General features: G+C 37.4%; 1 protein-coding gene across 3 annotated transcripts; it reads left to right on the top strand.

The window, feature by feature from the left end:
* Window positions 1–11,008: 11,008 nt before the first annotated feature.
* LOC132051451 (protein PHOTOPERIOD-INDEPENDENT EARLY FLOWERING 1) lies at window positions 11,009–45,261 on the top strand. 3 transcript variants are annotated; one of them, XM_059442511.1, is made up of 21 exons: window positions 11,009–11,227; window positions 12,428–12,523; window positions 19,188–19,268; window positions 19,364–19,471; window positions 19,603–19,683; window positions 19,786–19,874; window positions 22,464–22,615; window positions 22,706–22,764; window positions 27,880–28,015; window positions 28,215–28,286; window positions 28,368–28,435; window positions 28,524–28,658; window positions 29,125–29,175; window positions 29,369–29,437; window positions 29,586–29,648; window positions 29,724–32,790; window positions 33,093–33,157; window positions 33,329–33,384; window positions 33,912–34,662; window positions 43,194–43,714; window positions 44,395–45,261. In XM_059442511.1, the coding sequence occupies exons 2-21, from the start codon at window positions 12,446–12,448 to the stop codon at window positions 44,813–44,815; spliced, it is 6,123 nt and encodes a 2,040-aa protein (XP_059298494.1). In that variant the 5' UTR covers window positions 11,009–11,227; window positions 12,428–12,445; the 3' UTR covers window positions 44,816–45,261. The 3 variants fall into 3 exon arrangements, with proteins under 3 accessions (XP_059298494.1, XP_059298493.1, XP_059298495.1); XM_059442510.1 differs by having other exon boundaries at window positions 11,011–11,227; window positions 33,320–33,384; XM_059442512.1 differs by lacking the exons at window positions 11,009–11,227; window positions 12,428–12,523; window positions 19,188–19,268; ... (2 more) ...; window positions 19,786–19,874; window positions 22,464–22,615 and having other exon boundaries at window positions 22,722–22,764; window positions 27,884–28,015; window positions 33,320–33,384.
* The last annotated feature ends 26,482 nt before the right edge of the window (window positions 45,262–71,743 follow it).

Genomic DNA, 71,743 nt, shown 5'->3' with positions numbered 1-71,743 from the left:
ATTCATACATTAGAACTGGAAACAAGCATAAGCATGTCAGCGACGCAAGTGTCGTGAACCCCCGATGTCATTACGCAGCATTCGTAACTATTCCGCCCTCACCTCGAGGAACAACCATAAGGCGAGCGTATGTAGTAATTGACATCAATAGATTTCATATGACTTCCTTAGCTTAGTTGAAACATTACATCATAGGCTATAGCATCTCTGGGTTTAAGCTCATCATTATCATTATCGTAATCGTAGCATATCTCTTATCTCGTATGGCTATTCGTGCATAACGGCTCGTAGCCTTCTTGAAGATAGGACATTCGTAATAAAGAGGGAATTCATGCCATATGGACTCATGCCTTAGAAGGAAAGGGATTAGCCTCACATACCTTTGTCGTTTAGCTATTCTATCGCTTGCTCGTTCTCCTTTAGTGCACTTGTTTATACCTTCAAGAGAATTCATATCGTCATTAGCTAACTAATCATGAAAACGTACCTACTAGAGCGAGAGAAATTTGGGTAGCATTTCCTTTGTTTATACTACTTTCCGCCATATTCCATATCAACTCCCAACATTCATGACAATCATCACAATATCGCTAGCAACAATCATCATTCATTTACATAATTCGCATTTCATTATTTCACCTAAATTCTCCATATTCATGACTAAGGCTCATTGTCACGTTTGTTCACTTATAATACTTATTCCATGCTCTAAATATCATTTATAACACCTTCACAATCTCAACGTAACCATTTTCATGATTCACCCCAACTACTATTCAACAATGACATTATTCACCCATTTATGACCCATTTTCCATACTCTTTCGTAATCTAAGTGTTTCATCTTAATAATACTTCAAACAACATGTAAAGTTCATGAAACTCACCTCAAATGGTGGAGGAATAAACCTTGAATGATAATACACCTTCTAGCACAAAACCCTATTTCTTCTTTCTTGGAATTCCTTGGCTTTGGTAGCTTTAATGGAGTTTCTTAAGCTTCGACTTGCTCCAACTCTTGTTATTGATCCTTGATTCACTTAGTTTTCTTGTGGAAGAAATATTTGGAAGGTTCTAGAGGTGTGGAGAGGTTGAAGTCGTGATTGGAAATGAATAAAATGAAGTGGACTTAACATTTAAAGACTGGAGAAGCTCGGCAAGCGGGACTTCCACGGATGACTTCACGGTCCGTGGAACTCAATGTTGGCCGTGGAACCGGTCGTGGTTCACGACCAGCCAGCCACTCTTTTTTCGCTGGCTATTCCACGGACACATCCACGGGCCGTGGAACATGGTGCCGTCCGTGGAACATGGCCGTGGAACTCACATAGCCTCCACCGGAATGGTTCCCGTCGTTTCGTTTGATCTCCAATCCTTATGAAACCTTCTTGGCACTTGTTTATCACTTCGTTGCTAATCTAAGGGACGTCATGACTCTTCTTCAAAACACTCCTTAAGGTAACACTAACTCAATACTCATAGTTTTCATCCAACACACCAACTTATAACTCGATTTCCTTAACAACTTTCCGACCTTAACTCGGATGCCTTTGGAAGTCTTGATTAGGACCATCGCATACTATTTCTGACTCATCCAAACCTCGTATTCATCATGCCCTTCGTTAGTCCATTCACTTGTACGCTAAGGGGAAATTCCCGAGGTGTAATAGAGTAGCCGTGACATAATAAGGCACGATTACTGTAACGGGGATAGAACGAGACCGGGATACTAGTTGATTTGACATTACATACATGAACAAAAGAGTTCCAGAGACACCATTATCCTCAGGTATGTGATGCTTCTTTGAAAGATTTCTTGGTCGTGTGTGGCTAATATGGGTATTGATGTTGTAGCCCTGTGAGGCATTGCATATTTTGGGTTGTTGTGATGGGATGGTAGTGGTACAATTACAGGGGAAACTCTGGCAAATTTTTTGTAGAAATCCCTAAGAGCTCAACATTCGAGGACGAATGTTTCTAAAGGGGGTGAGGATGTTACACCCCATACCTTGGAGAAGCACTGGTTAAATTTAAATGTAAGTATTTCGAGCTATGTCTAGGTAAAACAACTTTGGATTGTGAGGAACGAAGCATTATTAAGTATATTGTTTAAGTAAAGGATGAATCGTGATCTTGTAAGTCGTAATCAGGAAGAACAACCTTGGAACCAAAGGATATGACCATTATCAAGTATGATTAATGATAAATATCATGTATGGAGAGTTTCGGAAGATTCCGAGATCAAGCATATCGAAGAAAATAAGTTTGACGAAAATTTGAAAAAAATTGGCAGGATTTTGGGCAGATTTTTAGTCAATTTTGGAGAGGTATATCTCCTAATATATTAGGAGTTTTAAGGTGTTTCAAAAGCCTAAAATGAAGTTCGTCGAGTCTAGTTTCTAACGCAATAAACCGCTCATCGATACGACATCGGAGTAGAGAATTATGGACGTTACAAGTTAGGCTGACATAGCAGAAACCCGTGCTACAGAATCGCTACAAGAATCGACTTGCTAGCATAAAGATTGGTACAATAATCAAGCATAAATGACTCGACAAATTTAGAACATTATAAAAGGGTCAAGACCCCATTTTTTAACCAAAAAAATCAAAAAAAAAAGGCTCAGCACACACAAAGGGCAATTATGTCATAAAAAGTTGAGGGTTTGAAGTGATTTTGGTTAATCGAGGCTCGGGTAGCGTATAGTCGTGATTCTAGTATTGTTTTGCAGAGAATTTTGGCTTGGATTCAAGGTGGACGTTGAAGATATTCATTGTTTGATGAATCTCTCCTTATTAATATTACTTTTGGTTTATTCACAAAGATAAAGTCGTTAAATAATCGTATAGCGGGTTGGTTAGTTGTGGAAATTGGAAAACGTCGTAAGGGATATTTTATGGTACATATTGGTGTCGGAAATGATGTTATTGTCGTTGTTGTTTTTGTTGGTTGCTGAATCATAATTTCGGGCTAGGCATATAAACAGAAGAATCTTTTGCTCGAATTTCGGCAACTCTAGAAAGATTTATTTGAAGGATTAAGACAAGCGTATAAAGGTGGGTCTAACAATAATATAAATTTTCTTGAATATAGATTTACGAGCATGGGAGGACAAGCGTTGAGTATTTAAAGTTAAGGCGACCAAAAAGGTATATCAAGGCTAATCCCTTTCTTTCAAAGGCATGATTCCTATGTTATGATCCTATAAATGTTTCCATAACCACCTTGTTTCCAAAAGTTAGAAGTTCATGACCCTTAAAGCTTCTTATGATGTTAAAGATGAGAATGTTACTATGATGATTAGATGATGATGATTTTATGTTTAAACATCTCAAGTTATGATTTCAATGATGATATGAGAATGTTGAGTTATTTCATGATTTCTCAATCTTATTCATTGTTGTTGGTTTCATCTCATGTTATTCGTCCCTTCAAGGTGAGATAGAGCAATGACGAATAACCCATAATATAAATCGGAGGTTACCGACCCTACGTCACTCCGATAGAGTAGTAACCTTTAATTGGGCTCTCGTGCATGTTATATATATTTTACCGCTCCTTAATGGCTGGACAAGATGCTATATATATTACCGCGCCTTACCGGCAGGACAAGATATTATATATGTATGTATGGAAAAGTCTTATTTTTAAAAAAAGCTAAGCATGCACGACATCCGCCTTAAAAAGGCATTCAGAGGCACAGGTTGATCTCTTTTATATTACTTTATCTTCATACTTTCATTATGTTATTTTCCATGTTCGGTATCTCTTACTATGTTACTATTCATGCCTTACATACTCAGTACACTGTTCGTACTGACGTCCTTTCTTGTGGATGTTGCGTTCATGCCCGCAGGTTCAGGTAGGCATTCGGATGAACCAGACTAGTAGGATCTCCTCAGCCGCAGCAGTAGGATCTCCTCAGCCGCAGTCAGTGCGCTCCACTTGATCCGGAGCTGCAGCTTTTGATATGTTATCTATGAGGTGTACAGATGTGCATATGACAGGGCCTTGTCCTGTCTTTCTACAGTCTGTATTCCATAGAGGTCAGTAGACAGTTGTGTATAGTGGGGATATCATGCGGCTTTGGTTGTTTCCCACTTTTGGGGTACAGTGTAAATATTGACCGCTCAAACTAAGCACTTAAGAAAAAACATTATAGTCCTTTATTGTAGAGGAAAGCTTATACAACATTTTGTTAAGCAAAGAGCTATTCTTTTGGCTATCAATATCTTGCACGTAATCAGGGTAGCTTAATATACATTTATAGCAAACTAAATAATTAGTGGGTTGAACCTATCTTTGTTTCTGAAATCAACTAAGTTTCTTTCTTTTAAATTATATGTACAAATTCAAGAAAGTAATTTTCATAGAGCTCAAATCATAATTTAATTCAATGGGTAACCTGATTAGACCATATGAGAAGGATGTATGTTGCATAGGGGTAATGTTAAATCACAAATATCATCCTTGAAGGCATCGATTCCTCTGCCTATTTGAAGGGTAGACAATATCATGATTATTAGTTGAGAGGTCGCAATAATCAGATGACACAGTAAATATAAACTCTGGTTTAGCATACAGTGTATAAATTTATTTCATGGTTTAAAGAGATTTCATGCTTGGGAAATTGCACTTTCTTATAAAAGCTGCAGACAGCACTTCTGTATCACAACGCCACATGCTCATGTAAGCTGCAAATCTCACTTCCATTGCATACTTTCCAGGGCTAAACATTTTCGATAAATCCAACCTCATTTATCAAACTTTGCCTTGAAAGTGCATTGATTTTTAATGTTTAGCCTTAAATTTGGCACGTTGAGCTAAGATGACTATGGGTATACAAGCATGAATTCTCAACTTGATATTTTAACCTACATGTCGAGTGAGGTTCCCGACTTATATTATTATAGGGTTAAAGCGAAAAAATATTTTTGCGATGTCTTTGCAATCTTTCAGCTTCAGTTTCAATTTTTTTTTTTAAATGGTCGACAGCAAAGTCAAAGTTTTCAAGCGAACAGATTTTTTATGAACTGATAGACATTATGAGAGCACCATGAGAACCAACAATGGAAGAGACCTACCTAAATTTGTTACTGCAATTACTAAAATGGAAAAATAGAAAAAATTATCAGTAATAGCCAACTAATGGATGTCAGCATCATTTGGACAAACATGTACATTGGGTGATTATATTCTAAATCCAATTAGTGGTAACATCATGTCCATGGGTGAATATACAGTTTCTCCAATAAAGATGTTGTTAATTTACCCATTGAAAGAGCCACAACAAAATTAGGTTTCCTAAATATTGGGGACGGATAAATGTTGCAAGTAACAGGGAGAAAGCAATGATGATGCCAAGAAGATCCTTGTATTCGAGAAAGTTAAAAAAAAAATGCTTGTTTGCATAAACACTAACAAAATGAACAAAATCTGGCGAGAAATTTGATTTCTAAAATCATTGCAAAAATTTCACAATTATTTTCGGTAAAGAGATCCAAGCTGATACTATCTAACCCCAAAAATTCATATCATATACCTAACAAAAATAAATCCCTTTAAAAACTACATAAAAGAGCATCGTAGACACATAATTAAAGAATAAAAAAGAAGATTTGGCAAAACAATTGAAAGATAGCTGAAGTTGGAACATCAGAATTCTAAAACATATTTTTGCAAATTCACATCCATGGAGTATGATAATAAAGCTTCTCTAACTATTAACAACATACTGACATCTCCAATTTAGTACCCTAGGTCAAAATTACAAGACCAAGAAAATACAATCATAATTAGGTGACAAAAATAAAGAACAACTAAAAAAACAGATCTAACTATGCAATTACCTCGCAAAGCCAGAGTCTCAGAGTATGTCGAACACATCATGACTACAACACTATGGAATTGAATTTGAAGAGAACCTACCCGGATAGAAGATAGAAGAGGGACGAGGCTCCTCTCCAATAGTCATTGCCTCCAGTTCCTCCATTACAGGTTTAGATGAATGACAACTGTCCACTAAATCATCCAAGGGCTCAACTTTAATTACTTTAACCACTAAGCTAACTTAGTTATGAAACAGTAACTTGGGATTCTATATTTCCTGAAATTGCAATTCTTTGAAACTAAATCGTATATTATCTCTATCTTCTTTTCCGGAAACGCTCAACCTCAGATTAGTGACAGAATTGAACTTTTTTATAATCATTTTGTGACCTTCTCGTTGTCAAGATATCGCTTAAATATCGGTCACCTCCTTGAAATAATCTTCAAAGAGAGAAATTATTTAGCCTCTGCAATTGTGTTTTAGTAGACATCTGCGACAAAGATAAGACCTAAAAGTTAATCCCTCTTTTTTTTTTTTTCATTGAGACTCAGTTTCAGTGAGGTTACAGACCATTTTATTCACCTTCTTCTTTCAGATCTTTGATTATTGCAATAATTAACACAAAGCAGAAAATTATTACTCATTCTTTTAAAATCAGGCAATTATTTAGTTGATAATTGGTTCAATGATAATGTTTCTCCGTTGACATGGTGGCAGTTATGGGTTTGGAGTAAACTAGGACAATCAACTCTAGGAGAGGTAGGAATGCTACTTTATGACCTTTCGATGTAGTGATGAAGGGTCTCATGGAAGGTGACAATTTAATGCAGAATCAATGCAACGAATGTTAGCGAAATTGAGGTTATGGCAATCACCATTGGAACCTGCTCCGCTCCTCTAGTTCTCTTAATTTGTGGGAATATCTAGTTAGCTTCGTGGTTAAAGCAATTAAAGTTGAGCCTTTGGATGATTTAGTGGACAGTTGTCATCCATCTAAACATGTAATGGAGGAACTGGAGGCCTAGAAGAGAGCTGATGATTTCTCTTCAAAGAGTAACATCTAAAGTCTGAAAAAAGATGAAAGAAAGAATGTTTCTAGAGTGATGTTGTGTTGTGAAATGAGCCTAGGCTGAACACGTAAGTTAATGCTACAACACCTTCTAAAATGTCAAAAGCGTCATTACTTTTCATTTTAATTACAGCAAAGCACACATGTTGATCCTCAATCTTTACTCACGTTTCTATAATAGTAGATGATTTCCAAGGTGAAAAGAATTCAAAAAGATTTGATAGGGGTATTGTTTGATGAACTTAATTACATGAATCATAGACTTGATATGCCCACCTCGTATTGCATTTGGTTTTATAGTGAGGTAATCAACATAATCTGTATGGTTCACTTTGTCGAAAATAAAACAGTTGTAAAGTACACCACAAAGTGACAGATGCCAACAAAAGTTATGAACTGAAAATAAATTTTCAAATAGGAATTAAAAAGCTGACATGAACCATGATCGTTATGTTGTGAAAAAGGAGTAGTATCTTGGTTCCCTTCGTGAAGTGCATAGTTATGTTGAGCCAGGATATTATTGAATGATAATGCTTAAAAATAATTTTTTTGACAAGAACACAACTCTTTGTCCTAAAAATGATATGAACGTATCTAAGATGGTAAATAGAATTGGAATGAAAATAAAGGTGCAATTTTTACTTGCAGAAACGATTTTTGCTATTTTGATCTATTTTAAGAGTTTAATATAACTTTTTGAAGTGCAAATTTTATTACTTTTTTTATCTATTTTTGGTATTTGATGCAGTTTTTAGTATTGCAGTTCTAAAATTTTGACGGAAAATTTTCTGGTGTTTCTAGTTAATTTTTTTCCTCACAATTCTCATAAAATTTAGCAGCCATAACTTATTAAATATTTAAGAAGAATATTTTTTTTTCTTTTGCCAAACTTAAAGCACCCATACTGTTTAAAAATATACCATTTTGAACCTAACCCAAATATACGGGATCAGTTTTTTAATCTCTCATGCATACACGAAGTTCATAGCCCATTTGCCAAGTTTCTATAAGGTTAAAAGTGTTTTTTTCTCTAAAAAGTGTTTTTCTCATAGTAGAAGTATTTAGCCAAACTTGTAGGAGAAAAAACATGTTTTTGAGTAGAAGCAGAGCTGAAAAAAGTAGTTTTTCCCCAAAAGTATATTTTTGAAAAACACTTATGAAAAAATAAATTAGAAACACTTTTTAAAAGCTTGATCAACCACTGATTATTGTTCAAAAGTGTTTTTCAAATTAATTAGCCAAACACAAACTACTTCCCACCAAAAATACTTTTTGAAAAACACTTTTGAAAAAGAAACTCTGGATCAAAATAAGTTTGAATTGAAAAGCTTGGACATGCTATTAGTAACAAAAGGAGTATTTGGGACAGAGAAGGAGAAAAAAATTGCAAGGGTGACTTATATAGTTCACTTTGAAGTTTAATCCATGTATCAGTATAGTTGTCAATTTTTATTTTTTAATTCCTAAGTAAAAAATAAAGAAAAAATTACACTCTATTCCTATTGGAAAAAAATATTTATGCGATTTCGCCCAATTTTTCTTTAAACACCTCTTATATACTATTATATACTTTCATACAAGGTGGACATATTGTTTTATTGTAAGTAGTATATAATAATGTTGTGTAATGATGTATACAATTTGTATAATGTTGTCTAATGTTATATACCGTATGTATAAGCACGGTTGCAAAAACAAAAGGTCTACTATTATATATAAGGGACAACCAAGGGGTATTTGTAGTTCTCACATAAGTTTCTAACTTAACGTCAAACTTTTCAATTAATTACTTCCAGGTCCCAAATTTATTTTTTAAGGTAAAATTTACTTTTTATTTTTACTATCTCTTTTCATTACTTTACTACTATATATAAGGCAGAATACTCATTTTTTGTAGTCACGTAAATTTTTTTTTTTGACTCTTTTTACCCCTTATTGAAAGTTTAACGGCTTTGTGAATCTTCACGCATTTTGGTAAATTTTGAGAACTTTAAGGACTTTTTCATGCCACTAAAATTGGTGACGTTATGAAAAAGGTTATAGAGGCCCCACAAAGCATACTCATACATATTTGAATATTTTATGTAGAAATATTATTAAACTTGCACTTGTTTCAAATTATGTTTTTTCTTAAGAATTTATTATAGATACATAAAGAATTATCATGTCATTCAATTATATCTTAATATAGGCTTAATTATTGAATTAAAAATAAATATTATTCTTATAATAATATTTTTTATTTATTGATGTTATTTACCATTTATCATTTGCTATTTTAGTTTTTTATTCGTCTATTTAGTAATTTCTTTTTAATTTTCTCCTACATGTAAACTACGAAAAATACTTTCCTTTAATTTTCAGGTACGTTATTGTACTTTAATATTTAAGAAGTCTTTCGAAGTATCAGATTGATGTTACAAAAATAAAGAAGCAACGACAGAAGAAATTTAAAAGATATCTACAAATTAAAATTTTAACGTTAGTTTGGGCCTGGGCTTAGAACGGGCCAAATGACACTAGTGGTTATATAAAGGAATTTTAACTTGCCATAGCTACTCCTAAGACTTAATTATGGATAGTAACTATCTTTTTTAATAATTAAATTTAGTAGCTATATTATTTAAAATTTACATTTCATAGCTACCCCACCTTTTTTAATTAAATGTGTTGCCCCATAATCCCTAAGTTTTTGCCGTTTTAGCTTCATGCCCACCAAGTATATTTTCAGTGTATACAACCGTTTTCACACCAATTTTCAGTGTATACAATGTCGATTTTGTATTTCGTTGTATTTTCGCTGTATTTCGAAAACGCGAACGTGGCCAGACTCAACAACGATTTTGTATTTCGTTGTATTTCGCTCGATAACGCGAAAATGACCAGACTCAATAGCGATTTTGTATTTCGTTGTATTTCGAAAACGCGAAAATGACCAGAAATACAACAAAAGCAGTTACGAATTATAATTTTGCAACTTGTAGTTATAAATTGTTAGAACCCATTAAAAGGTAGCTATTTGTGTAAGTTTTACTTATATAAATGTAAACTGAAAATGTGACTATGTAGGTGTAACTAGTTACTTGAGGCCCGTGCTAAGCCTGGGCCCAAACCCAAGATATAAAAATACTCCTTCTGTCCCAAAAAGATTGTCCTCCTTCCCTTTTTAGTCTGTCACAAAAAGATTGTCCCTTTTCTATATTTAGAAACAATTTAACTTCATGAGATGATTTACAGCCACACAAATATCTAAGGTTTATTTTGGACCACACATTTAAAAAGTCTTCCTTTATTTCTTAAACTTTGTGCCAAGTCAAAAGAGGACAATCTTTTTGGGACGGAGGGAGATATTTTAATTAAAGAAATATAATTTATGTTAGTAATAATTAAATTTCATATAAGTATATTTTCAATATATAAAAGCAAAACTTTAATTTCACTCCTTTAATATTTTAACTTTCATTTTGATGAAATTGTTTACTTCAAATCAAATGCGGAGCCAGAATTTTACGTTTATAAGTTTTGGATCCTAACTTTTTAAAGTTATTTAATTCTAAATTAATAATCAATACATAATAATGAACTTTTAAGACAAATACAAAATTTGTGCAACAGATGGTGATGCTCCTCCCTTAATCAGGGGTCACGGGTTCGAACCTGAATATGGAAAAATCTTTGGAGGAAGCGCTTCCCCCAAATGGGCGCTACGCAATGCGAATTATCCTGATTAATCTAAATGGCGATATTTTCGCAATAGAATAAAACCAAAAAACAGGGAAAACGAGAGAGGAAGTTGATAACTTTTGAAAAGTAGACCTTAAGAACAAAAAGTAAATTTGACTTAAAAAATAAAATTAGGGCTTAGATATAATTAATTAAAAAGTTTAAAATTTTATTAAAAACTTTTGTGAGAATTACAAAAGCCCCTTAATTATCCCTTATACATAGTAGTAATATATTTTTGTTGAGTTGTATATTTCCGTAAAAATCCCAAAAATAAATCTCCATAAATTGAGGATAGAAGATATTTTAGGCAGTAGAAGACTACCAGTAAAAGCATCACGTTACACCGAACAGTCCTCATTACTTAGGCTTTTCGAAAGGGAGTAAGCTTATTCAAATGACACTTTTGCCCCACATATAAATAGCGAAAAGGAGGGGTAAATCTGGTTTCAGTCTCATTCCAAACTTTCCCTTTAATCGAAGCTCCGTCGCCAAATTTTCTTCCCTCCGCCCACACCGCCGCCGAGCCGCCGCCGTTGCTGCCGACGTTGTTTTTCACTCGCCCCCTTTCTCTGGCGATTACGTCTTCCTTTTCTGACAGAGGGTTAGTTTGGGAAACAAACTTCGTTACTTCTTCTCCCCTAACCCTCGTCTTTTATTTGTATTTTTTTCTTTTTAAAAATTTCTACTTTGCATGTGTACGTTAGATTCCTAATGCTTGGACTTTTTTCTTTTTTCTTTTTCTGCAATTATCTTGCATTCGAACTCCTGTACGGAACATTTGTATGGGAAAGTCAAAGAACCAGTGAAAATCCGCTTTTAGTGTTAAGAAGGACTCTATGTTTTTTGTGGAAACTTTGATCTGTGTTGTGAAAAGGGGTAGTGGTTAAAGGTCATGCAAGTAAAAACTGTGAGTTTGTTAACATGTTTTTGGCCCTCTTTTTTTTTTTTTTTTCCTTTGACAATGATGGTGTCTGGGCAGCTTGAACGCACCTCGACTAATTCACTGGTTGCGTGCTACCTTCACATTAGAAGAATTAACCTAGTGTAATCTCTGCTGGGTTTCGAACCTTGATTTTCTGCTGAGTGTGAACTTGTTGCCCTCAAAACTGTAATCTTGTATTGTCAGACTCCCTGTGTGTGTGAACCTGTATATCATTCTTATTTCTCCCCTTTCATTATCAAAGAGAGAAATTTAGGCAGAGATATAGCAATGCAGAATAAAGCAGATATCTAAAGCAATCCTTGACCAATCCCAGTAAACTGGAGTCACAAAAATAATAAGTTCTGTGAGTGATACCCATGTCTAGCATCCAGTAAAACAAAGAAGAAAAAGAAGAATCACCTGTTTAGTGAAACCCATCATTAAAACTTGAATTATAACTTAAAAGGTGCGAATGATAGCCAACGCCAGTGAATTCATCTGCCTGAAGGGTGCAAGTGAGGATTGTTTACGCCTTGCAATGTCATGTACCATTTTACTAGCCAGGACTTGATCCATTAAATAGGATCTGAATGTGTTCTAGACAATTGACAGTCCCTTCAAAATACTTGGGATGTTTAGTTCTTTGGGGTGGGGTGTGGGGGGGGGGGGGATAATGACAATGAGTTCCTATGCAGTTGATACATGACACTTGTTGGACATCCGTCTTTGACAGTTGTTTAAAACTGTACTGACATACTGTGTTTGATCTAATTAATCTAGGTGTTTCTATATTCTTGAACTCATTTTTGTTTCCTATTTTCTTCCTTGTTATGGAGATAAGTTTGTGGTTGTAGCTAATTTTTCTTTTTTCATGTGTAGAAGCCGGAATCATGGTGTATGTATATTGAGCTTATCATGGCTTCTAAAGGGTATAAATCTAAGCCGGACCATGAAACACGTGTCCGACGTCAAAAGGTTTGAGTTACATCTTAGTTGCAATCATCCTTACATTTAGAAGCTATTATCTGTGGTTTTCTTTCTGTATTAATTCTTTTTTTTTTTTTTGGGTCAATCCATTTCCTTTTATATCGGGAGTCTCAAGGTGGATGGGGTTGTTTTTCTTTTTTGATCTATGCATTATTCCTTTTAGGCTGAGCAAGTATACATGGTAATAGCAGAGCAGTATGCTTAGAATGTGAATGAACTTATCAAAGAAAAAACACATAATTTTAATGGATTAGTGTGTTGAGCCTAGATCAATCTAAGCATTGTGGTTGGTGGGTGATAGACCAAACCTTGGCCATGTTTCTTAGCCATAATAATTCAGAATGCTCTTAACATTACCAGTTTTGGGAAAAAAAAATAATTTAGAATGCTCTTGGTTGCCAAAATGTGCCTATTTAAGGATTCTGAAATAGGTATTTCCAGGTCCAGCACAAATGGCAGTATTATGAAATCATTCTAGTAGGTGGAATACACTATTATGCAGCGACATATTGATGAATTCCATGGGAATCACCTTATCGTGCTTAGAAAAATAAATTCTATGGGAATCAGTCATGTGCCGAAGATGTTCTCAAGTCTTTGTTCCTGTATGGTATCTTAATTAAAAGCTCACACAAGGGTATCAAATGTACATCTAATATAGGCGAGAAGGGTCTTATCTAGAATGGAGGCTGTTCATAATTTTGTGTGGCCTGAACCCTTGGATGTATCAGCAGTTGATGTGAAAGAGTTAACAATGGGTGATTGGTTTTGGAATGGAAGAAGACTTGCTCTCGAATGGTGGTCTCCGGTGGCCGGAACTCAACTTGCAACACCAAAGTCTGCTTCCCGATGGGTGAGAGCTTTCGGAGTTCCATTGCATGCCTGGTCGGAGAAAACCATGAAATTCCTCGGTGATTCTTGCGGTGGTTATGTGGATGCGATGAGGACACGAAAGAAGAGGAATCATCTCTACCGGGCTCGTATTTGCATCACTGATTCTACCCGGAGATTCCCGAAAGATCGATCTGAAATATGAGGATTGGACCTTTGAGATCTCCATTGTTGCGATGTTGTTGCAAAATTACGACCTCGGGGAATGGGCCACGGGGGCGAGGTTATTGACCAGCGGTCCAAGACAACGAGCCGCATGTGTCATGCCTACAAAGTCGAGTTTTTAAATTTTGAATCTCCAGGGTTGGGCCATCCTCTATTTCGGCCCAACAAAGCGAGGTCGAGCCCAAACTTCGGTCCAGCCCGGAGAGGACCACTTATATTATTCCAGAAGGCGTAAAAGGAATAAAGCTCCCCTTATTAAGAAAAAACCACAATTACATGAGTGGAAATCAAAAGGGCCGGCCCAAACCCTTTATCAGGAAACCCCTACTCTTTTTACAAAAGGGAAGGGCCCAGCTGAAACTTTCTATGTGGATTCAGTAGTGACGACTAGTCAATCTCTTGTCAAAACTGATCACGATGGTTCTATGGCAGATAATGACGATGCAGATGATGAAGCGGAATACTTGCAATCCCTCTCTCTTCTCACTCTCCCTTCTTTACACCCTGAATCTCACTTGCCCAATCCTCAGGGTTTTGATTTTTCCCCTTCCTCTGGAAGTGATACGTTGCAATTAACATGGGATGGGTATAATCACGATATACATCAGGATATTCATACTCCAACAGTAATTGAGATGTCGCACTGGACTAAAATAACCATGACTAAAGCATGCAAGGCTTTTGGGTGAATTCTTTAGGTTTCGAGCCTGAAATCTTCGATATGATTCTGCGCATGGAGCAGAAAAGGCAATCTCAATTGCAGCAGCAAAAGGGGAGAAGTAGCGAGACTAAGAAACCAAAAAAGAAGGAAGAATTAGAGGCAAAGAAATTGGCTTGCACTATTACATATGAAAAAGGTGAAGGATCCAACAGGGGCAGGCAACTCAAAGCCTTCTCTGAATGAAAGCCAAGATCATTAGCTGGAACGTAAGGGGCTCAATGATACGAGCAAGAGGAGCACCATCAATTCTCTTATTCAGAAGTGGAAGCCCGACATTCTATGTTTGCAGGAAACTAAGATCCAAGGCTGTTCTGTGGAGATAGCTAGACAGTTATGGGGTTCAAGATGGGTTGAATGGGTGGAACTGAAAGCCAGTGGCAATAGAGGGGGTATAATTATATTATGGGATAAAAGACAATGGAGTTGTATTGATGCACACTAGGGACAACACACTATGTCAACTATGATGGAAGGTGTTCAAACTAATTTCAGATTCTGCTTTACTGGTGTCTATGGGCCACATACTAACTGGGAAAGGGATGACTTCTGGAACGAATTAGCCGGTGTAAGGGGCCTTTGGAATGAAAGTTGGGTCATCGGAGGAGATTTTAATGTGTGTCGTTTTGAAAGTGAAAGATTCAACTGTATAAGAAGATCTAGAGCCATGAAATGCTTCTCTGAATTTATTCAAGACATGGACTTAGTTGATTTACCATTGCAAGGGGCATTCTATACTTGGACCAGGGGGAAAATTCACTACAAGCTTCTAGAATTGATAGATTCTTGATTTCTTCGCAGTGGAATGACGCTTTTGGCTCTGTGAAACAATTGGCTCTACCTAAGGCTATCTCGGATCATAAACCCATCTCCTTAGAGAGCGGTGACTGGTCTAATGAACCTTCTTATTTTAAATTTGAAAATATGTGGCTCCAGCAGGAAGGTTTTACTGACTTGGTAAAGCAGTGGTGGCAAGGCTACGTGGTTAATGGTTCTCCGGACTTCATCCTCTCTCAAAAGTTGAAATCTTTGAAAAAGGATTTGGTTACATGGAACAGGGAGGTTTTTGGCAAAGTTTCTACCAGAACTAACAAAGCTTTGGAATCAATTTTATTTCTTGAACAGGCAACTGAAGGGAGGTTACAAACTCAAGCTGAAAAGAACAAATTATTGCATTTGAAAATGGAGATCCAACAGTTAGCTAAGGCTGAAGAAACATCTTGGAGACAGAAATCAAGATGCCTGTGGTTGAAAGAAGGGGACAGAAATACTAAATACTTCCAAAGAGCTGCCAACTCTCATAGAAGTTACAACTGTATTGATAGGTTGAAGGTGGGGGACAACATCATTGATGACAAAGTGCAAGTAAAAATGCTATTCTTGACTTCTGTCAGCAGTTGTATGCTGAGGATGAAGCTTGGAGGCCTTCAGCAACCTTTGAAGGCTTGGGTTGTCTGAACCAAGACGATAGGGATGCTCTTGAACAACCTTTTGAAGAAGAGGAAGTGTTGAGTGCTTTAAACTCTTGTGCCACTGACAAGAGCCCAGGACCAGATGGCTTCACAATGGCCTTCTATCAGAACTGCTGGGACACTATTAAACAGGACCTTATGGGAACTTTTCATCATTTTCACAGCAATTGCCACATGGTAAAATCCTTCAATGCTTCTTTTATTGCCCTTATCCCTAAAAAGAAAGGTGCTATAGAACTTAGAGACTTTAGGCCTATCAGTCTTATTGGTAGTGTCTACAAGTTGGTGGCAAAGGTGCTGACTGAAAGATTGAAAAAAGTGATTGGGAGATTGGTCTTAGGTTATCAAAATGCTTTTATAAGAGGCAGACAGATAACTGATGCAGCTCTTATAGCAAATGAAGTCTTGGATTGGAGACAAAAAAGTGATGCCCCTGGTCTCTTATTCAAGTTGGATATAGAGAAGGCTTTTGACAAACTCAACTGGCAGTATCTCACTTCTATCCTAAGGCAAATGGGGTTTGGTGAGAAATGGATCAAATGGATTAAATACAGCTTTTCTACAGTTAAATTTTCTGTTCTGGTCAACAGAAGTCCTGTAGGGTTCTTCTCCCCTAAGAGAGGGATAAGGCAAGGTGACCCCTATCTCCCTTTCTCTTCATTTTGGCCATGGAGGGTCTCAGTAACATGCTGGAAAAGGCAAAGCAATTGCAGTGGATTGGTGGTTTTGCAGTGGGTAACAGGCCTGGTCTTACCGCTCCTGTTTCTCATCTTCTCTTTGCTGATGACACCCTTATTTTTTGTGGTGCTGAGGAGTCTCAAGTGAGGTATCTCAACCTCACCCTTATGATCTTTGAAGCCTTATCAGGGCTCCACATTAACATGATTAAAAGCATTATCTACCCTGTTAATATGGTTCCAGATTTAGAGTTTCTGGCCAGCATCATGTATTGTAGCACTGGCACTTTCCCCACCACATATCTAGGACTCCCCTTGGGAGCTAGTCACAGATCAATGGAGATTTGGAATGTGGTCATCGAAAAGTTTGAGAAAAGATTGGCCTCTTGGCAACAACAGTACCTTTCTTTTGGTGGCAGAGTAACACTCATCAATAGTGTCTTGGATAGTATTCCTACTTACTTCATGTCTCTGTTCCCAATACCATCAGAGGTTCAATATCAACTTGACAAACTAAGGAGGACTTTTTTATGGGAAGGTAATAGCGAAAATCACAAGTATCATCTAGTCGAGTGGGACAAAGTAACTCTTCCAAAACATCTAGGTGGTCTTGGTATAAAGGATTTAGCATTACACAACAAATGTATGTTAATGAAGTGGCACTGGAGGTTTAACCAAGATGATACTGGTCTTTGGAAGGAGATTATCCAAGCTAAATATGGTAGCACTAGCCATTGATGCTCCAACCCAATCTTAACTCCTTATGGAACTGGTTTATGGAAAGATATCAGGAGATTGTGGGATGAGTTCTTTCTCAACACTTCCTTCCAAGTGGGAAATGGGGCTCATCTTCTATTCTGGAAAGACAAATGGCTTGGCTCTATTACTCTTAAGGATGCTTTTCCCAGGCTGTTCCCTATAACAACTAACCCAGATTCAACAATTGCTCAGAACTGGGAGGACAGCTCATGGAATTTGCACCTAAGGAGACACCTAAATGACTGGGAAATAGAGGACATGATAGCATTGATTGGGTGTCTACAGAACAGTCCAGTTCTCACTCAGAGAAATGACAGACTTAAGTGGGGCAGTAACAAGGACGGTTCTTATTCTGTCAAAGAAGGCTACCTGCTTCTGACCTCCAACAAGGACCTGATTGATCAGTGGCCTTGGAAGCTCATTTGGAAAATCAATTTACCGCCTAAAGTCTCCTGTTTCTGCTGGGTCGCTCTAAAAAGGGCTTGTTTAACTCTGGACAACCTCATGAAAAGGAAATTTCATCTCGCTAATAGATGTTACATGTGCCATTGCACCTCTGAAACCATTAACCACCTATTCTTACACTGTCCAGTTGCTACAGATGTGTGGAATATGTTCCTTACTTTGTTTGGTTTGCAATGGGTTATACCTCACACTGTCAGGGAAGTCTTTGTCTGTTGGAGTTCTTGGAAAGTTCGGAAGGCCATCAGGTCTATGGTCCCTGCTTGCATTTTGTGGTGCTTATGGTTGGAAAGGAACCAAAGATGTTTTCATGGTATTGTAACTACCAGCTCAAATCTTAAGGCCAGATGCCTGACTACTCTTTTTAGCTGGATTAATTTTACCCCTGCATATAACCCAGACTCCTTTTTGGATTTTATTAGCTCCTTAGTCTTATGATAGATTCTTGGATTTGTCAGCTCTCTAGACTTATGATAGGTTTTTTGTTATCTTTGTATGAGCTGATATTTCCTCCTCTTTTCTAACTATGCATCCCCTTGATGCCTTTGTGATTATAAAACACTTACATCATCAAAAAAAAAAGAGTTAACAAGTAGAACGTTTAGCTGCGGCTTTGGTTTATATCAATTACTCGATGCTTTTTTTTGTTTGAAAGCAACTTGGATCCCCTCCTAGATGGTGCCAATGCTCTAATTCTTGGAGAATGACAAAGATACCTGTGAATATGGAATTATATAAATCTTATATTAGCATTCAAGTCCATGTAGTTCATTAATGTTTTCTTTGACTTCTCCATTGATTGATCCAAAGTTGCAAGGTGATCATTTTGGTGTATAAGTTCGTTATACTTATATTACCTTCTTTTATTTTCTCTTTTCTTGTTCTCTAATGTATTCTTGACTGGAACATGCTGAGTATCAGAAGATTACACGGCTGAACTGTGGCATCATATTAATACAAACCAGCCATCTGGCTTATTAGTGTTGTGAGCTGCAATGCTTTTGTCACATGGCTAACCATTGTGGTTGATGCAATGCAATGTCATTTAGTGATATTGGATAAAGAATTAGGCCAAAAGCACACTTCGAAATAGAAAGAAAGAAGGAAAGCATGAGACCCCGGGTCAAAAGAAGAAGGGAAGCATGAAGCAACTATCTAAATTTGCTATCTTTCTATGAGCTCCTACGAAAAGGTCGTACTCCCAAAGAAAGGGAGCTTAAGTATATTTTTTAAGAGATGAGTTTTCTTGATCCAGCTATAAGGATGGGACAATACGGTAAAGATAAAACGTGGAACATAATAGAAATCCCTAGTTTTTGAATCTATTGGACCAACTATCTTTGTCCTAGAAATTGTGTGATATAGGGTCATTTTATTTTCTTCTTCCTAATTAGTTGGTCAGATATACGGATATTCCCATAAAAAAGATCTATCTAATTAGTAGGGGTTACCTTGTTCCTCTCTCGTCTTCTACATTCTGTTTGCTCATTTTCTTGATTTGTATTTAGGGTCTTGAAGCACCTAAAGAACCTCAACGTCTAAAAACACACTGGGATCATGTTCTTGAGGAGATGGTCTGGTTGTCGAAGGTATATAAAGTCCTTTCCCTATTTCAGGAGCTATTATGTAAGTTACTAGATGAATGTCAATGAAGTTATTCTAAGGATGATTTCTTATATATCAGGACTTTGAATCAGAGAGGAAGTGGAAGTTGGCTCAAGCAAGGAAGGTTGCTATACGAGCTAGCAAGGGAATGCTTGATCAGGCGACACGGGGAGAAAAGAGAGTTAAGGTGGTTGTTTTATTCTCTTCTCCTGCACGTGAACATTTTCATATTAGTGACCGACACTTCAGTAGGTATTGCATTGTTTACTAATTACATTGCTAAAATTTACTTATTTCTCTACTATAATATTTCATCAGGAAGAAGAGCAACGTCTGCGTAAAGTTGCACTCAATATCTCAAAGGACATCAAAAAATTTTGGTTGAAAATAGAGAAGCTGGTAAAGTTCATTATCTGGAGAACTTTCAGACTCAACTGTTTTTCCCAATCCAAGTAATCTTGAGCTTTGACAGAGATTATTCACATGTTTTTGATATTTCAGGTTCTTTACAAGCATCAGTTGGAGCTAGATGAGAAGAAGAAGAAAGCACTTGACAAGCAGCTAGAGTTTCTTCTTGGACAAACAGAAAGGTTAGTCTGCCCCTCCGCTTCCTTTTCCTTTCCTGTTTTGCTGATGTCGTTTCTACTGCTAAGAAGACCCTCTTATTACTACTCTATATACACTAGAAGTCTAGAACGACAAAGTTTTGTCGTCCTCACGGGTAATATAGGAATATCAATTCTTTGATGCTTACACGTGGCTGCTGCAATTGGCTTTTCCCTGCATATTATCATTTTTTCCCTCATTCATTTTCTTAAGACCACTCTCGCATGGGCCTTTATAATTTGTGTATAGTGTAACCTTTTAAGGAGCTTTTCTTGCCCCTTATCAGGTTACCTTTTACATCATTTGTCCTTATACATTTTGGTAAAATTTACGGAGCTTTGGAGCCAATTTTTTTTTCCAACTGAAGCATTTACTAGGTCTTACTTTCTTTCAAACATGTCCCATGTCATATGATCCTCTCCATACTCTTCCTCTCTATTTGTTTCAAACCTCCAAAATTTTGCTCCTTTAGTGAGCTCATATGTGCTTAGATCTGTCCGAGAATCATTTTCAGGTATAGTTTTAAAAATCTTTTACTTTACATGCACTTGAATTGTTATTTATTAATATCCTTATATGTTTATTAGGTTAATTTGTGTAAAGACTCTAAACTAAGTTTATAAATATTAGTATAAACTTGAAGTTGTTAAAAAGTTTACTGCATTAGTTAGATGATTGTAGAAGATGAAAATATGGGTATTTGCTAATACATGTGAAAATAAAGTACATTGTTAAAATCTTAATGAGTTCAAGGTATGCATATGTGAGTTTGAAGTAAATAATTCTATCAATAGTGAAAGCTAAAATGTTAAAGGAGTAAAATGAAGTTTTGCTTTTATATATTGGAAACATACTTTAAATTTTATTAGTTGTTATATGAGGTTGTTACATTACGTGCTTTTGAACTATTTATCTCATCTACCACTAGTTTCTCAATGCACCTTACTTCATGTTTTTCTTTAAAAGAAATCAAATGTTGGTACAAAATAGTTGGCATTACTTGAGATCTTCTTCATGGTGGATAAGTGTTCTTTTCAAAAAACATCTACTCCTTCCATTTCAATTTATGTGAACCTATTTGGCTGGGCATAGAGTTTATGAAAAAAGAGAAGACTTTTGAACTTGTGGTGTAAAATGAGGCACATATATATTTTGCATGGCTATAAATCATTGCATAAAGGTAAATTATTTCCAAATATGGAAAGGGGTCATTCTTTTTGGCACGAACTAAAAAGGAAATAGGTTCACATAAATTGAAACGGAAGGAGTATTTCAATTTTGGTTTTGGTTTGAACATTAATCCTTTGCATGCACAAATCGTTTTATAATTTTTGTTCTTCTTTCATAGAACTTGTATTAAATCTTGTTTTTCCTATGAAAAAGTTTAGTACAATGACCTTTATTAGATTAACCTGGAGTGTATACAATATTGTCAAGAATTAAGAAATTAACATCTTTTTTTAAAAAAAAAAGAAGACATGAACCTTTATTTTTTTAAACTTGTTCAATTACATGTGGGGATGAAGAAGAGGAAAAAGGACAAGAGGTTAAAACTTTCCTGAATATTGGTGATTGTACGAGGTTCTATATTATTATGTTGAACCAAGTATGATTCTCATGTAATTAGTTCCTTTTTCCAGACTTATTTTTTCTGAGCTGAATAGAAATCTTTTATGGACAACTTTATTCTTCGCCTTTAAAATATCTATGATGCATTATAAATACTGAAAGTAGAAATTATTGAATGGTGCCATATACAACAACATACCTAATATAATCCCACAAGGTGGGGTCTGGAGACGGTAGAAATTATTGAATGGTGCCATATATAGTGTTAAAAATGAAGGTAGTGTTATCAGTCAAGATCGAATTGTCTTTAAAATGTCTTGTTTGGTTAACTAAGAATTAATCTTTTTAAGCATAAATATATATGAAGAACTAACTTGATTCTTGAGGTTCATTTTAATGAATTTGAGTTTGTTCTTGAATTTCGTCTAAAACTAACATCACGTCACCACATTTAACTAGCATAAACCCTTGACCCATAAATTAATGAGTCAAAAGTTCATAGATATCAAAAGAAATCTATTTCTATCTATAACTAAAAATCATATGCTCACAAATTCATAATAATACGAAAATGTTTTCCAATTTATAATCTTCACCGAACGTAGTCATCATACTTTATTATGTTAGTTTATAGGATATTGAATCACTTGTGTCCTTTGGTATTTGCTAAATTTCCTGCCAAACTTGCTTCCTCATAAATAATTTTCCTTTAAAAATTATCCAATTATATGACTATTTAATTGTGTAAAACTTATCAACAAGACATGATCACGCAACTACATTTAAATTAGTTATGCAGTAGAAAAGTGTGACACAAATTATACTTAATTAATTAATATTACTGTTTCTATATCTTCAGTTTGGGCCCGGGCTTAGCGCGGGCCTCCAGCAACTAGTTTGCAATGAAAAGACGTTTTTTTTTTTTTTTTTGAATTTGTTGAGTTGTAGTTGATTGATTGACCTAATGAATAACATGATTAGGCGTTCTTCCTTCTTTATCCTAGGTACTCAACAATGCTCGCGGAGAACCTTGTAAGTTCACCAAGTACTTGCAAACAAAAGAATTCTTTGTCTGCACCAGAAGCATTGAGAATCCAGTGTAAAGAAGGGAGTGAAGGGGATGTAACCAATCGTGACTGTGTTGGAGAAAATCTTCGTAAGTACATTAACTAGATAACTGACAAATATTGAGAAGCTTATTGACAATAATTTTCCCTCTGTTTCTTACTTAAACTGAAATTTCCAGAACATTCAACTGGTAGTGATATTGATGACGACTTTGGTGTGCAATCTGAAGACGAAATGGTAAGCTTTCAAATAGCAGAGGTGGATTTTGATACCATGCTTATTTGTGTTAGTAGGTTTTTGAAGTCTTACATATCATTCATTTTTACCATTGAAAAGGTGTTTGATATGTATCCTGTAAATGCTTGAATGCGGGGGGCAGCATGAATTATTCATACTTGAGCTAAAATAGTGATCATAACGCCTGGTGTGGGTTTGATATTAAGCTAATTACAGGAAACTAGCTTTGAGGCAAATTTTCTGATGAAATAAGTTTGGAGATTTTCTTCCTCTCTACCCCATTTTCTGGTCCTGAAGGAAGGGTCGGCGTTTGCGCTGCACAATAATATCAAAGCCCGGAATGAGCTGTGATTTATTTGAAATAAGACCTTAAAAACAATATGTTGATCTTTACAGCGAATTAAATGTACTTAGATGACCTTGCAGAGTATAACATTATAAATACATGTTGATGCAATCATCTAATCCAAATGGCAGGCAGTAGTTTTATGGGGCACCAGTGGTTTCAGACCTTTAATTTCTTGAAGCAGTTGTGTGGATTCTTTTTTTTTTTTTTTTTTTTTTTTGAAATTGGTAACAACTTGTATTCACAGTAAAATTCAGCTTCAATTGAAGCTGAATTGTAATCTTTACAGCAAAAGTATAAGGCGCACCCAACAAAAACTTACACTTGTTTAATACATACAACATGTTACCTTCTCAAAAAAAAAAAAAAACTTACACTTGTCCTATTAAATCTACCAGGTCTCCTAGCTCCCCCCACAAATTTTGTTTACACCAAAAATAGAAGAGATTTAGACAATTCATCCTAATTTTCTGGATAGAGCTACTAGTGCCCTCAAAAATTCTAGCAGTCCTTTCCTTCCATATTGTCCACCAAACACAAGCTGGGATGATCTGCCACCAGTCTTCTTCTCCACCTCTCTTCCCTACACTCTTCCAGCATCTGAGAAGCTCAACAGTAGTATTAGGCATAGTCCAATTGATACCAAGGATACAAAAGAACATGTTCCACATATTTTTAGTTGTCTTGCAGTGTAAGAAAAGGTGCTTATTGGTTTCACCATCTTGACCACATAAGAAATGTCTTGAACAAATCTGAAAACCTCTTCTTTGTAATTTCTCGTGGGTCAGGCATGCCCTCCTTGCAACCAACCAAACAAAACAAGAGACCTTGAAAGAGATTTTTACTTTCCAAATGAGCTTCCAGGGCCAAATCTTCATCAAGGTTGTACTATGGTTGAGGTTCCAGTAAACAGACTTAACAGAGAAAGTTCCTTTGTTGTTCAATTTCCATCTTAGTCTGTCAGGGTAAACTGAAGTTCCTCCAAAGGAGGCTAAGAGTTGGAGCATATTGGTTAAGCTTTCAATTTCCCAATCATTGAGAGCTCTTCTGAAAATAAGATCCCATCCTTGAGGGCTCCAAACTTGACTGATTTGTGCTTGAGCTTGGAGGCTTATAGAGTATAAGTCAGGGAAAGTCGATTGAAGGTTGTTATGGCCAATCCAGTGATCTGCCCAAAAGTAGTCTTTCTGCCATCGCCAACTATGATATCTACATTAGCCCAGAATTCATTCCAGTGGAACCTAATAGATTTCCATGCACTAGTACCATAAGGGCCATTAACTTCTTTTGTAATCCATTGATCTAGCATCCCATATTTCTGGGAAATGAATCTTTTCCATAAACATTGTCCTCTGAATTGAATCTCCATAGCCATTTCTGCAACAAACTTTTGTTGTGCAACCCCAAGTTCTTAATGCCCAGCCCACTCTCCTTCTTGCTCAAAATGATTGAGTCCCATTTGACCAGGTTCTTGCATCTCCTTTCATCATCAACTTTATTACCTCAGTTTGTCAATCTTTTTCTCCACTCATCTGGGGAGTGGGAAGAGAGACATCATGTATGTAGGGAGGGCATCCAAGAAAGAATTAATGAGTGTAACTCTGCCACCCAAAGAGAGGTATTGGGTTTTCCACCTTGTCAGCTTCTTGTTACATCTCTACAAAACTTCATCCCAGATTTCTTTGGATTTGTTTTTGGCACCTAGAGGCATCCCTAGGTACTTAGTGGGAAGCGAGCCCACTTGACAACCTAGGTTCCATGCTAGATTCTGAAGATCATCAACTTGATTAATTGGATAGAGTGAACTTTTGCTCCAGTTGACATGAAGACTAGACAAGGCTTCAAAAATGGTCAGGATTGCTCTGAGATGTTTGATCTGCTCCACTTCAGCATCACAAAAAACTAGTGAATCGTCAGCATATAGTAAATGAGTGATCCCCAGATGGTTGCTAATGGTGGACTGAGAGTCGAAGCCCCTAATCCAACCATTAGATTTAGCTGTCCTAACCATGTGATTAAGACCTTCCATAGCAATCAAAAATAAGAAAGGTGACAATGGGTCACCCTGTCTGAGACCCCTTTGAGATTGAAGGAAACCTGCTGGACAACCATTTATCAGAACAGAAAATCTAACACTAGAGATGCAAAATTTGATCCAGTTTATCCACTTGTGCCCAAAGCCCATGTCTTCCAGGATCTTCAGCAGATAGCCCCAATTGACACGGTCAAAAGCTTTTTCGGTATCCAATTTACATAGAATTCCCGGCTTTCCTTGTTTGAATCTGGAGTCCACTAGCTCATTAGCTAGTAAGGCTGCATCCATAATCTGTCTCCCTTTCAAGAAGGCCATTTGGTGTTCATCGATCAGCTTCCCCATGACTGTCTTCAGTCTTTCTGTGATGATTTTAGAGATGATCTTGTAAACTCCTCCGATAAGGCTTATAGGTCTGAAATCTTTAAGTTCTTCTGCCCCATTCTTCTTTGGTATCAATGCAATGAGAGTAGCATTGAAGGATGTCTCAAAGAATTCATTGTGATGAAAATTAAGAATGGTTTGCGTTAGGTCTTCCTTTAGAATATCCCAACATTCTTTAAAGAAACCCATTGTAAAGCCATCGGGGCCCGGAGCCTTGTCGATTGCACATAAATTGATGGTATTTAGCACTTCTTCTTCAGAAAAAGGTCTTTGCAACCATTGACTTTCCTCCTCAGTTATCTTGGGACAGCTAACATAATTCAGAGAAGGCCTACATGATTCGGTTACATGTAATGCTGAACTTTTTGAGCACTCATTATTTTCATAATAGATGATCTTGTTTTAATGAAGATTGTCAAGGATAAAACCTTCTTAAATACTAGATTTGAGTCTTTTTGCTCCAGAATTCAATTGTCAAGAACTTACCTCCAGCTACTCCAAATAATGTGCAAAGTTAGATGGTACTCCCTCCATTCCAGCTTTTGTGGCATCATTTTCTCTTTAGTCCATTTTAAAAAGAATATCAGCTTTCTAAATTTTGAACAATTTTGACTTAAACTTACCGTTATACCCTTGATGAGAAGCTTTTATAACCACACAAATATTATGGAATGCTTAAGACCACAAGTTTCAAAAGAGGAGAAAGAAGATTCTATGGTGGAACACAATGCCTGCTTGCATCTGGTGGACCGTATGGAAAGAAAGCAGTGCTAGATGTTTTGAAGACAAAGCACACTCCATACAACAAATCATGTCTAATTGTACACTTCTGTTTTCTTTTTGGTGCAGGGAGGAATTTGTAAATAGTAGATCAATACTTAGCCTCTTAGAATCCTTACAAGATTAGAAAGGAATTCATCTTTTGGTTTTTGCACTCTTGTACATATACAAGTACCTTTTCTAAAAACAAAGCCACGATTTTGATAAGTCTTAAAGCCGCACAAATGTTGTGGCATGTTTATTACCATAAGTTTCAAAAGTCTTTATTTCTTTCTAAACTCGGTGCCCATTCGAACTTTTCTATTTTTCTCTTTCTTCAATAGAAAGTAGGGGAGGTCAATTTTATCAGATAAATTGAAACGTAGGGAGTATTATCTTTTAGCCTTAAACATCCAAAGCAATAAATTGGTACTCCCTTTTCCAAATTTATGTGATAGTGTTTGTCTTAGCACGAAGTTTAAGAATGAAAGTAAGACTTTTGAAACTTGTGATCTAAAACAAGCATAGATATTTTGTGTGGCTATAAAGGGTACTATGAGAAGTTTAAAGCTAAATTGTTACCAAATATCGAAAGGTGTCATTCTTTTTGGGATTGATTAAAAAGGAAAGAGTGTCACGTAAATTGGGACTGAGGGAGTATTTAGAAAATTCAAGTACCTTGTGTAAAGATTCTGAGTATGAAAATATACAATGTCTTGGTTTGCAGACTCGCACATCATGGGGGTATGATTTGATATTGATGCTTATCCTTCAGTTCTGCCTTCTGTCTGACATCACTTTAGTTAAGGCATTTGTTAGGTTGAGAACTGAACAGGGATTTGACTACAATCATTTTTTTTGGATAAGAAATCGACTGCTATCAACTGATCTCTGTGAAATTATTGTTGGTAGGATATCATTCTGCTCTGTAACTGATGTACTAGAGAGTTTTTTTTGATAATCATGGTGTCCGGGCCAACTTGCGTGCACCTTGACTAATTTAATGGGGTACCTGTTACCTCTCAAGTGTCACCAGCACATGTACCGGTAACTCTACCCACCAAGGCTTGGACAAATAGGACGCTATCACCTAGTGTTTTTGTCTCCGCTAGGATTTGACCTAAGACCTCATAGTTCTGAATCCACTTTGTTGACCACTAGGCCACACCCTTGGGTGGATGGACCTTAGAATACTGTGTTTATGGTATATTATCTGGTGCACTGGTCAAGTAAAGAACCATATTGCTTTGACAGCTGTACTTGCGAGTTGTCTGTAGATTACGAGTCCCTAAAAAGTTACCAGTCTTTGTAGTAATGAAGCTAATCTGGCTCCCCCTTCCTTTCCGGGTTGGGTTTTAGAGGGGGCTCTTATCTTCATTGCTGTTTCATTTGAGTCATTTGAATTATTTACGCGGTCCTTTATCTGTTCATAGGGCTTAATTTGGGTCGCTTTTTCTTTCTTATCAACTTCTCTGATTTTGGGGTTATAACCATCTGAAAAATTATTGTTAGAGGCGGATATTATAAAGTCGGTTGCAGTTCTGCTAATGTTGTCCTATAAACAATGTTGTCATGTATGGTGATACTGCTTTAGGAAGATGACGAGCATACTATTGAAGAAGATGAGGCTGTTATAACTAAAGAAGAAAGGGAAGAAGAGTTAGCTGCCTTACAAAATGAAATGGATCTACCTCTTGAAGAGCTTCTTAAGCGTTATGCAGTTGGGGAAGGTACTATATGGCTGATCGAATCATTGTAGATTATTTCACATTCATGCCTCTTCCTGCACTATTTGACAAGTTCCTGTATCATCTGACATTCGTGAAGAAGATGGATTATCTTAAGTCTCTTCTTTTTTCCGATCAATCACATGCTTTTGGTGAAGTATCTAAAATATGTGTTTGATTTATATTCATTGTGAATATTCAGCTAGCAGAGATTGTAGCCCTGAGAAGAGTGATGCAGATGTTACAGTCAGTTCTGGCAAGGGCAGCGATAAATGTGAGTTGCAGTCAGCCTCTTTGTCTATTTCTAATTGTAAAGTCAAGGAACTCTCCATGGATTCAAGTAATCGCTGTACAGGTAGAGACGTTGATGTTGCTACTGAGACCGACAAAGGCTGCACACCTGCAATTTCGGGTCGTCGTTCTGTAAGTTGTATGTGTTTATGGTTACTGCTTTGACTACTATAACTAGGTAAGTGGTTGAGGTGATATATTTGCTTTTTGGTACATGCAGGTTGAAAGTAACGGCGTCTTTTCGGTTCCAAATATTCATTATTCTGACCTAGGGAAAGACAAGCGAAAAAGTCCTCCAAAGAAGTATCAGGAGTTGCACAGAGTTAATTTGTTAGGTGATTTTAATGATGAACAGGTAAAGATGCTTATCTAACAATTGCAAGGGTGGTTAGACTTAACAGATAAATTTTTCTTTATCTAACATCCGAGAAAACTTAGTTCAATTTAATTTATAGCTTGCATTACTTATCATTAGAAAATTATGCCTTGCATAATGGTTGTCTGCATATATTTGTTTTGGGAATTTTAACTTCATGCTGACCTTCAAGTATGATATACTGGTTTGTCATAGAGGAACTGCACCTCTGTGGTCCTCTTCCAATGCTGGCCCAATAGATAACATTTGATTATTGAAGATGATGATTTTGGTGGAAAATTCAAGTGTATCTTTTGTAAAGAGAAAATCAAAATTTTCATCTCGCTTTTTCATGGAGTGCAGTGTTTTTTCTATCAGAGTGTGTCTCTTTGGTTCCTTAGTATGCCTCACGAAGAGTACCTTCAGTATTTCGTACCTTCATCTGAATTTTCTCCATTTTATGTAGGATGATGATGATTATGTCCTTGCTGTTGGTGAAGATAAAGGATACAATATGGTAAGGCAATGACTGCTATATTATCCAGTTGGTTACAGAGCATCAACCTGTCTGAGGCAAAATCTCATCATTTTAACAGTTCATTTTTAGTGTGTTCTCTATTTCCAGGATGAATTTGAGGTATTAGCATCTGTTGCGTGATCTAGTCTTAGAGATTGCTTATAAAATCAATCACTTTGTGTGGTATTGGTAGGATGATGAAACAACTTTGTTAGAGGAGGAGGAGTTGGCAAAGGCAGAGGCAAATGATGCTGCAGATGAGGTAAAAACTCATTTTTCTGACTTTCCTATCCGAAATTCTGATGCATTCTGTTATACATAGACCTGGTCCACAGTTCTCCCCTCATGTATAATAGAGTTTCAAAATGGTTACATTTGCTGTTGCAATGAGGTAAATTCTCAATTTTCAGATTGCACTGTTGCAAAAGGAGAGCGAACTTCCTTTAGATGAGCTCCTTGCTAGGTATAAAGAGGTATGTGCTGCTCTGCTCTTCTAGGGGACTTGATGTTACAGTTAATTCTTACCCCTGTCATGTTTTGCTTGTTAGGATTTTGATACTGATGAAAATGTGGGGGATGATTCTGAATCATATGCGTCTGCTTCTGATGATCTTTTGGAATCACCAGCACACAATGAATCTGAACCCAGTCGAGTAAATGATGGACCGTGTGATGTAATGCCCACTACAGTTGCTGAGAAGGAAGAAAAGGAAGTTGAAGGTGTGGATAAAACAGAGGAAGAGAGGGAGAGTGAGGATATAATTGCTGATGCAGCAGCTGCTGCCAGATCAGCACAACCAACGGGTAGTACCTTCTCAACAACCAAAGTGCGGACTAAGTTCCCCTTCCTTCTAAAATTTCCCCTCCGTGAGTATCAACATATTGGTTTGGACTGGCTTGTAACCATGTATGAGAAGAAACTTAATGGAATCCTAGCAGATGAAATGGGTTTGGGGAAGACTATCATGACAATTGCTCTTCTTGCTCACCTAGCATGTGAAAAAGGAATTTGGGGCCCTCATCTTATTGTTGTTCCAACTAGTGTTATGCTAAACTGGGAGACTGAGTTTCTTAGATGGTGTCCTGCTTTCAAAATCTTGACATATTTTGGCAGTGCAAAAGAGCGAAAGATTAAAAGGCAAGGCTGGTTGAAGCCAAACTCGTTTCACATATGTATCACAACTTACAGACTCGTTATACAAGACTCCAAAGTTTTCAAGCGTAAGAAGTGGAAATACCTGATTTTAGATGAAGCTCATCTAATAAAGAATTGGAAATCACAAAGATGGCAGACGCTTCTGAATTTTAACTCAAAACGGCGTATTCTTTTGACTGGTACGCCATTGCAGAATGATCTCATGGAGCTGTGGTCCCTAATGCATTTCTTGATGCCGCATATTTTTCAATCTCATCAAGAATTCAAAGATTGGTTCTGTAATCCTATTTCTGGAATGGTTGAGGGACAAGAAAAGGTAAATAAGGAAGTTGTTGATCGCTTGCATAATGTCCTTCGCCCCTTTATTCTCCGCCGTTTGAAAAGGGATGTGGAGAAGCAGCTTCCTTCAAAACATGAGCACGTTGTTTATTGTAAGCTCTCAAGGAGGCAGCGTAACTTGTATGAAGACTTTATTGCTAGTTCGGAGACACAAGCCACTCTAGCTAGTTCAAATTTTTTTGGGATGATAAGTGTTATAATGCAACTTCGCAAAGTGTGCAATCATCCTGACTTATTTGAAGGACGTCCAATAGTGAGCTCTTTTGATATGAGTGGTATTCATATGCACTTGAGCTCTACCATTTGCTCGATGCTTTCGCCTGGTATATTTTCAACTGTCAACCTTGTAGCTTTGGGATTGTTGTTTACACATCTTGATTTTTCAATGACGTCTTGGGAGAGTAATGATGTTCAATCCATTGCTACCCCATCAAGCTTGATTGAGGGTCGTGTGTCTCTGATTCATGGTGAAGAAACTTCACAAGGACTTAAACGGAATAAGAAGTTTCACGGAACAAATATATTTGAAGAGATCCAAAAGGCACTTGCTGAGGAGAGACTGAGAGAAGCAAAGGAGAGAGCAGCATCTATTGCATGGTGGAATTCCATTAAGTGTAAGCGGAAACCTGTATATTCTACAAGTATTCGGGAGATTGTTACTGTGAAACATCCAGTCCATGGCATTTACTGTCAAAAAAGTAATCCCTTGTCATTCTTGTACTCCACTAGGCTTGCGGAATCAATACTGTCACCAGTTGAGAGATTCCAAAAAATGGTTGATCAGGTTGAGACTTTTATGTTTGCAATCCCTGCTGCACGTTCCCCAGCACCTGCTTGCTGGTGCAGTAAACCAGGAACTTCCGTATTTTTCAGTCCGACCTTTAAGGAGAGATGTTCTGAGGTTCTTTCTCCTCTTCTCACTCCTTTTCGTCCAGCCATTGTTAGAAGGCAAGTCTACTTTCCAGATAGGCGGCTTATACAATTTGACTGTGGAAAGCTGCAGGAGCTTGCAGGCTTGTTGAGGCGATTAAAATCAGAAGGTCACCGTGCATTAATTTTCACCCAAATGACAAAGATGCTTGATGTTTTAGAAGCCTTCATTAATTTGTATGGTTACACTTACATGCGTCTGGATGGTTCTACTCCGCCAGAAGCGAGACAAACTTTGATGCAACGTTTCAACACGAATCCAAAGATTTTCCTTTTTATTTTGTCAACCCGTAGTGGTGGAGTTGGCATCAACTTGGTGGGTGCAGACACAGTCATCTTTTATGATAGTGACTGGAACCCAGCGATGGATCAACAGGCTCAAGATCGCTGTCATAGAATAGGCCAGACTCGTGAAGTACACATTTACCGGTTGATAAGTGAGAGCACAATTGAAGAGAATATTTTGAAAAAGGCAAACCAGAAGCGTGCTCTGGATGATTTGGTTATACAGCGTGGAAGTTACAACACTGAATTCTTCAAGAAGCTGGATCCAATGGAATTGTTCTCAGGCCACAGAACAGTTTCCTTAAAGAATATTGAAGTAGAGAAGAATAGCAATGTCACTGAGGTTCAGCTTTCTAATGCTGACGTGGAGGCTGCTCTGCAAAATGTAGAAGATGAGGCAGATTACATGGCTCTGAAGAAAGTTGAAGAGGAAGAGGCAGTAGACAATCAGGAGTTTACTGAAGAAGCAATTGTCAGGTTGGAAGATGATGAACTTGGTAATGATGATGAGACGAAGGCTGATGAGCCTGCTGATCATGAAGCCCTAGTTACAACATCAAGTAAAGAACTTGTGGCAGAGGGAAATGTTAGCAATCCATTAAAAGAACAAGCAATTACTTTTGCTGGTAAAGAAGATGACATTGACATGCTGGCCGATGTCAAACAGATGGCAGCAGCAGCAGCTGCTGCCGGACAAGCTATCTTGTCTTTCGAGAGTCAGTTACGTCCAATTGATCGGTATGCTGTTCGTTTTCTGGAGTTATGGGACCCTATCATAGACAAGACAGCTATTGAGTCACAAGGTCATTTTGAAGAAACTGAATGGGAATTGGATAGAATTGAAAAGTTGAAGGAAGATATGGAAGCAGAGATTGATGATGATGAAGAGCCTTTAGTTTACGAGAGTAAGCTTATCTTAACCCTTCATAACTTTTTGTCTTTGTATTTATTTCAAGTAAATATTTGACCTAGCTATCTGTACAAGAAAATTTTCGCACAGAAATAGTTTGTAGCTTCACTCACATGTGAGGGATATAATCAAATTTTGGTCTTTAGTTGGACTGATATTGAGATTTGGAACAAAAATGTTCTACTGATAGTTATACAAAAATGATCTTAGATATTTGAGGCTGCAAACATTTTTAATTTGCTGAATTAACGCTCTTAAGAAAGTAGTTTAAATGAATTCTGTCCCCATTAATGTCAGGATGGGATGCTGATTTTGCTACTGAGGTATACAGACAGCAGGTTGAGACTTTGGCTCAGCATCAGGTTTGTAATTTTGTGATACTTTGGGTCATTGTCACCCTTCTTTTCCTTTTTGTCCTTTATAAAAGCTAGAGGAGAAGGAAGATAATACAACGAAAGAAGGGATAAAGAATAAACATAACTGGATGTAGGTTTCATAGAATAACTAACCTTATACTGTGACAGTTGATGGAGGAACTGGAAGCTGAAGCTAAAGAGAAAGAACTTGCAGAATATGAGAACTCCATGGGGTAAGCGATTGCTGTAATAATAAGAACTGTTCCCGTTCTTCCTTTCTTTCATTCTTTTCTTTTGTTTTGTTTTGTTTCTGAGATAATTAATAGTCCGCATTTCTTACTTCTATTATGAAGAGTTTACATTCCTGATTTTTTTGGTTTGGAATCTTGATTGTCAATTATCTCACTTTGACTTTATCTAGCTTCTATCCCCTTGCTTTCCAATTTTGCACCGCTAGTAGTTAGGTCCGTACAGGATTATATGTGATTTTGATCTCTGTGCTAGGATTGTCACAGTTTGAACTAAATCAAGTTTACTAGTTTGTTGGCATCACTTAATCAAATTATGAGTGAATGGTATTCATATCTGGAGGTGCTGTCTATCTCTCATTCACCTCATCTGTTTTTTATGTTCTTGAAATCCTTTGTTGTGTTGGAATGGATGATATTCCTTCCGCTTCGGTTATTTTACTCCTTCGAAAGTAAGCTAACTGACTTTGACAATGTTTCTTACTGATTTTTAACTGCAATATGCTTTCCAGGCATACATCTTCTGTTCCAAAAACCAAGTCAAAGAAGAAGGCAAAGAAAACAAAGTTCAAATCTTTGAAAAAAGGAGGTCTAGCTTCTGAACGTCAAGCTTTGAAGGAAGAGTCTTCGATAGAGTTGATGCCCATAGATGACGATATTCTATCCAGTGAGCCAGTTACGACGCCGGATTCTGCTCAAGAGAGAAAACGTAAACCAGCAATATATGATGAGGATGCAAAAGGCGCCAAGAAGTCTAAAAAGCTGAAGAAGTCTTCTGAGGTATCTTCTCTGGTACATTCAACATATTATGGAAAGCGGCAGGTTGAATCTAAGGAATTGAAGTATGATGTTGGCACCATGGACATCGAACTCAGACCAATTAGCAGAAGCAAGATGGGAGGAAAAATCTCAATCAATCCAATGCCTGTAAAGCGAGTTCTTACTATTAAATCAGAAAGGCCGATTAGGAAAGGTAAAACATGGTCTAAAGATTATGTTCCATCAGCTGATTCATGGTTGCCACAAGAAGATGCTGTACTTTGTGCTTCTGTTCATGAGTATGGTCCTCACTGGAGCTTGGTGAGTGATATCTTGTATGGAGTGACTGCTGGCGGAGCTTATAGAGGAAGATATCGTCACCCTCTTCATTGCTGTGAGAGGTTTAGGGAACTCATACAGAGATATGTGTTATCTGCCGTAGACAGTGTTAATGATAGATCCAACAATACTGGCTGTATGAAAGGTCTTCTCAAAGTGACTGAGGTAAGCTAGATTTCTATTTCATATCCCTTGCTTTTGGAGGAGATTATTAAATTAAAAAAAAAAAAAAAAAAAAAACGAAAGAAGAAAAGAAACAAAGACTCATCATTAGTCAAAGAGTAGAAATAAAGGTTTAAGGAAACTAAGAAGAATTTCCAGTGCCACCCTTTATTCTTGTATTGAGGGTAGGGACCTCGCAAAGAATGAAACCATAGGAGATAGAACAACTGTGGTTGAGAAACTATTTTGGATGGAACTATAGGTGCCGCTGGAAGTTCTGTTTAAGTTGACAGTTGTTTAACTTTAAATTATCACTTCTCATATTTTTCGTGTTCTTATGTTGCATTCTTATTGCTTATTTGGGACATTGATATATGTGGGGTGTCAAACCAGCAGGTTGGGCTGAAGATCCACCCAAAGTTTACTTGGGCTGGTTCAAGATGACCCGCCCAAAGTTGGGCAATTTGCACGATTGCCCTTCATTGGGGGTGGTCTTTAATTGTTGTCCCTCAAATTGCTGGTCTTTAATTTTTGCCCTTCGCTAAAAATATCCCGAGGTTCTTGGCTCGAACCCTGGCTTAGTCATAAAAATAAAAATAAAAATTCGCAAGACAAGGCTTTGCAAAAAGTCTGCCTGCATCAGCAGACTTTGCCTTAAGGCATAACTAAAAGACTGCCGGAGAAGGCAGACTTTGCCTTATAAGGCAATCTTTTTGCGGCAGACTTTGCCTTAAGACATAACTAAAAGTCTGCCGTCTCCAGTAGACTTCTTGCAAAGCCTTGCCTTGCGATTTTTTTTTTTTTTTTTTTTGACTGAGCGGGTGTTCGAACCCAGAACCTCGGGGTATTTTCGGCCACCTTTTAAGCAAATCGAAAAAATTCAAGACCAGCAATCTGAGGGGCAAAAATTAAAGACCACCCCAAAAGAAGGGCAATCCGCGCAAAAAATGCCCAAAGTTTACTTGGACCGGTTCAAGATGGGCTAAAGGATGAGTCATAGCTTAACACCCTCCCTCCCAAAACTCTTACCAAGTTTTAATTCTTTGGTTGTTTGTTTGTTTTCTTGGAAACTGTTTAATCACCAAATGAAACTAATTTTTTTTTTCTTTTATCATGGCTATGTATGACATATCGAACAAGAATATATTCTTTTTAAAAAATATTTTGACAAGGTTTTTCACGGGTCAATTTGCGCTATATACTTGGCTTAAATTAGCCCAAGTTTTAGATGAGCGAGTCATGTTTCCATGAACATACTGTGTCACTTTTATTAGAGATGCATGATTGACAAATGGTCAACAGTTCATGCAGAGTTATAAGAACTTGGCAAATTGTTTTCACCTAGTGATAGAGAAGAACACATTGTGTAGTGAGTGTTTATTTTGCTCCACCTTGATTAGTCTTTGCTTGTTCCTAGTTGGAAGATGATAGATGCTCTTCTTTATATTACGACCTTTTACTTAAATTTTCTTCCTTTGGATCAAGACTCTCAACTTCTTTTCTTGAAAGTCCCGCCAACACAAAAAAGTCTCCGATGAATTTATCATAGACTCTCCGATGGAAAAAGAAAACCTTCTTCTTGGCCGGCGTGAAATCCTTTGAATTAACACATGTTGGAGAAGGCCATACACGCTGGTTCATCCTAATCGAGCGAGGACACACATTTACCAACATGCTCACGTATGTAGAGTTATAGCTAAATTTTAACATTGATGGTCGGTCCGTGAGGATGGAGTTATGATTGGGTGATAGGAAATCCTCTGTAATTATCCCCGAGTCAGATTACAACTACGTTTGGGGCAGGTAGCGGAGAAGATTCTCAGATTTGTGGGTAAACCTTGCAATCTAGCTTTAAATCGATTCAATAGCAATGAAAGATCCTACATAGATGCAACTAACATAAACAAATGGCCGAAACGGACACTTCGTTCTGCAAGGAGGACAACAATGCTCGACAGAGAAACCTTCAATTCCTATCTTGTTGCCATATCAGGAACTTCAGTAATCCCTTTAGTTCGAGCCCAAAAACGGAGTTATCCACAGCTGGTTCCTTCGTAGATAGAGGCTAACAACAAGCCTCAAAGTGAAACCTCTCACAATCAATTTCTCTTTGAACTCTCATTTAGGAAAGAGGTGGAAAAAGATAAGGTCGAAAATTGGTTTTGGGATGGGGAAAGATTGACAATTAGATTGGTGGTCGCCGGTGGCCAATATTAGTCACTAAATAACGAGCGGATCATTGATGGATCAGAGCATTTGATATTCCTATGCATGCATGGTCAGAAAATGCCCTAAACATTCGAGATAGGTATAGGGGATATATCAGCACCAACGAAGATACCAAGAGAAAGGTCTCACCTTCTCCGGGCTCACATATGTGTGAAGGATTTGGAACATGAACCTCCTGAGACTAGGAGGGTTGAATTGAAGGTAAATGATTGGGTTTTTGAGATTTCCATTATCATTGATGGACATATCAGTTCAACAGCTCCCGGCAAAACTTCAAGGGCTTAGGTTATGGACCAAGGGTTCACCCCAAAGCCTATGACTTCATCGAGCCTCGTAAAAGTAGTACCTGACAAGCTGACAACCTGCCACCAAACACGTGCCTCAACACGTGGCCTTTTCAAAAATCTTTTTCTAACCGCTATCAGAAGACTTGAAGTGAGGGCGTGGTTCAAGTCACATCGTATGCTCGTCTTCATAAAGGTTTGACTTTGATTGTTTGTTGCCAAAGAGAAAAGTTCGTTGTTTAGGTCCTACTCTGGATTTACCAAGCAACTTTCGAATCAGGCCCATTTCATGTACCTTGCCTATTACAACGAGGGCCCAAAAAGTAAAAATGGGAAGATATTGGCAAGCGGAAGGAGAAAATGGAATGGAGACCAACTAGGTCAGCCCAATTCAATAATTTAAATCCAGGAACATCAAGTTATATACCTAACTCGACTCAGGCCCCTCAATATGAGAAAAAGCAGGCTATAGTTATACACGAGGCTGTGAACGATCATATCATCGCCAGTCCAACTATAATTGGGACAACTCAGTGCACCAAAATTATTATGGCAAAAGCTTGCAAAGCTTTTGGAGTGCATGTCTTTGGGTTTGAACACGAAATTCTTGATATGATTTTGAGGATGGAGCTGAAGAGGAGGAAACAACTTCTACACCAAAGAAGCAGGACGAGGCCAAGGAAGAAAACGAAAAAGAAAGGGAAAATGAGGTAAAGAATCTCAAAAGCCCAGTCAACTATGAAAAGGGGAATTGCAGGTCGGTGGAAAGGCTTATAAGGGCGAGGAAGCTCAAAGCTTTTTAGCTGGAACATGCGAGAGCTAAATGTTAGAAGTAAGAGATATGCTATCAAATCTTTGGTACAAAAGTAGAAGCCAGACATCTTCTGTATGCAGGAAACAAAAATTCACGACTTAAACCGGCTTTAACAAGACATATTTGGGGTTCTAAATGGGTGGATTGGGCAGAATCCAAAGGCAATTGTTCCGGTGGTGGGATTACTATCTTTTGGGATAAGAGATTATGGACATGTAATGATGTGCAACAAGGTCCTTATTCTATTTCCACAATGCTTGAAGGGGTTCAGGTAACTACCAGGTGGTATTTCACCGGAGTTATGAGCCACACTCTAACCGAAAAGAACAGGATTTTCGGATGAACGATCTGCAATCAGAGGTTTATGGAATGATCGTTGGGTGACGGGGAGACTTCAAAGTGTGGAGATTTGAGCATAAAAGATTCAATGGCGTAAGGAGATCCAGTGCTATGAGGAGCTTTTTAGACTTCATTCAAGACATGCAACTGAGTGATCTTCACTACAAGGTGCCACTTTCCAGTGCCATGAGGAGCTTTTTAGACTTCATTCAAGACATGCAACTAAGTGATCTCCCACTACAAGGAGCCACTTACACCTGGTGTAGGGGAGAAGAATTTTCTCAAGCATTCCGAATAGATAGATTTCTAATTTCCAATGAATGGAATTACACTTTTGGTTGTGTGAATGAGTTAGCTCTCCCAAAGGTTATATCAAACGACATGCCAAGTGTGCTAGAGAGTGGAGATTGGTCTACAAATCCTTACTTTTTTGTCTTTGAAATTATGGTTACAATATGAAGGTTTCAGTGAGAAGATCACAGAATGGTGGCATAGCTATGTGGTGAATGGCCTTGATTTTATTCTTTTTCAAAAACTGAGCATCTTGAAAAGACATCTTCATACGGAATACTAAGTTCTTCCAAAAAGTGACCAGAGCTTTCTGGAGATACAATTGCATAAACAATTAAAGGAGGCTGATGGAATAACTGAGAACAAAGAGGTTATCAACGGAGAAATTCTGAATTTTACCCGAATGTATACTCGGGGGATGAAAGTGGGATGCCTATAACACATATTGAGGGCTTGGGATGCTTAACCATGGAAAAAAAGAGGGACCAAAAACTGCCTTTACTGAAGAGGAAGGGAGAAGTGCCATTAACACATGTGCCCCTGACTAGATCCCTAACCCGATGGCTTCAAAATAGCCTTCTACCCAAAGTCAGGAGACACCAGTAAGCAAGATGTGCTCTAAATCTTTCACCAAAACTACCACATGGTTTATTCTTTCAATGCATCTTTTATTGCCCTCATCCCTAAAAGGAAAGGAGCTACGGAACTAAGATATTACAGGCCTATAAGACTCATATCGTCAGGTTATATAAAATTGCAGTAGAAAGACTCAAAGGGTGGTGCTCAAATGAAGATCAATCATTATGGAAGATCAATCATTTTCTTATGAAATGGCTCTGGCGGTACTCAAATGAAGATCAATCATTATGGAAGAAGGTGATTAAAGAAAAATATGGGGAGGACGGTGCGTGGAAAACCAAAGCTGTCAGCACTGTCTATGGGGTTAGTGTTTGGAGGACTATCAGAAATCTTTGGAATATCTTCAGCATTAATACCAGATTCAAAGTTAGGAATGGGCAACATATTTCTTTATGGGAAGACAACTGGTTAGGTAATGGCTTTCTCCGGCACCTTTATCCAGATGTTTACATCCTAAATCAGCAGCAAAGGGCCAATATCAATGAGGTATGGAACGACCAAGGATGGGACCTTAGCTTCAGAACACTTTTGAATGACTGGGAAATAGACAGATTCAGTGCGTTCCTCAGCACACTTAATCCCTTCAATGGAGTCTTACCTGAGCAAGATCGATTATGGTGGCTGTGAGACAAATCAGGAGTCTTTTCAGTCAAGACAGCTTACCTTTGGATGAATCACAACAACAGTCTTCAAGTACAATGGCCTTGGAGACAAATTTGGAAGACAAACATACCATACAAGGTGGCATGCTTTGTTTGGTTGGTAGTAAAGAATGCTTGTTTAACAAAAGACAGACTAAAAAGAAGGGGAATACAAGTTGGCTCTACCTGTCACTTATGTGGACTGTATGCAGAAACAACAATCACCTTTTTTTGCATTGTAGGGTGACTACTCAATTGTGGGACATATTTCTTGCTAATACTGGTTTGAATTGGGCAATGCCAGTTCATACATTAGGTATGATAACTAGTTGGAACAGAAGTGGAGGGACTAAAGCTCAAACAAAGTATTGGAGTATGATCCCAGGATGCGTATGGTGGACTATCTGGAAGGAAAGAAATTCAAGATGTTTTGTTAACAAAAGCAACCCCATCCAGAAGATAAAGCTTAATTGTATTCGACTTTTGTATTTTTGGTGTAAAGAAAAGTACATAGATGACACAGAGACGCTCATACAATTTCTAGAGTCTCTCTAGTTGCTAGTTTATTATATTTGTGCAGCTTTAGCTAGACTCCCTGTAACTATGGCCTTTCACTGGCACTTTTGATTCAATACAGTTTGTTACCATCTCAAAAAAAAAAAAAAAAAAAAAAAGGTCTCAAAGGGTGGTAAGGTAGCTTTGTTCTGGACATCAGAATGCATTTATCAACAGTCGACAAATAACTGATGTTGCTCTCATAACAAATGAGGTTTTGGATCAGAAACTGAAAACTAGTGATGCTGGACTTATACTCAAGTTAGATGTGAATAAGCTTTTGATAAGTTATGCTGGCCTTACCTTTTCTCAATGCTTTACTCAATCGTTAGGCAAGTGGATTTTGGAGAGAGATAGATCAGATGGATGAGGGATTCCATCAGTGCAGTCAAGTACTCCATTCTTGTTAACAGAAGTCTAATGGGTTTCTTTTTCCCCAAGATATGGATCTGGCAGACGACCCTCTATCTCCCTTTCTCTTTATACTGGATCTGGAAGGACTTAGCAGAATGCTTGAAAAGCCAAGCAACTCCAATTGTTTGAAGGGTTCATAGTGGGTAAGGAATACTCCTATTTCTGTGTCACCCCTATTATTTGCAGATGATACACTCACCTTCTGTGGACTAGAAAGGTCTTAATCCTCAAGTCCTTTATCTAAACGTCACTCTTATTATATTTGAGGCAATGTCTGGTCTACACTTCAATATACTCAAAAGTGTAATCTATCCAGTGAATATGGTTTCAAGTGTGATGGAGCTAGAAGACATTATGGGCTGTAGTACAAGCTTCTTTCCCACTACCTATTTGGGCCTGCCTCTAGGTGCCAAATACAAGTCCACACAGATCTGGGGTGCAGTAATTGAGAAATTCGGGAAAAACCTGGCCACGTGGCAGAAACAATACCTATCTCAAAAGATTCAGAAGCAGCTAGATAGGATAAGAAGGAAAATTCTATGGGAAGCGAACACTCTGGGTCACAAGAACCATCTGGTGAAATAGTAAAGTCATGCGTCCCAAAGAACTTGGTGGACTTGGAGTCAAAGACCTAAGTCTTACACAACAAAAGTTGAAATGGCTTGGAAATTTAATTAAGATGATGTTGGGCTATGGAAGGAGATTCACATAGCAAAATATTGGAGACTCAATCACTAGAGCACTAAAGCTATCAGAGCACCTGACTGTGTAGGATTAAGGAAGAGTGTAAACAGTCTATGGGAAGAATTGTGGGGATTCAACACTAAAGGAAGCAATCCCAAATCTCTTCCTCATTGGAGGAAATCCAATCTCTTTCATTGCTCATAATAGAGGGTGCAGTCCACAGAATTTAAATCTTAAGAGGAACTTGCAAATATCGAATGGTGGATGCACTCATAGATTTGCTGAAATGTTGGAAGAATGTACTTTTAACACACAGCAGAGGGAAAAATGAAATGGGGAGCTCAAGGATGGCTTCTACTCAGTTAAGGCAGGGTATGATGACATGTGCTCCAATAAAATGATGATCGACTTATGGTCATGGAAAACTAGTATGAAAAAATTGCCGCCCAAAGTGTGAGCTGCCTGCTTCGGCTGGCTGGTTTAAAGGGTGCTTGCCTCACCCAGGCTAACCTAAGAAGGAGGAGGACTTTTCAACTAGCTAACAGGTGTTTCATGTGCCAATCAGACACTAATCCATCATAAATTTGTTTCTTCACTGCTCAGTCGCTGCAAACATCTGGAACATGTTTCTCATTATCATTGGACTGAACTGGTTTATGCCCTTCAGTGTCAGAGATGGCTATGTAAGCTGGAATCGTAAGAAAATTGACAACCATCATAAAGATTTGGATTATGGTACCTGCACGCATTTTTTGGTATATAAAATTGCAAATATTTTGGTGGGTTATCAACTTCAAACTGCTATCTAAAGGCTAGATGCTTAGATAATCTTTTTAGTTGGGCTAAACTCTACGCTGTAACCAACTCTAATGCACTTTTGGATTTTGTCGGCTCTAGTTTTGTAGCACTCAAATTGTAAATAAGCTGATAAAACTTTTCCTTTTTTAATCTTTTGCATCATCTTCTTGATGCATTTTTATGGTATCCTACTTCATCAAAAAAACTCTTTTGGCAGAAAAATTGCTCTAAATGGCTTTTTAAGTCATTTTTCTTTTCGGCTCTCCATTTAGTCTTTCTTTTTTTTCCTTTGCGCTGTTGCTTTTTGGTGCATGTTTTTTTTTACCCCGAGTTTTTTGTCTAGCATCTTTTAATATATGTATGATAGTAAGTCATTTGACATCGCGCTTCCTCTGTACAAAGAAGCTATTGACCAAGATATATGTGTGGAAGTCTTGTAAGCTTAACGGAATGACTTTTAATCTTTGTACTTTTCAAAGATGCCATTTGACTTCTGCAGATGTGCTCTTTAGTTGTAAAACTGGATTTAGCTTGACGTCAAATTGGCAAATTGTGGTGTTTGGGGATGAGGTGGTTTTGGGATATAAAGGGAAAGGAGAAAAATTTACTTCAAGCTTCTATTCGATAATTGAACGGTGATTGTGAGTGTCAACTGAAATTCTCCGCATCAACCTTTCTGTAGCTGGCCAAGCCAATCAGCTGCTGCTGTAAAAGAACTTTCTGTAGTTTTCTGAAGTTTGAAAGAATAAGTTTTACCGTAGCAGTGTAATGCTTAATCAAACTCCCTCCCCGGGAAAGAAAAGGGTAATGTTTATATTTGGCTAATTTTTCTGGTCCTCTTTTCAGGAAAATGTCCGACTGGTGTTGGATATTGCATCAGAGATCCCAGATCATGAGCGGCTTGTTCAAAAGCATTTCTTTGCCCTTCTTTCCTCTGTGTGGAAAGTACAGAAAAGCCACACAAATACATCCTCATCTACCCAGAATGGATTCTATCATTCTGGAAGTTTATTTACACCAATTATGAACCGTGTTTCGACGAATTGCTCAATGGGTCCACCTGTAAAGAGGTTTTCTAATTTAAGTGTATGTGCCAAGTTAGTAGCAGCTGCTCTCTCTGACCAGCAGAGTGCACAAAGGGATGAGAGAGTCTCCATTGGTGACCAGAGAGAAGAAGCTTCTTTTCCTGCTGAGCATTTGGATATTACACTGGAATTTGGGGCAGAAAAAGATGATAAGACAATTCCCTTGCCATCTCCCATTACTGTCAAAATACTTGGTCCTGAATCTCCAGTGTCTCCAAGAATGACAATAGCTGACCATCATCATTTCAAGTCTTCCCACATTATGGCTGAAAACCGATTCTGGTATGTGATCATGCAACTCTAGTTTGTTACATGCTTTCAGTTAAGTGAACGGAGTCAAATGACAAACTTAATTAAGTGATTTCAATCTGTCAATGAAGTTAAACAGACCTCTTTCTTAGGTTAATTATCGAAAACATCCCTTATATATGCAATCCCTTAAGTTTTGAGTCATTATAATGACATTGTATTAATTTTCTTCTATAACATGGTTCTTTAGTCGTATCTACTTTTCGTGAGATCATACAATTAAGAAATGAAATTCACATTAATTAGAAATATAAGAATGGAAAAGATTCTAGGTCTTTCACATTCTAGTACTTTGGTCTGTGTTCCGAATTATCTATCATTTAGACTTTCATTCACATTTTGTTCTAAGAACCAACCAAGGCAGGAAGTTGTGCTGAAAAAGCAAGTGTAAACATTCATCCGTGATGTTTCAAGCACAATATTCTGTAGATATGCTCGTAAATACTTGAATTTGAAAAGATAAATTCAAATGGAGTTTCATCCTTGATATCCTTACTTAATCCTTGATACATTGTATGTAATTATGGAAGCACTGTTGAAGTTGGTAATACTTCAAATTCAATGGGTACACATTGATCCAGATTAATCAATATTCTCATTTAAATCCATATTTATGCAGGGATTAGTATTTACATGCTAATTTTCTGTTTCAGGGCTGCATCAAGTAGTGAAGGCTGTTTAGATTGGGCTTCCCTTGCTTTCCCTATTGGGGATGCCAAGTCACGTACTCCAGTGAAATCACAATTTCTGGGGAAGCATAAGCCCTCTGATTCAGTGAAGGTTTCGAAATCTAAGTCCAGAAAGATTTCAATCGAATCTAGTGATGTTGGCCGGACCAAGGATCTAGTGTTGCCGCCAGTGCCATCTGTATCTAATGATTCCTATCCAACAGCTGATGTGGGATTATCATTTCTTATAGAAAGTGGAAATGATTTTGAAGATAGGACCATGTTAGACCTAAATTCGGAATTTAATGCGGGGAGTGAGGATGTATTCCGACATGAATATGTTCCTGACTTTATATCGGGACTTGATGATTGGTCAGTGTTTCCGGAGTTCACAGATATCGGGTAGCTATCAAAATGTGAACTATGATATCACCTGATCGTCTAAGGTGGCAATTTGCTCTCAAAATTGGAAGCAAGCATGTCTTGGGCACCAAGGCTTGGAATCATGAAGGTGCTCTCGGGGGTTCGATAAGGGGGGGAAGATCTCGTTTGTTAGATGCCGATGAAGAGACAATTGGTTTGCCATGGCAGCACTTATACATGCCTGGACATTGATGGTCAGAGGTATTTGTTGGACGTGATAGACGTAGGGATGCTCTGCATAGGAAATGTAAAAAATTAGCAATTCATGTAAAGTAGGGGTGTAGGCTGCTTAATTTTTTCATTAGTGGGAAATCTGTGCTTGCAAATTTTGGAGGATGCAGTCAAATTCATTTGTGTAGGCACATTTCCCTCTTAGATTTCGGCAAAAATGTAGTGGTTTAGTTATTGAAATGAAAAGTTATTTCTACACTTACTATCTCCTTTTTTTCTCTAGCTCATATTGGGTTCTCACAAGTCACCTATCATGTTCCAAGTTAAATAGTCAAAGATTGACACAATGTCAGAATTAAATCCTCAAAGATGACACAATGTCAGAATTAAATCATAGTTCAATGGTCTCGTAGTCGTGCTTCTACATGTGTACTGCTCTCTCTGCGTAGAGTAACTGAACCCCGTTGATTTAATGGAAACGAAATTAAAGTCCGAATCCAAACAAAAGTAATTGTTAAAAAATGGTATTTCTATTTTGTTTTGCACTTAGGGTAAAAACATATAAGAAATATATTTTTATCATGACCTCGACTTTTTGTGTTCCTTGGGAAAAAAGGTTAGCAGATAAAATAAACAAGTTAAAACATTACTATTCTTGAGTAAATTATTCTAAGCATCTCTGTAATATGATCCAATTGTAAATATTGAATGTATCACTCGCCTTCAAGGATCAAACCATTAAGCCCTTTATAAAGTAGAAGTTCTCATGAATATTTTAGCTATCTCTGTATTTCGGATATACTTAACAAACTATATTTTTGAAAGGTTGAACTCATCGGGAGACGCCTGTGGTCAGAGGCGAATTTATGTATAAATTTTGGGTCACGTGAACACATGGTCATTCGACTAAACTCGATATTTTATGTGTATAATTCTGAAAATATATCTAATATTAACGGAAGGAACACATAGTTAAACCAAGCCAAGTGGAACACTGGTTAGAGGCTCTGTTTCTTTCCTCAAGGTCTCGGGATCAAACCCTAGCTCCTGCGTGTTTTTGATTTTTGCTTTTATTTCTAAAGCAACCTTTTAACTTTCCTTTTTATATTATTCTAAATCTTTTTTTTTTCTATAATGCTAATTACCCAAAAGTAAAAAAACGTGCTTCTTTTTTATATTACATCTGATGACTTTTTACCTCCTTTTTTTTTTTGTAACTATGCATCTCTGTGATGGCATTGTAATTATAAAACAACTTCATAAAAAAATGTGATAATTATTTTTTGGCGTTGGTGTCACTATAAAATTTTATATCTTATCTTAAAAACAATGGTGAACCCATCCTCTTGAAATTCTGGATTCCCCTCTGCCTGTGGTTGACAACATCTTTCACTTAGTGTCACGTCCAAAACAGACGTGAGTGGCACCCACACTAGTCCTGTAGTGGGCGAACCAATCCCTTAACCCATTATCAAACCAATTCCAATTACTTAAATCAATTATAAAACATTACTCACGAATAAATAATAAAATAATCTAACAATAATATAAATAAATAACAAGTGCGCAAATGCTATTACATCCCCAAAATCTGAAAGTCATCGTACAAGGACTCTAACCAACAATGTCTAAAGAGAAGAGATCACTGTCTAAAATAAACAAAATGTCTAGGATGAAAATAGACATATGAAATAAAGAAAGATCTACAGGCGGCATGGTACGGATAGGAGCTCACCCTCTGATCTTGGTAACGAATAACCTTAACTAGATGCGAGGTCTGGAAAACGTTTCTGGCTCAAAATCTGCACTTAAAAAAAGTGAAGAAAGTGTAGGTCAGTACAACAACACATACTGGTAGTTATCATAGGCCAATTAAGATTAGTATCATGTATACATACATAAAATAAATGGAATAGGCAGACAGAAACAACCAACATGAAAACACAACAAGTATCCTCGAACATTCCTCACTCAGAAACCAGTCACTAATCATCAACAAAGGACACCGCTAGACAGGCCAAATATAATGCAATCAATAATAAAATCTCCCATGTCTGTACACACATGCTAAATGGTAATGTTTTCCCCAAATAGCCATGACCTGCAGGGGACCTATGGTGCCCATGTACCACTCGTTCCGGAACAGACCTCGGACCACGAGCTCATAACTAGGCTACATTGTCACCCCCAGTCAAATTTACCTTGAGAGATGCATATGTACCATCCCAATCATCATCAATAAATGCCTCATAATCACTTCACAAGAATAGTTCAAGAATATGTATCAAGTCAACACCAATGAAGTATAATCAAATAACACAAGTCACAATAAGACTCACAAATAATCTGCTCAGTGATAATATCATATGTAGCTATCTCAATTCGTCTCTGAAGGGTATATATGAACACCTCCCTTTCAACTGTCTCAAGAATACGATTCAAGTTTATCAACCTCAACAATGGAGAATCACTTCACACAATTTAATCATACAACTAACAACAATCACCCAAACTCCATGTTCGAAGACCTAGACATGCTTTCTCCCATAAATTCTACGACATATACACCAAACTAACCAAATTCTAACTCAAGTGTAACCTATCTCAAAGCATATTTGAGCGATGGAATCACTTCGCAACAACCTTTCCCTTTCACAGTGCCTCAGAACGTTCAAAGTCTAGAAATCATAATGCTAAGTAAGTAAATGAGCATTAACTCAATAATAAAAATTTGGGGAAGACAACCCCTCCACTTCTATCCTTAATCAATGGTTCACTTTCCTTAGGAACATATTCATCCTAATCCTAGTCTCAACAATCATATTAACTCCATTTATGGGTTCTATAATCAATTCAACCTTACAAATCTGATTTTAGCCAAAGTTCTCATCCTAGGAAGTGATAATCCCTACTCTTAGATGATTAAACAACATTAAACAATAACCCATTAGAATTCTAGGGTTTTCTCGGTGTTTGTGTTCTACTCTTCGATTCCTGTTAAGGGTCTTTTGATTGAAACAAGAATCTAATATGAACATTCAGCGAAGAAAGTTAGTGATTAAGGCTTACCTTTGATGGAGAATAGTGCCCTAGCCTTAGAAATTCGCCTCTATGCTCTTGGGAAATGTTTTGGGGATTATGAGAAGTGTGGGCACAAAAAAACTACTTAGACTCGTCATTAGACTTAAGTGGTCTTCGTTGCAGCGACCCAAGTCTCGCTGCAACAGACTCGTTGCAGCGAACGGGGCCTTCGCTGCAACGAGCCCTAGGATCTTCCCACCCTTCGTTGCAGCGAACCAAGTCTTCACTTCAACGAAGAATCTTCGCTGCAACGAGGCATTGTGAACCAGTGAGTACGGAAATTCCCACATTTTTATACTTAGTCTCTCAAAATCATTCTAAGGCCCTATGAACACAAGAAAACAAACAAACCAAGTTAAAAACACATCACAGAATCACTTACAAGTCACAAAACACAATATAAAACACAACCAAATTATTTAGGTCCGCTCATTTCTAGCCTCGGGAAAGTACTAGCAAGGATAGAATAGTCAGAGCATGCATAACGACCAAGAGGGTCATTACACTTAGACACCTCAATTAAACCTTATACCTATTGAGCACTTATACTTGTATCGAATTTGTTTCAATTAGACATTTTTGTGACAATCAGCTAAAATTAAAAAGTGTGTAATACACTCGCGTGTGACGTGGCATGATGACTAATTAAAAGGGGACATGTGACATTTGGGTGCAAAATAATAATTTAAAAATAAATAAAAAGGAAAAATAAAAGAAAAAACTTTCATCAGTAAAAAAAAAACCCAATTTTCTAAACACACTCTCTCGTATCCTTCGCTGGTAACGTTGTTGACGTCAGAGCTGACCACCGGACGACCTACAATGACGATAAGATAACACTGCTTCCCCATCCCTTCTTCTTTCACTGTTTCTTTCCTTTTTGAATCTGATATCGGCGACGACCTCACTTATCTGTCATTGTCTACTATCGACCTCACCGAAAAGGGTCCAATTTGGCCAGATTTTTATGTTTTCGGTGTTTCGCCGTTGGACACCGCTGTAGATTATTGTTCTCCCCCTCTCCCTTTATTTATGTCAGTTCCCCAATATGGAACCTCACTGGAGATTATTACTGTTACACCTCTGAGATTTCGGATTGTAACATTGTGAGTGGACTAGCACGAGTTTTAGGTGAACATGAAGTCCTTATGGGGATAAATTGATAGTTTTAAGAGCGTACCACAAGATTTTGAAGTCATGTGAAACGGTGGAACTAAGTTCGTCAAAGAAAGTGAAATGCAAGTCATGCTTGGAAAGATTTTCGCAATAATTGAGCTAATATTTATTTAGTAATGTCTTGAGGAGGGGATATAGGGCCTCTTAGATGGTTAATGAAATGTTATATAAGTGTCAATAAGGTTCCATAAGGATTGGGAGTTGAACGAATCAACGCTGGAAAGTTTCGAAAAATGTTGGGTTGTACGACCACTTATACGGACCGTATAAGTTATACGGCCCGTATAATGGTCCGTATAACCATTCCAGAGAAGGGTAAACCCATGGTGGGATTACCATTTATACGGACCGTATAAGTTATACGGACCATATAAATGGTCGTATAATCGGGTCAGGCCAGCTTTTTCTTTTTTTATATATGGACGACCCTTGTTCTTATTTTTCATTTCCCACTTCTCCCAAACTCTTAAAAGCTCTAGAAACTTCTCTCAAGCATATTCCACTCAAACTCAAGAGAAATCAAAGATCAAATAACAAGAATCAAGATATTCAAGTGTTGGAAGACTCACTAGGGTTTGTAGGATTCAAGAATTCCTTGGATGTTCAAGCTAGGGTTTTATGCAAGTTGATAACTTGACCCTAAGCTCATTCCTATGAGATAAAAGGTTAGTTTTCATGTCTATTTCATGTTATTAAACATGCTTGGTTGTTGAATAACTTGGGTGAGGGAAGAAAGTAGAAGATAAAGTTCAAACGTAGATTCCATGATATTTTGAGTAGTAACTTAACTTGGGTTATCATTGTTAGAATGTTATGAGTATAATCTCGACATGAAGGGTAATAATGATGACAAGAAAGTGTTGTATACAATTGGGCAACGGGTTGGTGTGAAGTAGTTGATATAAGTTGAATGTGAGAATGAATTTTGAGACTTAATGGAATATGACTACTTGATTATGATATTGTGGATGTTATTATAGTGGTTTGGGAGTTGTTTTGCCATATGGTGGAAGTCGATGAAATAGGGGAAATGTTGCCCAACTTTCATTAGCTCATGAATTATTCTAGTTTGGATTTAAGAGTGTCTTTAAGACTTAACCATGGTATGAATCATTTTAAATGTAGATTTTCCCAAGCTTTGATGGTGAACGTTAAATAATTTAGAAGACAAAACGGTATGTAAGGCTAACCCTTCTTTCTTAAGGCATGATCCCATTGATGTATACCTTTATGTGAAATCCATAATATCTTCCATGATAATTTCATTCCTAGAATCACAAAAGCTCATGGTTCTTGATACTCTCATGATATCGTTGATCTCACCCTATGATATTTGATCCTCCGAGGGAAAATATATTGACGATGATGATGTTGACGCTACGTAGGTACCCCTGGGTGTATATGTGTGTGTATATATATATATGTATGTGTATATATATATATATGTATATGTATATATATGTATATGTATGTATATGTATATATATGTATATGTATATATATGTATGGACAGTATGTAACACCGAGCTTATGTGCCCGGGTATGATATCTATTGCGCGCGCATCACCGTATAATATATATATATATATATATATATGGGTATGTATAACACCAAGCCTTGGTATATATATAGGTATGTATAACATCGAGCCTTGTCATGGTCAGGTATGTGAGACACCGAACCTCTATTGTCGGGTATATATATAATATATATATATATATATATATATATATATATATATATATATATATATATATATATATATATATATATATAAGTATATAAGTGTATGTAATGGAAGGTTCCCATTAGAAAAAGGGTAAGTGAATATGATGAACGTATATATATAGGTATAAATGGCTCTATCATTCCATGACACTTCTATCTTGTGTTATTTTTCATGCTTCTATTATGCTATTGATTATGCCTTACATACTCAGTACATTATTCTTATTGATATCCTTTTTGTTTGTGGATGCTGCGTCATGCCCGTAGGTGGACAGAGAGATTGACTTGATCCTTAGGCTGCTTATTCAGAAATTGCTTAAAGGAGCTCCACTTGATTCAGAGCTGCAGCTGTTGGTACTATTCTTTTGTGTATATATGGGCATGGCGGGGCCCTGTCCCGTCTATATGATGATGTTATATACTCTTCCTAGAAGCTCGTAGACAGTTGTGTATAGTTAGATGTCTTTTAGCCTTGTCGGCCCATATTTCTTTTGCATATCATCTTGCTAGCCTCGCCGGCTTGTGTGTGTGTATATATATATATATATCTATGGGCATATTGCTGATGTTGATATAAAAGTGCCTTAGCCCTATGGAAATTGTATTATCCATGCATAGAGATTACGAGTAAGCCATGTGGCTCACCTAGATAGGATTGTGGAAGTACGATGAGCGGTGCCCGGTGGGTTAGCTCCGGGTGCCTGTCATGGCCCTCCGGTTGGGTCATGACAATTTCCTGGCGACTTGCCATTGAAGCCAGTAGTCTAAGTCCAAGCTTTCTTTAACTGACATCGCTGTTTTGCTTCAATTTCTTCTCTTTTTAATATTAAATTAGTTGATGTAAAAAAGAAGAATCCAAGAAAAAAAGAAAGCCGCCGTCATGAATTCAAGAAGAAAATAGAACCGGAGCTTCCCTTTTTTGAGCTCTACCGACATTAATGGTAGGGATAAAGAATGAGGAAGAAGATAGGAGAAAAAAAATAGTTTTCACCAAAAAAATGAGCTCCTCAAGCGCTCAGAATAGGTGTAGCACACACAATTTGCCAAGTCAGCTAAAAGTGTCTAAATGGTACAATCGGATCCTACTCTAGATGTCTAAATGGTACAAGGTTTAGTTGAGGTGTCTAAGCGAAAGATTTTGTCAACCACAGGTGTCTCCCGATGGGTTCAGCCTTTTTGAAATCATGCACAAAGGGAGTTTAAAATGCTTCATTTTGAGATACGTGGATCATAATTTTTTATTAAGTAAATTTGAAATATTTGAAGTGAAACAATCAAATTGAAAATTGAAATTGCAAAAAGTAATTTCATATATTAAGTACTTCAAAATTTTACAGAGAAAATAGATATGACTTTTCTGTAATACAAAATTATGTTATTCGCTTGTGATTGATATCTTATCAAGTAATTTGTGCCATATTCCACTTGAGAGTTTTTAAAAAGGCCAAATCCATCGATAGACACTGTGGTCGTCCGGTTCTTTCTCTTGAACACCTCAACTAAATCTTGTTTCGTTTAGACACCTGAGGTAGGGTTCGACTGTTCCATTTAGACATTTTTTGCTGAATCGCCCAAATTTGCAAAGTGTGTGCAATGCACTGGCTGCTGACGTGGCAAATGACGAAAAAAATGAGGACATGTGTCTTTTTTAATTAGAAAAACACTGTTTTAAAATATTTATTAACAAATTAAAAGTAATACTCTCAAAAAGAAAAAAAAACTTGATTTACACCCAATCAGAAAAGGACACATTATTAACAAAAAAGAAAAAGAAAGAAAGGACACATTGAAAATTCTAAAATGAGTAGTTGTTCTTGGTGTTCTTCACCATCTTCATGTTGTTCTTGTTACAATCACGATTTTAATCTAAATTTTCAAGAGAAACTCCTCCAAATTTGTTATAACTTCAGCTAAAGATTCCCCATGAAGACCCAAAGACAATCCAACATTAATTGTCAAAATTTTCATCAAATCAATTAACCCATTTTAAACCTTCAAGCTTTCTAAAGACTCCATTAATGGAAAGTTTCTTTTTTTTTTTTTTTTTAATCTTTTTGGGAATTTTATTTTTCTTTTGTTTATTAAATAGATTTATCCAAAGAAAAATCATCTTTCTTGTCCCACAAACGCTTAGGGAGAGAGAGGGTGGTGGTGGTCTTGATTTTTTCCGGTGAACAAGATAGCAATGGCGGAAGTTTTGTTAAATGGAGAAGAAAGAGAAAAAGAATAAAGAAGAAGGAAATAAAAAGAATTAAAAAAAACCTGTTGTTTGGGCTCTGCACGTGCCAGTTTGGTGTGGAAATCACGTAAGTTGTGAAGCAAAGAAAAGTGTCTAAATGACACAGCCGGCCCCTACCTCAGGTGTCACGACCCGACTAGGGGGCCATGACGGGTACCCGGAGCTAGCTATCGAGCACCACCCATTATCCCAATCATCAAACTCATCCTGAATGCATTTATTATTCTCAACGCAACTATTCATGAGAAACTATTATCACTTCCAAAACATATCTACAATAATGTGCATAAGCCCTTCGGTCCATTAAAATAATATACAAATATACAATGTGATCATCATGGGACATCAACTACCCACATGTACGTATCTACGAGCCTCTGCTAGAGTACTAGACATAAAGACGGGACAGGACCCCGTCGTGCCCAAATATGTACACAAAATAATATATAAAAAAAATGGCACCTCCGGAATAATGGAGTGCTCCTGTAAGTCCACTGATCAGCTACTATGAATCTGGGTCACCTCCCTGTCTACCTGTGGGCATGAACACAGCGTCCATAAAAGAAAGGACGTCAGTACGATAAATGTACTGAGTATGTAAGGCATGAATAATACTAACATAATAAGGAAATCATAAAACCTGAGATGAGGCTACAACTTGCTTAACCTTTAAAAGAAAACACATGTCATACATATCACATATACCATCATCGTTAACCCGCGTCCGGCTAACCATCACACGCCGCCCACTAGTGGTGTCATGTCCGTCCCTCTAGGCACGGTGTAATCATATATAGCCCGCCTTCATGGTGACATGTCCGACCATCTAGGCACGGTGTAATCGCATGCAGCCCGCCTTCGCGGTGACATGTCCGGCCATATAGGCACGGTGCAATATCATTATCATACACTCATCATAAAGCATGCATAAAAGCTCAAGGACAACTATAACTCTATCGGGGTGACATAAGGTAGAGAAACCCCGATTCCATTATGGCGTAATCATGATCATCACACCTCATCTTGAAGGAACTAGCATCATAAGGTGGGTCTAGCAATAATGAATAATATCAAAGCATCATACAAGGATCATTAGCTTCATGGAAATAGCATATCATAAGCTTTAGGATCTCTAAGCTGAGACTCATCAGCATCATTATCATACTCATGACATATCTCTTATCTTTGTCTCATAAGAAGCTCTTTATAAACATTGACTCATATTTTTCGGAAGGTAAGAGAGTCATGGGAAGATAAGGGAAGTCAAGTCATAGGAATCATGCCTTAGAAAACAAGGGACTAGCCTTACATACCTTTACGTTTCACTGACTTTGTCACTTGAACCCTTCCCTCCAATATTCACGTTTCTACATTTAAGAGAGTTTGTACTAAAATTAGATAATCGAAAACATACTTAATGAAAATTGGGTAACATCTCCTTTATTTCGATGACTTCCTCCACGTAATAAACAACTCCCAATATTAATAACAACACCCACAATATCTTAATCAATAACTTCATCAAGCTAGACATTATTAAATACTCAACATTCCCTATCAACTCCTTTATAACCCTAACTATGGCACCATACCGTACCCATCCTCATTCAAGGCCTTTACAACCATCTTTAATACTATTCATAGCAAGATTATACTCATTACATATCGAGAACTATGATTCAAGTCAAGTCATGATTCAAGAATATTATTATTTTCATATTTGCACTCCATTTTTTCCTCCTTTCCATAATCCAAGTCTTTCAACCACTTAATACTCTCAACAATATGGAATAAACATAAAACACACCTAATCACTTGGGAATAAGCCTTGAGCCACTTTACTCCATTAGAATGAAATCCCCTACTTGTATGCCAAAGAAATTCTTGCTCTTCACAAATCCTAATAGGCTTCCTAGTACATGAATCTCTTAATCTTTGCTTTTGATCTTGGTTTCTTGGTATAGATTTGTTGTAAAAATAGAGGAAGGGTTTTGGTAAGTTCTAGAGGGATGGAGGATCTGTTTTTTTTGGGAGAATAATGAAATAAAAATGTGGGAACTTATATTTATAGTCAGGGCTGGAAAGTTCTAGATCCGCGGGTCGACGAGCAGGGTCGACGGTCGTCGACGTGTCGATGGTCCGTCGATATGTCCCATCAAACTACCGCCTGAGATGTCTGAGTGCAGAACCTTGTCGACGGTGCCAGGCGATGGCTCGTCAACGTGTTGACGGTCGCCCTCTGGGTCGTCGATACTGACTGGTTTCAGCAGTTTTCTGAAATTGCTCCGTTTTGCCCTGATTCGATTCGTTTCACTTCTAATTCCCTCGTAATGTCAAGAATGCATACTTATACTCCTGTACACATACAAAGTAAAATATCTCGTGACCAAAGTTCTGGTGCGAATTATCGTACCGAAGGTACACACCACTAATAAGCCAAAATCTCCTTGCAATAAAATGGGAAGTGTAACATCAGGTGTCTAAACAAAACAAGGTTTAGTTGAGGTGTTCAAGTGAAAGAACTGGACGACCACAGGTGTCTATTGAGGGGTTGCCCTTTTAAAAAAGTATATTCAGCAAAATTATTCTATTCTTAATCAAACTTTGAATAATGTTTTGTAAATGATTGATACAAAACGCTTATTCTCCTTTTTAACAATGTCGTAAAATTTAAAATAAATGAATTTCTTCTTTTAATTGTATTATTCCTTTTTACTGTTTCAAATTCATTTTTCTAGTTATGAATATATCCCCCATTTTCAAAACCAAAAAATTAATACCACTATTGTGGATTTCAAATTTATCAAAGGTTTGAACAGATTTCAACAATTTTTGATAGTCGCACATTGGTTTCCAAGAGGGAAACCCTAGAATTTGGGGTTCTGTATATAGAACCCCATCTTTTCACATTGAAACAAATCCTTATTGAAGCATTTTATTGACTTTCGATCAATTAGGAATTCGACTATGTTGCTGGAACCTTTAGATAATTGAAAATTCGGTTTTAGTTCCAAAATTTCTCTTTTGTGTGTGGTTTAGAAAATTTGTGGTTGTTGAAGCATTGAGGAAGGATCCCCAACTTCATAATCTCGAGAAGCTGCACTAAGAAAGATAATTATTCTTCCTTTAGTCATTTTATTTATTTTATGCTTGTTTGCTCAACTATTAGCTTAGCTGTCAGTTTCATTCATGTGTTTTGTTTTAATTATCAACATTTATTTATCTTGCTTAGCTTATGATTTTTTAATGTTTGGTATTAGCTGTTAGGTTAAGCTATTGGCTCAATGATGTAGTCAATCTCTTATTAGCTGCTGACTAGTTTGTCAAATGATTATTTTGAGTGTAATTAGTTCCAATTATTTGTTAGTAATCGAATTCTGGCCTTAACTCAATCAACTTAATGAATTGAATATGGTTGTGTAATGCTTAATCTTTGAAGATTAGTTGTAATTAGTCATGATTGATTGTTTAAAGATGGATAAATCATTGGTTAAGTAAAAATGGATAAATCATTGGTTAAGTAAACACTTTAGGTTTGTTTATGATTAGTTAGTCTTAAACATCCTCATAACTGGCTTAGTGTACTCTTGTGAGTTTCCGGTGATAGTCTTGTGTAACACCCCGTACAGTTAAGCCAAAGGATCCAAGTGTATGGAAATGTTAAGCCTAGTTAAAGTTGATGAGATTCATAAATGAATAAGACGTCGGACAAGGTAGACGACCTACTAGCTTCACCTATATGTTTCACCTAATTTCTTAGACGACCTACGTGCTTGAGCTACTATTTATTTAGCCGTCCTACTTACTCGAGCTACTTTCTTACACGTCCTACTTGCTTAAACTACTTCTTTACACGTTCTACCTGCTTGACCTACTTATTTCTCGTCCTACCTGTTTCACGTCCTACTTATTAAATGAGGACGATACACGTGTCTAGAGGAAATCAACAAACTTCTAGCTTAAGTAATTAATAAGTTGGTGCATCACCTCCTTAATAAAGGAGAGGACCAGATTTTTTTTTTAATGAACAAGTAGGTGCATCACCTACTTAATTAAAGGAAAGGTCCAGATTTATTTCATATAAACAAAGGTAAAAGGGGGCCTTATATGGCCAAGATCTGATTCATTTTCTCATTTTCCACATAGAAAACATTTCACAATTCTCTCCTCTCTTTCTCTACGATCTAAACCAAACAACCCAAACATTCTCTTTCTTTCTCTTCTTCATGTTTAGCTCCAAGCTCTAATGTCAGCCATGGATGTTTTCCCTTCCTCCTCCATTAGCTCAAGCTAATTTTCTCTCTCTTTCTCTCATACAAACAAGGCAGCCATCCTGTATCCCTCTAGGGTTTTAAGTGTTTATCTTCATTTACTGAAACAACCAAGAAAAAGCCCTCTCCTCCTCTCCATAGCCCAAGATTTTAAAGTGATTCTTCCTCCGGAGAGTTCGTAGTATGAGTATAACTTGTTCCTCCCACTTCGTTGACGGATTGGAGGTTTCTTCTAGTTGAAGTATGATGTAGTTAAGGCTAGTTTTGAGACTTTAAAGGTAAATCCCTTCTTCTTCTTCTTCTTCTTCTTCTTCTTCATATGTATAAGTTAGTTTAAGCTTTAGATGTGCTTTAGTAATTACAGGTTCATGGGTTGATGGATGAATGTTATAGATGACCTATTGGTCTTGTTATGTAGTATGTTAGGGGGTTGATCTTGTTATGATTTAGATCATGGAAGTATGAGCATGATGGATATGAATTAGTTTGATGATTTAAATGTGCTTAGTTGCCTCTAGTTGGTAAGCTGAAGATGGACTGATGTAATTAAGTTACTAGTTGTGTTGTATAGCATGTTGGGACTGTTCTTGTTGTATGCAGGTGCTGGAAGTGTTGTTGAACTTGAATTCACATGTTATTAGGAGGGTTGAAAGGATTAGAAAGGATATAGGCTTGGATAATCGTCGTAGAAACATTTGTAGAGTAAGCATGTCGCTCCTTGATTTCTTAGTAATATGGTTGATATAGTTGTAGCATGTTGTTTAGGGGCTGGTTTGTATGTTGAGGTGCTGGACGTGTATATTGATGGTGTTTGTGTGTTGTTGATATTGTGAACTTGAGAAAATAAAAGGGGCAGGGGAGATGCTGTCCGATTAAATTATAGAACGAGCTTGTCGCTCGATGAGTTATTGATGTGCTACTCGTAGCTTGACGTTAGCACTATTATTGTTTCTTGTAGATTAAGGTATTGAGGAGGCTGTTCTGATAGTATAATAAGGAGCTCGACGTAAAGGTACATAAGCCTATTGCTTGACTCGCCACTACGGCACGATGTGTGTTATTGTTGCTTATACGAACCTGGAGGTTTAGAGTTATAAGTGTATTGATTCCATGTTATAAGTCTTATGAGTTTCAATCAATTGCCACTCAAGCGTATTGCTTTTAAAAGTTGAGTTCTAAATAATCATGATGGAAATAGAGTTTTCCCATTAGGTGGGATGATATTGGTTCCCTCCTCAAGCTGAGTTCTAAGGCATCATCTAAAAAGGGGAATAGAACACGTTTAGGATCAGGGGTGTTAAAAGTTCCTAGAGTATCATTAAAAGGGGATATAGAACGTACATAAAATGAATGAATATTGATAGTTCTACTTGGTCATTGTTGGAGTGTAGAGAGTTAAATAAGATCAGTCATGTGGTAACTTCTAAGGATCGTAAACAAATGACGAAATGCTACTTAAGATGAATTGTATGATTAAATTTCATAAGATTGTTGGTTGATTATAGATTATAAGGTTAAGTCAATCATGTAATTAGCTTCAAGAGTTCGTTGATAGATTCCAGATCCTATGGAGGATTAGTTGGTGAATGAGTTCCTAAGAAATATCACATGTCCATAACTTAGTTGTTACTCAAGCACACTACTCTTGGAGTCGAGTTCTGAGTTACCATGATGGGGGTAGAGTTTCCTCTTAGGTAGAATAATGTTGATGGTTTCTAAAGTATGGTTAAGGGTGTTGTAGGACATGAGCTAAGATAAATGTTATCGATAATCCTACATGGTCGGAATTGGGTATAGAGGATCATTTAAGGTGAACTATGTCGAAAGCTCCTAAAGAGTGCTAATGGGAAATAAAATGATATGTAGGACGAGTCTTATGGCTAGTTTCTGGTGGTAGTTGATGGGTTGTATGTTATACCCCGTACTTTGTACGTTGGAATATTCTAAGCCGGTTGCGACAAGTTAAGGACAAGGTTGTAATTTTTTTCCGATTTTGTTAAAAGTGCATAAGTTGCATATTCATCTTTTTATTGGTATGGAATGTTAAGGGTAAAATTGGAATAAGAAAAATTTGGGGTCAAAAGTGAATTATGGAAAGTTAGATATTTCATGAAAAATTTGGGGCCAAAAGTGAAGTTTTGGAAATTAAGAATTCATGAAAAAATGGCCATGTGGCCTTGCACATGACTTGTGGGCCATAGGCCACATGTGCTAGTTATATATGCATGAATAAGATGACTAACTTAGTCATCTTTATCATTGTTCCACCTAGAAAGTTCAAGAAAAAATGGAGAAAAAAGGGAAAGGCCATTCGGCCATAGATGAAAAAAATTGGAGATCAAAATACTTCTTCAAAAATTATTTTCTTCAAGCCTTTCAACTCCTTAGAAGGTGCATAACAACGTGGAGTAGTCGTTGGAGCAAACAAAACGCTTGTTCTTGCAAAGTGATATCCTAGCCGAGTGGAAGAAGTGGGTGAAGAAGGTATGGTTCAATCTTCTCTTTTATGTGTTATGAATGGTTTGTGGATGTTGTAGTATGTAGAAATGAATGAAATTCATGAAAATATGGGTGTTAAAGTTGAGCCGTGAATATTGAAGTCTGGCCGCGGTATGTGTATATGTGATATTACCGTTGGGTTCCTGGCCGCGGTATGTGTATATGTGATATTACCGCTGGGTTCCTGGCCGCGGTATGTGTATATGTGATATTACCGCTGGGTTCCTGGCCGCGGTATGTGTATGTGTGATATTGACCGCTGGATACTTGACCGCGGTATGTGTGATATTGACCGCTGGATACTTGACCGCGGTATGTGTGATATTGACCGCTGGATACTTGACCGCGGTATGTGTGTATATGTGGTATGTGATATGTGATAATATGATGATATGATCTTATTTGCCGAGTCCCTCACTAGAGGGCCGGGACACGATATGTGTATATGTGATTTTGACAGTCTGGATTATGAGCAGTCGGTTAATGTCAGCTTATATGATTTGTTCTATTTATTATGAGCAGTCGGTTAATGTCAGCTTATATGATTTGTTCTATTTTCCATATATATGAGACAGAAACGTTTTTCAAAAGAAAGCGAAGCATTTTGGCATTCTGATTATCCTATTTGTCTTCTGAACCCCTTATGTATGATTTGGATGTCAGATGTAAGTACTTTGGTATTCGGGTTGTTATGCTCGCGTTCGGTACACTTTACTTCGTTTTCTGTATTTCATGCTTTGCATACTCGTACATATTCCGTCGACCCCTTTCTTCGGGGTTGCGTTTCATGCCGCGCAGGTACCCACAGATGAGTGGATGATGTTAGCAGAAGATGTTCCAGCTGGATTGGCGAGCTCCATTTCCTCCGGAGTGCTGCCGGGTCCGAGTGTTTTTGTATGGTATCTGAAGTTATGGTAGAGACTTTGCAGACAGTGTCGTGTGTATGATATGTCAGTTTTGTGAGCGGCTATGTAAGCCGATGTATTATTATGCATTATGTTACGAACTTCATATGTTTGTAGATTTCATACGATGCTAGTTTTATTTGATTTGGCAAAGATGAAAGGCATGTTCGTTTTCTGGAGAAAAAATTTTCATTATGTACTTGTGTCATGTTTTGCGGGTGATGATTATGAGTTTTACGAAAGTCCGCGGGTTCGCTCGGCCCTAGGTAAGGGTCGGGTGCCCATCACACCCTATCGGATTAAGGGTGTGACAAATTGGTATCGAGCGATTCGTCCTAGGGGTTGTCGCAAAGTCGTGTCCGGTAGAGTCTTGTTTATGGTGTGTGCGCGCCACACCGATAAACAAGGAGGCTACGGGCATCTAGGGTGGTTACTCTTCTTTCACATCTGAGATCGTGCCAAAGAGCCAAGTCATAGGAGATGGGACTCCTTACCTTGATTTGTGATTGCAGCTGAAGAATGACGCTGATAGGAGAAAGTGATGGATGATGTTGGAAGTCACAAAGTACGCAGGTAAGCAAAGGTATGAAAGATATATGTTGGGAAAGATATTGAAATTGCGATTGAAATACAAGTTGAAGATTAAAGGGGGAAAGTAAACAAGAAAGTGTAACAGGTGCCGTTTGAGTTGGGCATACGAGGCATGTTTTTTTTTTTTTTTTGTACTGTTTATGATATTGAGAGCCCTGTGTGGCTGTGATATGATATGATATATGCACATATGTTGGCCCTGTGAGGCATTGTTGGTATTTTTTGCGTGCAGGTTTTGAGATAGTAAGAAATATAGAGGAAACTCTGCCGAAATTTTTCCAGAAATGAAAAGAGAATGAGATATGTGTTTGTAATACGACTTGAAAGGTCGTGCCGATAGTAAGAGTGAGATTAAGACAAGAGTAAGAAGGAAAGAAATTGTGATGGATATGAATGTATTGATAAGACAGCTTGTGAGATATTAAGAATAAAGTTGATTCGAAAGGGAAAAAAGTTAAGGAGTGTTACGCTATGAGATCGAATACGAGTGGGACAATATGAATATGATGAAGGTGTTGTGAAAATAATAGAGAGAAAGTGGCCAAGGTTATGATGCGATCTATGTATCTAAAATACAAAGGCAAGTGTGAAACGAAAAAACAAGCTATGGAATGAATACGAAAGGGTTTGAGTTAAAGATAAAGAAACGACACGAGATAATGCGCCTAGAATGTCACCAGTTGAGTAAAGGGAATTACAAGAAGGAAAAGTTTAAATCGAGATTCTTAAGACCCTATACGATTAGTTGAACATTCGAGGACGAATGTTCTAAAGGGGAAAGGATGTTATACCCCGTACTTTGTACGTTGGAATATTCTAAGCCGGTTGCGACAAGTTAAGGACAAGGTTGTAATTTTTTTCGATTTTGTTAAAAGTGCATAAGTTGCATATTCATCTTTTTATTGGTATGGAATGTTAAGGGTAAAATTGGAATAAGGAAAATTTGGGGTCAAAAGTGAATTATGAAAAGTTAGATATTTCATGAAAAATTTGGGGCCAAAAGTGAAGTTTTGGAAATTAAGAATTCATGAAAAAATGGCCATGTGGCCTTGCACATGACTTGTGGGCCATAGGCCACATGTGCTAGTTATATATGCATGAATAAGATGACTAACTTAGTCATCTTTATCATTGTTCCACCTAGAAAGTTCAAGAAAAAATGGAGAAAAAAAGGGAAAGGCCATTCGGCCATAGTTGAAAAAAATTGGAGATCAAAATACTTCTTCAAAAATTATTTTCTTCAAGCCTTTCAACTCCTTAGAAGGTGCATAACAACGTGGAGTAGTCGTTGGAGCAAACAAAACGCTTGTTCTTGCAAAGTGATATCCTAGTCAAGTGGAAGAAGTGGGGGAAGAAGGTATGGTTCAATCTTCTCTTTTATGTGTTATGAATGGTTTGTGAATGTTGTAGTATGTAGAAATGAATGAAATTCATGAAAATATGGGTGTTAAAGTTGAGCCGTGAATATTGAAGTCTGGCCGCGGTATGTGTATATGTGATATTACCGTTGGGTTCCTGGCCGCGGTATGTGTATATGTGATATTACCGCTGGGTTCCTGGCCGCGGTATGTGTATATGTGATATTACCGCTGGGTTCCTGGCCGCGGTATGTGTATGTGTGATATTGACCGCTGGATACTTGACCGCGGTATGTGTGTATATGTGGTATGTGATATGTGATAATAGGATGATATGATCTTATTTGCCGAGTCCCTCACTAGAGGGCCGAGACACGATATGTGTATATGTGATTTTGACAGTCTGGATTATGAGCAGTCGGTTAATGTCGTACTTATATGATTTGTTCTATTTTCCATATATATGAGACAGAAACGTTTTTCAAAAGAAAGTGAAGCATTTTGGCATTCTGATTATCCTATTTGTCTTCTGAACCCCTTATGTATGATTTGGATGTCAGATGTAAGTACTTTGGTATTCGGGTTGTTATGCTCGCGTTCGGTACACTTTACTTCATTTTCTGTATTTCATGCTTTGCATACTCAGTACATATTCCGTACTGACCCCCTTTCTTCGGGGGCTGCGTTTCATGCCGCGCAGGTACCACAAATGAGTGGATGATGTTAGCGAGAAGATGTTCCGTACCTGGATTGGCGAGCTCCGTTTCTCCGGAATCGCCGCCGGTCCGAGTGTTTTTGTATGGTATCCGGTTATGGTAGAGACTTTGCGAGACAGTGTCGTGTGTATGATATGTCGGTTTTGTGGCTATGTGTGCGATGTATTATTATGCATTATGTTACGAACTTCATATGTTTGTAGATTTCATACGATGCTAGTTTTATTTGATTTGGCAAAGATGGAAGGCATGTTCGTTTTCTGGAGAAAATTTTTTCATTATGTACTTGTGTCATGTTTTGCGGGCCCAGTATGATTATGAGTTTTACGAAAGTCTGCGGGTTCGCTCGGCCCTAGGTAAGGGTCGGGTGCCCATCACACCCTATCGGATTAAGGGTGTGACATTGTAGATCTAAATGTAAGATGAATCAAATGACTGGTTTCGGGCTATCGTTGATGAGTCATAAGGCCTATTGAAGTTAAGTTGTACGTATAAGGTTCAAGAGGTATCACTAAAGAGTTCTAGAGTTTCTAGAAATACATTAACTCCATGTATAACCTTCGTAAGCTAAATGAGGACATACGTTATGGGTTCGTGATTTGATTTTTCATTTGAGCGTATTACTCCTAAGGTCAAGTCACTAAGTTCTCATTGTAGGATTAGAGTCTCTCCCTCAAATGGGGTGATATCGACAAGTTGCAAGTAGGCTAAAAGGATTATAGGTCACCGTCTAAAATAGACATAATGTCGATAGTTTCTAGATGATCGATAAGGGGTTATAGAGCGTAACGTAAGAGGAATTTATGTCGGAAGTATTCAGATTACCATTGTTGGGGGTATTGAGCTTCTTTTAAGATAAACCGCATTGACATAGATGATCATAGTCTTTCCAAAATAGGATAGTCCACAAGATTAGAGAACAATTTTTGAAAATATTATAACAAGATCGTAGAATGGTAGGCATGTCCCTATCGCATCCAGTGACATGAAGTCTTATCATTCTTCCTTCTTCATATATTGTTCCTTGTGTTGTCGATGACATCAGAATCCCCTTCTTGATAAGAAGCTTGTACTTTATGCGTTAAGGAAAGTGTGTTCACAAGTTCACGGTTTTAACAGATCATAAGTACAGTAAGTATGTTAAGGCTATCCTTCTTCTTTTGGCATGATCCGAATGAAACGAAATGTAAATGAAATGTCCTTCCATAAAACTCAACTCTTGAATGTTAAAAGTGTCCATGTTATTCATTCCATTGAAATGTTATTCAAAGCATGTTTAGCTATGATTCCTAAGTCCCCTTTGAGGCATATGATGATGATGATAATGCTCTTAGCGTTATCTGAAGTTTATCGACTATAAGTCACTCCGAAAGATTTCCAAATGTTCAAAGGCTCTTTATGCATTATATGTATATATATATGGGTTATGGGAAAGGAAATGGCGTTATATGTGCACCACCACCGATCGTTGGTTATATGATGATGATGATGCCTACAAAGGTCAAGTTATCATGTGATGTTATGCCCACAGAGCCAACGCATTGTACGTACACACACACACACACACACACACACACACACACACACACACACACACACACGTATATATATATATATATATATATATATATATATATATATATATATATATATATGTATTATTCCCAAGGCGTTATATACACATATAAAGTATAAGTATGCATATCATGCACCCTCAGTCGCATTCAAAGTTTCAGGTCATTTCTTATCCTCTTTACACTGATATCTTTACATATGTTTCATGTCTGCCTTACGTACTTGGTACAATCTTTCTGTACTGACATCCCTTGGCCGGTGGGGCTACACTTGTTATTCCTACATTGCAGGTTCAGATATCTAGGTTGGTAGACTATCTTGATAGGCAGTGCAGATGTTCGGCAAAAAGGGTATAGCTCCAATTCTACCTGGGGCTGAGTCAAGTCTAGAGTTTTCATTGATGTTAAAGATTATGAGTAGCTCGGGGCCCTGTCTTGACACTTGGATTAGATGTTTGGTCATAGGTATTCGTAGAGGCTTCCTAGACACTATTGGTGGGTTTGTTGAATTCAGTTGTATGCATCAGGCCAACGGCCACATATATGTACAAAACTCATTACGTCTCTCTTTTGTATATCCAAATATGACATATAGTCTATTACAAGTTCATTAGTAGTTGCATATAAAGCATGATCCGTCCTATTCAGATTTAGGATGTCAAATCTTAAGTGGGGTTTAGTATAATTTTAATTTGTGATCTTTAGGGTTGATGGACGTAAGTTAGTAATATTTGTGAGATTAGTTGATTCGTCAACACTTATTAGTTTAAAAACTAGAAACTGAAATGTATAAAACTTGTTTGATCTACCTCCCAAATCTATTTAGCTAACTTTTTAGAATACTTTTGTGATGTGGTTGAGATTGATTCCCAGTCTTTGCATAAGCTCATAATTATTTCTTTTGAATCCACATGTTGTCCTTAAATGTTAATAAGGAGATAAAAATTGATTAAGTACATTATTTACTCTCATGGTTGCCCTTCTTGGGTTAGAATTCCACATTCGAGTGAGAATTGGAGGGAAACTCTTGTGAGTGGAAGAAGGAAATGGGATCAACACCTCAATGTTTCATCCTCTTTCCATCTCTTCTGAACCTCACTATTGATTCAATACCCCTTTTCCCATGTCCCCTTCTTTGATTGATGATTCCTGAGCAAAGATAAGTAGGCGTTTGGACATGCGATAAGTAATCATGATTTCATATCGTGATTCCAAATCAATGTTTGTTTATGCAATTTGCACAAAATTTCAAATCTTCATATCATGATTTCAAATCCCAAATCATCCAAAAAAAACATGATTTGGGATTCCAAATCATGATTTGTTTACATTTTGTAAAAAAATAAAAAAAAAGTTGGTAGATATATTCACCAATCATGTTTACCAACTATTTATATCAAATATTAAAAGATCTGCAAGTTGATAATATATTTATTACAAATTTACTCTTACCAACCATGTGGGAGGAGTAAATTAAAGAGTAGTTACACTAAAACTCATGTTCAATTTTCTTTTTTATTGAATTAAAGTTTGATCAATGGATATTGTATTTTTTATAGAGGCCTTCTAGTAGCGTATTAATCTTATTATGAACTATGATTTTCTCATTTGGTAAGATTGTATAAGAATTGGGAAAGTTTTGATGGTTTTGACAACTTGTGATTTTTTTTAATCTCCATGAGAAAACATACAACTAAAGAAATCCAAATTACATGTCCAAACAAAACTTCAACTTCAAATCATCATGATTTCAAATCACTGATTTCATATCATGATTTCAGATCATGTCCAAACGGCTCCTAAGAGTGGATATAAGTATATATGAATTCTGGATTTGGAGCATGGTCCTATTTCCCTTCTTTTCCTTAGTTGCTGTTCTTTGTAAACATGTGTACTCTGAGTATGAATCACTAAAGCTCAAAGCATGTTCTTCTCCCCTGCCTTCTGTTTGTCAATACCGTGTAAAGCCATTCCTACAAACTGCTCAGTATAAGTCTAGATCTTCGAAACTGAACCCATTGGACCTTTATGTGTTGTAGCTATGTTTGAATGACCTCCTTATCCATGAAAGCATGATCCTATCATGCCCAAACTTGGGGAACGTGCGGACACCTACCATTTCCCACCTTGGTAGGCGAACCAGTCCCTTATTCACAACCAAACAATAAATAAGATAAAACCAATCACCCAGAATTACATAATAATAAGTTAGAATACAAATAGATAAATATAATAAGTGCAGAAGATACATCGAATCCCAAAATTTGGTCTGAATAGTACAAGAGCCACTACATAATGTCTAGGAATTACAAGTCTCACATATCCATAAATAACTATCTAAATGATAGAATATAAAGACAAGAAAAGATAGAGCCATCCGAGCAGCGAATCCATCTATGTGCTTACCCTAGAATGCGCGTTAGACGGCCTCGGGACTCAGCCAACGAGGTAATAAGTCGATCCGATCACGAACTCTGCACTCAGAAAAGAATGCAGTAAGGTAGAATCAGTAAAACAACACGCACTGAGTAGGCATCATAAATCGATAACAGTATAAGAAAGAGACTGAAAAAGTAGACATGCTCACAATCAGATATAACTCAACACAGTTCAAAGTATCCGATCCAGTGCCAAATCACCAAGTCTAGTATATCAACTCAAATTCACTATAAGTCTGAAGCACAATCTCAAGTACCACTATCAAGTACACGTATCACCAAGATAAACCAACAAGTCCAATACACAACCATATATAAATATGAGATGAATGCAATGCAATGCAGTGATACACACACGCTTCGAGTGGAATATCTCGTCGCCTCGACAGTCATGACCCATGAGGGACCGCTAAGTCTATGTACCTGCTGTGGCGCACAGCCCGATCTAATAGTCAATGTTGCGGAACGTGTAACCCGATCCCAATCAGTGTTGCAATACGTGTAACTCGATCCCAGTCAGTGTTGCGGTACGTGCAACCCAATCCCAGTAAGTGTTGCGGCGCGCAACCGAATCCCAAATATATGTATAAATGAGTGTATGGGTGATAACAATGGCAGGAAGAATATATGAATCAATGGTGCCATACATGGACACATATCTCAATCACAATATCAATATCATAACTTTCCTTTCCTACCCAACAACCTCAATCATGATAAATATGCTCTTCAAAACATAGGGTAATCACTGAGCATCAACTCTAGAATCAATCACGTGACGACAAGCCAACAACTCACAAATAAACAATAACTCAATAGAACACAATAAGGCGGCAAGCCATAGTCAACAACAATACCAACCTAAATATTTCATCTCAACTCCATACCCAAAGGTTTACATTCTTTCTCCAACAATCACAAACTCTACATATGATTCGTTAACCGAAGTCAAACAAAAAAGGTAAGCCGTAACCTACCTGGAAAGCTGAATAGGAGCCAAGAACCGTCACACTTGGCCTTGCCTTTTCGCAGCTCCTCCAAGTACTCAAAGTCTATTCATAATCAAATTCTGTATTAAAAACCACAAATAACAACACGCATATTGCTATACTTCTAGTTAGGTCAAATTCTAACCCAAGGAATTGGGGAAACGGGCCCACAAGGGTAAAACGAAAAATTGAAGGATGGAACATGCAATTCAAGGTCTAGATAATCAAACCCATGGAACATGAAATTCAAGGTCTAGATGATCAAACCCGCTAATCAATTGCTAAAACAACTCAGGATTAGGCCTAATTCGGATTTAAGGATTTAAAGAAATTCCCAAATTTGGGTATGAACCCTAACTCTTAAATCCTCAAATTAATAACTAATAATGGAAGAAATAAGCTCAACAAAAATGAATTCATCAAATTCTACGGTTATACTAGTCAATTTCACCAACAATTTCCATTTTAGAAGTCTAAACCCATTTCAAGAATTTTAGCATAAGACTCATCTTCTCTATTTTGATTCTAGTGATTCTAAGCATGAATTAAGGATCTAGGAAGGTAAATGTGGAAGTCTAGGGTCATAGATCTTACCTCCAAGAAGATTCAGTCCACAAGTTGATCAATTCGCCCAAAGTGTACTTAAAAAGTGATGAAGAGAATTTAAATTGAGAAAAAGAAAAGAATTTGGCGACCAATGGGCGGCCACAAAATCCTCATAGCCGCTATAGCGGCTACCTCTTCCACTACCACGAGACCGCCACAGCGGATGGACGTTCGCTGTGGCCACTAACCTCTAAGTAGCCTCGATCGCTATAGCCATCAGCCCTTCCATACCGCGGGGCCGTTGCGGCGGACACCAAACGCCAGAATGTTACTAGTTTTTGATCATTCTCAACTTGAAATCCGACTATCACCCGAGGCCCCATAGATAAAAAACAAACATGCACACACACATAAAAATGCGCTACGAATTCATTCGCGGCCTCAAAATTTCCAACTTAGGTCTATTTGATCAAGTCAAACCCCAATGGCCTTAAACTAAGTTTCCAACCTAAGTCCCAAAATGCTCCCAATTGCATTGGGAACCGAACCAAACACACTACCAATCATAAATAACCATCCAGACCTCTCGGGATCGACAAATTTCTAAAAAGTTTCATTTATCCAAAAGTCAACTTTGGGTCAAACAAACCCCACTTTAAGGCTCAAACCTCCAAAAGTCACACCAAAACCCGCATGATGACCGCAGGAAAGGGTCAACTGGGGTAAAAGAGTCAATAACACTATAACCACCAAGCAGGTCGTTACATTATATATTAATTAAATAATCGCTCTTCCTCGAGCGACAAGGAATAGAAATGGGGAAAAAAAATACCTGAGTCAGCATCTATATCCTGAACCCGTACTAGATGATAAATACAACCCTTAGCAATAATCTTCCTTGCCTTGAGATAGGAAATGAACGTACCTCTTGGTGTTTCTATATTACCCTTCAACTCTAGAACTGGCTCTCCTGAAAACTGAAATTGAACCATCTTTGTTCTGCAATCAACATTAGCATAACAAGAGGCCAATAAATCCATACCCATAATTGTCACACCCTGATTTTACTGGGGTGTGATGGGCACCCGACCCCATGTGCGGAGCCGAACGAACCCGCGGACTCTTATTACAGACGTAATTTCTGAGATTCTTAATCAGACACAAATGACAATCTCGGAAATGGTTTTCAGGACATACTTTTTTTTTCGTAATTTTCAAATCAAACAGAATCTAAAATATATGGAATTTATTACATAATACAGAACGACATATCGGCTGATGGAGCCGGATACAAAACTGATGTTCTGAACCCACGACTCTGTCTGCAAAGTCTCTAACAGATACTCAGAACACATAACATACATAGTCTGACTCGGCAGCACTCCAGGAGCAAATGGAGCTTGCCAACACCGCTGGAACATCATCTATAATAGCCTGTACTCATCTGGGTGTACCTGCGCGGCATGAAACGCAGCCCCCGAAGAACAGGGGGTCAGTACGGAATATGTACTGAGTATGTAAAGCATAAAATACGATAAACAGAATCATAACTGAACAGAGGATACAGAACATAAATTCAATGGCTGGAGTATCGAAATGCTTACTCATAAAACATAGGCAAATGCATAACGGAAAATATGCCATAGCCGGCCCCATTATGGGACTCGGTAAACGTAAAAGTGGTCGCCCCGACACGGCGCCACAACATATCGGAACATATCGAATGTGCACATATCATAGCATATCGGATGGCCATATCATATCATATCATATCAAAGTGTACATGGCACGCATACTCCACAACCCATGTACATGTATACTCGCCCCCTCACACCGAGGCACGGCGAACAATGCGATGGAAGACGCTTGATAACATATCCTGGCCCGGGCTCAGTGAAGGAAGCATTGAGGCATCCACGAGTGGAGTAGTGAGAAACTAAATGCATTATAAAACGTACAACATATACAGAGATCGGACGGAATAATCAAACGACATATCATGAAAAAGGGGTCCGGACGAGGCATAGCACATACTGTTATAGCCCGTACTTCGTACATTCGGATGTTGCGAGACAAAGGCGAGAAGTTAAGGATAAGATTATGTTCTAAAATAATTTTAATGTCCGAGTTGTTAGGAATATTAATTGTGGACAATGGTAGTGTGGAAAACATTGAGAGAGGCTAAGGGCAAGAAGAGAAATTCGGAAAATGGGTCGTGAAAATAATGCGGAAGGTTAGGGACAAAATGGTAAGAATGAGAAAAGTCGAGGGTAAAATAGTAATTTCACAAGGTTCAAGAAAATCCTTGGAGGGCCAAATCTTATATAAGAAGACACTTGGCCTTCTTTATTAAATTTCAAGAAAAAGGGAAGAAAGCTCTAGAAAAAAAATGAAAGGGGGCAAAGTGTAAATAAATGAGGGACTAAAGTGTGCAAGGGAAGGCATTTGGTCATCTTTGACCAAGTAAGAAAATTCAAGAAAAGGAAGGAAAAATCAAGAAAAAAGAAGAAAATTCTAGAGATGGAGAAGGAGGATATAAGGTTATACTTGAGGGACTAAATCATAAATATGGATAAGTAGTGGAAGACACATGTATATATATGTGATCATCTTTTTAATTGAAGGAAA

This window comes from Lycium ferocissimum, chromosome 4, assembly GCF_029784015.1.
Source record: "Lycium ferocissimum isolate CSIRO_LF1 chromosome 4, AGI_CSIRO_Lferr_CH_V1, whole genome shotgun sequence".
Taxonomy (NCBI): domain Eukaryota; kingdom Viridiplantae; phylum Streptophyta; class Magnoliopsida; order Solanales; family Solanaceae; genus Lycium; species Lycium ferocissimum.
Note: the sequence above shows the minus strand (reverse complement) of the source record. Positions and strands in the feature narration are given on the sequence as shown.

Excerpts from the sequence above, each read along its gene's own strand:
- LOC132051451 (XM_059442510.1), top strand. The coding sequence starts at position 12,446 with ATGTATATTGAGCTTATCATGGCTTCTAAAGGGTATAAATCTAAGCCG. Across the intron at positions 19,684-19,785 it reads GGTTGAAAATAGAGAAGCTG|GTTCTTTACAAGCATCAGTT; the intron begins GTAAAGTTCATT and ends TTGATATTTCAG. Across the intron at positions 29,438-29,585 it reads CAAATGATGCTGCAGATGAG|ATTGCACTGTTGCAAAAGGA; the intron begins GTAAAAACTCAT and ends CTCAATTTTCAG.